Source organism: Diplotaxodon limnothrissa, linkage group LG2 (assembly GCF_057381915.1).
Source record: "Diplotaxodon limnothrissa isolate DT_005_m linkage group LG2, D_limnothrissa_male_GT1.1, whole genome shotgun sequence".
NCBI classification, from domain to species: Eukaryota; Metazoa; Chordata; class Actinopteri; order Cichliformes; family Cichlidae; genus Diplotaxodon; species Diplotaxodon limnothrissa.
Window position 1 is genome coordinate 7,739,851 of NC_140597.1, and position 72,089 is coordinate 7,811,939.

The window sequence follows — 72,089 nt, forward strand, 5'->3', positions numbered from 1 at the left end:
TTTAATTGGTCACATGACTGCATCATATGACTAACATGCATCATGGTTTTAGAAAGTCTGCATTTATGCTGTCCACACTGCGACGCGAAAGCACCGTTTTCAAATGTATGCATTTTCCAGAGCGCAAAAACGCAGTCTCAGTGTGGACGGGAGGCCAAAACGGAGAGAAAATGATGCGTTTTCAAATGAAAACGCATTAGTGTGGACGTAGCTTTGGTGCAGCCAGTTGAATTTTTGTTGATGTGATGTTAGCAGTTGCTTGACTCAGTGATTCCTGGATATCTAGAAAAGCGTTTGGAGTCAACTAAAATTAATTTTGTAGATTCAATTGTTTATTAGAATAAAAAACAATAACAAAATGATATATGAGTTTGATGAACATTTTTCTGCTCTGACCACCATGACAGTTAAGTGATATTATGAAGCCATGAGCTGAGTATTTTTGCCATCCTCATAGTTTGCAACCAGAGGTGATGAGCAAGGTAACAATGTGAATCAGAAACCAAGGGACTTTACATGCTCACTGCATATATACTTGTAAAGTATACAGTATAGAATACCCTGCTTTATCCTCCTTTTTGACTAATGGGGACCATAATTTACAAAATAAACCCCATGTTGCTCAAAGGAAAGGAAAAGGAGGGCCACTTTTTCCACAGACTTCCACGCAGCCTGATTTTTTTTTTAAACCACAGGAGTCTCTAACTGCTGGCTATTAGAAAGAATCAGTGCATTTCTGTACTTGTGCAATTTTTCAGACGCAGAAAGTCAATTTGTATCTCTAGTTCGTGTTACCAGCCTTTATTACTAAATTGTTTGACATTTTTTAAAGAGATGACCAGGCAATGCTCTCTTGAGTGGAACCTTTAGGCTCAAGTGTCTTCAGAAAAGTACTCTCGTTAGCGTGTGCAAAAGACACAACTCACTCATCACGCAGTGTAAAGAGACAAGAGAAGAGACAAAAGCTTCCTATTGGGTGTATGTGTGCATTACTGTGCTAGTCTGAGTCTGTTCTTAAAACATGACCATATTAAAGGTTGTCTCTTGCACTGATGTCTTTCTTGAGGAGCTATCATCTCATTGTATTGACATATGCACTTTATTTGCTCTTCCCCTTAATATGATGTATCCATTAACCTAAAATCCCACACTGTAAACAAAATATATTGGATTCTAATACAGAACAGTTCTGTTTTGGAGTATACTGAATGATGAATAACATTTGAGGTAACTGTTAACCTGTACTTAGTAATCATTATTACACCGTTGCAGGAGTACACAATACTTAAAACTCAAACTCTGTCTTTATGTTGATTTAAAATACACACTTGCAAAAATTAGTCACTGGTAGTTTTGTGGTGGGTCCTGCTTTGCTAGTTGTCTTCAAGATAATATTTCACAGACTGATAAGATGAAACAATATCAGCTTCATTATCACAACACAATGAGCAACAATGTAACAGCTGGATGTGATTTCCAGTGAACAATTGCCCAAATGTTGTACTTAGGATGAGCTAATCTCAAGTACGATGGATCTCTCAGGTAAGCTATTCTCCTTTAGCTTGACCTTGTCAAATCAACACTGTATGCCTTATGTATGCACCCATATTAGGACTGGACTCTTTCCTTCCTCAGGCACTCCATCACAAAAGAGAGGGAGTTGCTACCAGATGGTTAAACAAACACATCGCCCAACTGCCCATAACTCAAATCCACTTAGCACCCTCTTGTCAACATGTCTCTCACTCGTTCACCACCTCTCCCTTCGTCAGCATATACAGGAAGGATTGGAGGAATGGGGTAAAAAAAAAGAAAAAAGAAGAAGAAATAATGAGAATCAGCAAAAAAATTCCTAGGGGGTGTGTTTAATTTTAATCAACAAGACTATCCATCCTCAGTAGCTCTCATCTCTCCCCCACTGTCCTTCCCTCACTCCCTTAGGTGTATTGAAATGAAGGGTAACAGCTAGCACCTGGAGTGACAACACGTGTAAGGGTCACAGAGACAAAGTCCAAACGTAATGTTTGACTCAGGCTTTTTTTGAGCACTCACGGGGAGGAGTCCAGGACTCAGGCCAGGGGTTAAGAGTTTGTAGGTCATTGGGTCATGCAATTTTCCCTTTTCCCTTGGCCTCATCCATGCGCTTAAAACCTCAGCGGTGTACTTGAGAGGGTAATTTATTGTTCCGAGCGCTGTCGAGCTTGGAAGAGAAGTTGAACTTCCCGCTTCTGAGGACATGTTGACTTTTATCTCTTTTTTACCAGCCCAGAGTTTTTTAAACATACTGAGCATGAATTATAGTTAGGTGACTAAAGATTCATTCTGGCTGTCTCCATTTAATTTAACCTGATGCTGCCCTTTTAGGTTATCGCACAAGGATTTGTCTTTCCTTGATTATTTGTCTTGACGTAAGGAGACTTCACTACGTTTTAAATAAATCTTTTTGTTAAAGAGCCTTTCTGCCAAAATGCATTGTTGTTCTTTCATTCAACAGTGTCTCAAGATTTGTTGAACTTCAGTTTGCTTTTTTTTTCATTGTAACATGAGGAAGCACGGTTCTGTTTTTCTTAAAGTATTATCTCATAAATGCCATTCCAACAAGTGGTGTGACTAAGTGCAAGAATGAGGTATCCTGTGTGGTATCTTCACCATGTTTATAGTAAAGCCTTGCAGTGTCTTAGCACAGGTGAAAAGGTGAAACGATAAGCATTATCTTGGACATATAATTGTCATGGATAAGGCATGGATAATTGACATGCATGCCACAATGTCCAAATGTAGGCGTACTGATGACAGCCAAGCTGCATTTAGCCCCTGGAATGTGCGGAGGCCATTCTAAGACATTTGAACATCAAACGGTGCTCAGCTCTGTCAATCTAATAGCTCTGAATATGGGATTTATTGGCTCTCGCGGCCCAGCAGAGAGATGAGGGCTGAAAGCAAAACCAGATTTTCTCTCCTGTATCAGTTTCTCCTGTGTCAGTCATGCTCAGAGAGCTCAGGAAAAGAGGTGAGCTATATTATTGCGTCTGATTAACTACATTTTAATGAGTTCTTCTGCATGCTATTGTAGACTGCTAGCAAAATAAAGACATGTTAAATAATGTCCATAATGAGAGTTGGGTTGGCTGAAATGTCAAAGATTACTATAGGTTGCACTGTTAAAAATGTAATAGGTAATATAACTATAAAAATTACTTTAATAATTTAACACATTGCATTCTATTATTTCTCTAAAAACATCTTATACGTCTGGAATTCATTTTAATGTTGACAGAAGTGACAGTTAGTGCAGGTGCGCTTTCAGGGCGATGCATCACAGCTGGTGTGGTTTGTATGTACATGGCAAGATGATTTCCTATTTACCTAAACAGCTGAGAATATTTTGTTTGCTTTCATACGTACACTTGCTCTTTGATTAATAGTCGCTTCACCAGAAAATCACCAGAAATTAGTCACATTTGCATTAACTTCATAGAGACTCATGGCACAATCATAAGCTGTGGGACAAGTGAAATTTCAGATTTACCATTAATGATAGTAAATGATAGCACGCCAAATATGGGGAAGATAGGGCAACAACTAAGCCAGACGTTGAGGATCTGATTTGGGCTCCTCATCCTCAAACCCTGAAAAATATCATCTTCTTACAGGAAAGGATGGAACCAAAGGAGTTCTATTTATCTCTGTTAACTCTCCAAAAAACTCCCTGTCCCTGCTTAGATAGCCTTGCCAATTCACAATGATGTCATCCCCCTGGCGTGCGGTGATTGATGCATCCTGGCTGCCAGCTCCGTACTAGTTGGAGGCAGGGGAGCGGTGATAGGCGGCTGAGGTGGAAAAGGGGTGAATTTTCCAGAGATAGAGACATCCAAATGTGAACAAAGCACAGCATGGGGTCAGTTCAGAGATCGGGCCAAGATGTCGCATACCTACTGTATTGTGAATGTGCTGTTTTTAATGCTGCGGCTCTCTACAGTCAGTTTTGATGTTTCAAAAACGTTCACAAGCAGAGATCGGTGGTAACGGTCTTTCTCTCTAGTGTGATAGAGACGCCACGGGGGGAACGGTCCGGCTCTGATTAGGTACGAGTACTCCATCTTCCCTCTGAGTTCTGTTACATATCAAGGGAAAGGAAGGAAGGAGGGAGATGGAAGGGGTTACTGTGAGTCGAAGAGTAAGTGTTTCATAGATACTCACAGAGATGTGCTGAGATGAACACAACGGGGAGCCCCCGTCCTCCTGTCAGCATGCCAAGTTAGCTCTGGTGCTTTAATGGCTCTATCTGTGTGTGTGTGTGTGTGTGTGTGTGTGTGTGTGTGTGTGTGTGTGTGTGTGTGTGTGTGTGTGTGTGTGTGTGTGTGTGTACAGAAAAAGCAGCACAACTCCTCATCAATGTGACTTTTTAATGGCTTGTTTCCCAGAGGTGGACATTATTACCTCTGGATCAATATCATTTAAAAATAAACATCTATGTTGACACAAAGTCAATGTTCCTTCACTGAATCTGTAAATGAGTAAACACAACGTCGCACTTTTCAACTCAGTACTGACAGATTCACAATTAATTAGAGCGTGTTTTCTGTTTTCTCTACATTAAAGGAAAACAAAGAATTTAAAGTGGTGCATATTTAAAACTCAAAAGTGCTCCTGACGTTCTCTTAGCTGGTTATCATTTCTGTTAGTTTGCTGTAGTAACACGAGTTGTTGTGCCTTATGATAGAGAGCTCGTTCCAAACAGCTATTGCTAACATTGTCTCTGCATCGCATCTCTCACATACATAGCACATATGAGCTACAGTCACAGTGTTTTGTACTCTTATTTTGATGTATTTTGCAATAAATATTAATATTTTATTTGATAAGTTTACTATATCTTTATGCTTGTCAAACATATGTTATTTACCTTTAGCATTATCATTAGGTAATCATTTGCTTGCGGGGAAGTGTTATGTTAATTTGTCTGCTTTTCTTTTTTTGATTAAAAATAAGATTACATGTTTTCCTTCTAAGCCATTGCATTTTGTTGCTTATATACAGATGCAGAATGTGTGTTTCTCTGTGCCTCTGAAGGTATTTAATGCATTTTAAATGTCTGTTTTTGTGTGTGCGTGTCTTGATTTACTCACGGACATGTTTGTGTGCGTTCCTATTTGTTGGCATGCAGAGTGCCTCAAACGTGTCAGAGGAAAGGTGTCCGCTGCTACACAATCAGTATCGGCCCCTGCTCCTTTTCACTGTGGTCCGGCAAGTGAGACTGAACACGAGGCGCAGGGAATTGAGGTGCATTGATCTGTCCTCTGCAGCGTCTCCCTGGACTGGTGAAATCATTAACCTCTCTGGCACAGACACAGGAAGCAACAACAGAGTATCTTTGAGAGGTTAATTAAAAATAAAAGCACAAGGGGGAAGGGCAGAGGGTGTATTCACCAGGGGAAAGTAACTGACTTCCAAATAAGCTTACTCCAATATGGATGTCTGTGTTCAGCATGCAATAAACTATAAGGAGTAGCTACTTTTTCTTTTTTCTCTATCAAGCACACCAACCAGGTGAGCCCAGGTGGACAACATTAAACTTTTACCTTTTAGTCGTGAACAACAGATAAAGGTGATCTAGAGCAAATAAGCCTCATGGAAATATCATGGAATGAAATATTACAAGACATAGTACAAGGAAAGGTTCATTTCACTCATTTAGTGTGTTATCACAACAATTGTTTTTTTCCTTTACTCCTGGAATTTCCATACCCGAACCATGAAATACCTGGTTCACCATGTTTGATCACAAAACGATTGCGCAGGCCACCTGGTGTCTCCAAACACTGACCAACCTCAGCCATCCTGTGTGAAGTTGAACTTTTTTAAGCACATTGTTATGGTATAATGGACATATTGGAAGAAATACAGTATGGATATTACACATGTAGATCAACAATAACTGACAATAGGACATTTGATAATACACAGCCATAATTATTCAGGTTTTTTAGAAAAAACTTCTTTTTTTACAGCTTTTATAGTTTCAGCCAACATTTTAATCACCTATCAAAACTATTTCTTATCATGGTATTAAGATCTGTGAACATGAAGACTTACTGTTTGAGCAGTCAGGTCACGAGACAGATGGAAAGCAAGACAGGAGCTAAGCAAAATTAAATTATGCAAATCACTTAGTTTGGAGATAAAGCAGAAAGTGAGCATACTGAAAGTCAGTCTGAGGTCTGTGCAATATTAATAGATATCAGAAATTATTTTGTTCCCTTAGAAAAGGTTGTTAAAACATATACTGTATATAATTGATGCACATGGGGAGCATGAGGTGGGTATGAAAAGAAACACTCATAGTAAAAACTCATTTGATAGCTAATACATGAGGCCCTATGGAGTTGGTCATTTTCATATACCTTAATTTTATATAGTCAGACCCTAGTTACTGTAATAACGTTACATTTTTCAGTAACATAAGAAAATATTGTACTACATTCAGTATTTATGTTACAGTTACAATTGTGTTATTACCTGGTTTACAGTGGCACTTCAGCTATCTGCATGCCAGGTGAATAGAAAGAAAAAAATATGAAAAAAGATCCCTTTTTTTCCTGCACACTTGCGCTACAACCAGTAAATTTCAGTTCGTGTTCAGGAGGAGGCAAAGGGTGGATCGGTCTACAGCTTAGATATAGACATGACATTTATTTTTATTGCTCAAAAGGACAAGAACACAATGGCAAACTGCAAACTTCCCCAGGACAGAAACAACTGCTTCATACTGCTAACACAATTTCAGCTCTTTGCAGGCATCTAGACTGATAGCATGCTAACGTACAGCTAGCCAAGAGTCCAGAATGGCGTTAAAGTCAAGTGCATGCTGATTCCAACTAGGGCTGGGTATCATCACTGATTTCTAGAATCGATTCCGATTCACAAGGTCCCGAATCGATTCGATTTGAATCCGGTCAACCCAGCAGCCAGAGATCATTGTGGGAGTCACTTTGAAGTCACTTTGGGCTGGTTTTTATCTTGGCTTTGTGTTGTTGGCTTGCATGTTTGTCCTCATTAGGAAAGAGATTTCTGTTAATGTGTGTATATTGTCACCCGGTAATTATGACACATGCATTTCTGGCCTTTCTACTGAGTAACAAGAAAGTAATGTAATGATTAGCGTAACAAATTACTTTTCATACTTTTCATTAATAAAAGTAACAAATGATGTGCAATATATCACTACTCTGGTGATGAACGTGAAATCTTGTTGACTTTGAAGCGATTGTTTCAAACATCTCCAACCACTGTCAAGATATGGATAAAATAGTGATAAAAAAAAACAGTCAGCCTGCTATCATCCTGCTGCCAATTATAACTAGCAATTACTCACAAATTCATTAAAAAAAAATGTAAAACCAGAAATAATAAGCTTCTTGCTCATTTTCAACTTCCATATTCTTCCAATTTCCTAAAATATTTTCTAACTTATGGTTTTATTCACTTTCTTAATGAAATACTGGCTGTAAACCTTTGAAATTAATGATATTGTGGTTGAGCTCAGATGAGAATAAAACAGAGCAGTCCATACCTCTACTGTAGTATAGGTTGCACAAAAACTAATGCCATATTGTCTGTACTTTTATTTTACTCAAGAGTAAGTGTCCCCAGTATATGACCAAAATGTGATGAGCTTTTGTAAGCAGTTCAAAACCTAAACCATATAAGAAATAGATGAAAACAAGGTTATTTTGATATCTACACATACCAGAATATAAGCAATAACAATCTATGGTCAGACATTATCCCATGAAATGCCACTCAGCAAAGATGCCTTCAGTATCTGTCAGTTCCCAGTGGGTGTGACAGCTTCAAGACAAATAATGGCTGATGTTCAAATGTCAGTAAGATGTCAAATCAGTCGATCTGATGCGGTTTGGGAGTCACCATCGATAAGGCTGGTGTTAAGAAATTCTGGACAATTTCAGCTTCAGAGGACAGTGACACAAAGTGAACTGAACACTCTGGCAGGCCGTGTCGACTGCAATGGCCCAAGTTCTGCCTGAATTCATACATTCTTTATGAATTTGTTATTGAAAAGTCTCATTATGTTCATCACAGATATATTGGGACCAATGTTTCTTTACCCAATATTGCGTACAGTACAAGAGAGATTATTTAAGAAGGCGCTTCATTAGATTACATCCACACACAGCAATGAGTTGTTTTATTAGCTTTCTGCTGTTGTTTACAGCATAAATAGGTTAGGTGCGCAATTGTGTGAAAATGTGATGTGGATCATCTTGATAGGGCTGTTGAGTGGTGTTATTGCAGTCTGCAGTCTATGGGAACACTCGGGAAATGATGCTCCTTCTGTCAGGACAGCAAAACCCCTCTGCCTTTGGATCATGGGTAATTACGGAAACTCTGCTGACTCAGGAGACACACAAACCTATATGAGCCCTACACACGAGAAAACAGCTCGTGTATCGGTACAGGCACACAGACGAGCTCGTGTTAAATTTCAAAGACTTATTATAGATTGATTGCGTTGCTCCTGCACAGACTGGAGATGGGAGTTTCAGCTCAACCAAGATTTCTTAGAGCAGGGCAGAATTCATCTTGGTGGATAGAAAAAAACTTTGTGGATACTTGATCATAACCACACGGTGTCACATTTTACTAGAGCAGGTACCCCTTTAGTGTCACTTAATCATTATAGTCCTGCAAGTGAATCCTTTGCAGCAACTGAAATGTTTGTATCGTCTCTGGAAGAGGGGCTTCTAGATCTTCTTTAAAAAAGGAGCAAAAATAATAGTCTTTAAGTACCTGAACACATGTACTAGGGTGAAAGCACCGTAATTTATGCCACTGCCTCCCACTCTTCCATCCTAATGTATACTTTTGTGCACTTTTATATTCGTCCTCTGTTGCAAGTTTAGTATTCTGAAGCACTAACTTACACACTGAAACTTGAAATGTGATAAGAATAACCACTAGCCACATGTAGGTATGTGATTTGAGTGTTTGAATCTGTTGAAACGATCTTTAATTTCAGATGTATAACAGTTGAAAACACCTCACTCATAAGTTTTGTCTGGCTGCTTAAACAACAGCTTTGGATTTTATAGTTAATGCTGCTGAACTTTTATGTACGTGATACTTGCTCTTGGTTGGTAAAACTGTGCCAGTGATCATAAAAAAAAAATGCATTTGAGCTGAGGCTCATTTGTAGCTTGAGCAGCAGGAATTACTGTAAGACTTTTCAGTGTTACACACTGTATAAGAAAAAAGTCTCCTTTTGTTTCCCAGAGTGAGTTTGACTCGCTGAAGATATTCGTATTATATATAAAAAAGGGGGAAAGATAAATAGTGTCAACCTATTTTGTTATCCAGCCAGCCAGTGCTGCTTTTTTCCATTAAATGTATAATATATATATATTATTTACATGTGAAATCATCTTTGAGGAGCCAAAGTATCCTCATAAAAGTATAATTGTTCTTCAGTATTTCTTATTGCCTTTTGCTTTGGGTTCATGTGAGTAGTAACCCCTTTCTTTGAATCTGCCTATTAGCTTTTACAGTAACTCAGATAACATTTAGTTTAAGTCCTTGCCTGCTCAATATGCTAGAAATACTAACTATTGGGCAAATTTAAGATAACAGACTGTTCATCTTCGCTGACAGCCACCCATGGATCTCATAATGTTTCAGAGAGGAAAAAAGAAAAATGCTTTCTCTGAGATAAAATAATTCCCAGGTTTATTCTCTGGAAATTGGCTTCAGTGGGAGGTGGGAAAACAAATCATTTCAATATATACCCGGGTGTCCTAATGTTCATTTCAATGCTGTCACTTAGAAGGGAGGAGGGACAGATAGCAGGCATTGTGCTGCTGACAGGATTGGCTTTGTGTGTGATGAATGGGGCTGTCACAGACAGTGACAGGTTTGTGTTCAATACATGTGGATGTACAATACGCTCTGCATCCCATGACAAGCTGGGAGGCTTTTTGTCCCGATAATCTCCATATCGCTTCATTTCTGGCTGCTTATGGCGGATGTGGTCACTGAGGGGTGTGTCATGGCTGCTGCACACAGACTGTCGATTCTCTGGAAGCAAAAATGGGACACCAAGTTGACTGATGTGTTAAAGTGTTTTGGTGGGTTTTTTGTCGTTGTTCTTTCCTTTTATTTTTTTAAGGCAAAGAGATTATATGGAAAATGCAGATTAAAATTTGGGCGTCTACAAACCTTTCTAAGGTCCTATTCATGATTGACACTAACATTTTTAAGGCGAACTAATCATAAATGTGCAGCCTGTAAGTACAGGTCTAAATACACCCAAGGAAATTACAAGATAAGGCTTTTTTGGAGGTTGAAAATGAGCAATGAAATATCTCCCTTAAACACAGAGATCCAATCACATGTATTTAAAAGCATCATTTGCAAAACGAAATTTGAGGATACATATTTCCATCTCTTAAATATATTTGCCTTGACTCTATAACATGTAGAAAACTGATTTATGAATTTTATATAAGTAAATGTTTACAGGCAGTATTTTACATTTGCAAATTTGAACAGAAAAATACTGCCTAAACTACTGTTTAAAATTTAAAAAGTTTAAAACTGAAGTAAGGTTTGATGACTTCATCATGATTGCAATTTGTATTGTGATATAGCGCATTTAAGAGGCAAAAAGTTATCGGTAATACGCAGCCCACATGTGGCTTATAAACATCTCTTAGAGGTGAGACATTCTAAGGCAGAACACACCGGCCATAAATCACAGGTCAAACAAAAGTTTAGAAGCCAAATCCCATCACAGGTTTTCATTTGAGACACATGCATCTACATCTGGACACCTTTGTGTAAGCATAGTAATTACTGAGATTTCTTAGCACTTTACTCATTAACATATAAAAAGCAAAATACCAATAGAATAAACCTTTATTTTTAATTATCTACTCATTGTTTAAGGGCAGTGTCATTCCAAAGGCAGGTAGTGGCGGTCTGACCCCTTTTTAACAAGAGGATAAGGGCTGATAACAACTTCAGAGCTTACTCTTCTTTCCACCTGGCTTCTCTACTGGATTCAGATTCATAATAAAGTTGCGTTTCTTTTGCTGATCTTGGAGCTGCTCATCCTCCTCTTCCTCACAAGAAATATTTAATCTGTTGTACTAAAAATATTTGAAAAAAGGAAGAAATTGTATTTGGAAATGTTTACCATAGATATCAGGTGTATGTGAGAGATGTTTAATTAGTTTTTAGTTGGTTAACTGTACAGTAATTGGGAATTGCTAATCAGAAAAAAACGGCCCAAAACCAAATCATTTTATGTAGTGAGTCAAAAAGAGCCTGCAACAACCACAAAGCTAATGGAATCAGTTATCCTGTAGCCGGGCATAAGACTCAAGGTGACGACAGTGACAACATGGAAAATGTGGTAAGATTTTAATAACAGACATAAAATAAAGCAGAGAAATTTATTAAAATGGCTCTACTGCAGGAAATAAAATCATAGAGGAAATGAGTGGGTGTGAGTGGGAGGGTGAATGCATGCATTTCTGTCTACCTACAATTTGTATTCGTTCAGACAGACAGTGTTGGGGGAATGAGGAGGTGAGTGAACTTTTGGCTGAAGGTCATGCTGAAAACACTTAAGACTTCAAGCCTGAAACTCTATGTGAAAATGTATTGTTTTTTATTGTAAATTGTTATTTAAAAGTCAAACTAAACTTTCACTTCAGCTGTTCATGTTGGGCGTGAGATTGTGGTCCACACGCTCATTGCCTAAAATATACCAGACAATGGTTTAGCTTTTCAGAGTTAAACCCCTCTTGGTTGTGCTTTTGAAAAGAGAACTGGAGCACAGATGTGAGACAGTTCTTTTTCCTTTCCATGTATTAGTTTCTCATAGTTTGCAAGTGACTGTGAGCCCTTTTCTTAATATTTATGAACATCTCTGACAGAGTAAATTATGGGCACAGATTGGGCCAAGACCTCGCTTAGAGTTTTCACTCCCTTAATATTTATCCTTCCCAACATTTTTTTTCCTATTGCTATTTTTCCTGTTTTCCTGTCCATTACAATACCTCAGCTTCAGGAATAACGTAAGCCAAAGAGTTCTATGAAACAAAAATTATGGAAAAGCACTAAAGTGTTTAAAATCAGTGTTTTTAGACTTCAACAGCAATGGACAATTAATTTTCCCAAGTGGCCACATGAGAATCTGGGACCGTTGTGGAGAACCACACCAATAAGCTTATAAAGAGATAAACTCTGCTTATGTATGATTTGTTGTGAAGCTTATTTTTGTTTAATATTCATAAAAAGATCTAAAAGGGATCAACTTTTCTCTCAAATAATTATAATATCCAACAGTTTTTTTTTATTTGTTTTTTTTTACATATTTATTTACTTTTGTTACTGTGCTGCATTTTTCCATTAACCATAGTAATTAGTCATTATCAGTACAGGAGCTCCAGTGAGCTGTAGAGCTGAGGCTTTCCCCAGAGTGGCTGATGTCAGCATAGCTCTAACTAAAGACAGGTTTTATCACTTAGTCGTTGGGTTTGCTTTTCAACTTCTTATACATTATCATGATTTAAATATCTCGGGGAATAAAAGGAATGTCTTCCAAGAGAAGCAGCTTCAATTTAAATCTTCTATAAAAAATAGGAAGCAATAATAATGATTTAACAGCTGGCTGGAAACATCCAGGCATGTTCCAGTGGTGCTCCTCAGTGCATTTTAATAGCTTATAATTCACTTATCTGAACACATTCATGATTCTATGAAGCGCATCACAATTGAGCCAGACAACAATGTGCTTGCTAATAATTCTCAGAGTTTGTTTTATGTTGTGGTGTGAGAGGTAGTTTTTGCATCAAGACAATTCATATTTCACATTAGGTCTTAATCACAGGAACTGAGGCTATACATTCTTCTATTAAAGGACTAAAGTTTCTGGCAGTCAGATTACCCTTTGGCAGTATCTTAATCCTCGTGGTTCTCCAGGTAGGTAAAGCAAACATGAAATGTAAGAAAAAAGAACATCCTTTACACATGTTGCCTTCTCGTGTAAGTCTAATCTGAGATCAGAAAATGAATTACAACCTGGTTTTGTGTGCTTTTTAAATCACTGCAACTGCACTTCAAATGCATCATATTGTATAGGATATGATTTTACAAGTAGGGAAATGTATGATATAAGAAGTGAATCAGCAAACAAAGGTTGCACTGACTTTTTGTTCTACATTTATATATTTATATATTTTTCTCAGACCATCAATGACAACACAACATGCCAAAGCTTTATTTAAGTACATAGTACAACAAAGTGTGCAAAAGAAAACCAGTGAGGAAAAAGTACTGGACTTTGCCTTATTCATGCAATGAGGTAATGTTGAAAGGTAAAAGCATGCTGCTATTAACACAATTGGGTGTTTTTGATGTAGATACGAATATAATTTGATGTAGAGACGAATTTAATTTACTTCAAATACACTCCACCTGTATTTTATTTGAGAATGCCCACCAACACTATTTTAATACCAGAAATGTTTAATTTCTGAACACTTCCCATCATATCCCTGACATCTGAATATTGATACTGTATGTGTAAATAAGCTGTTTCACCTTTAACCTTAATTTTAAACATAGGATAACACAAACTCAGTCTAATGAGACGATTGATGATGTGGCTGGGACCGCATTCATACATACACTGGAAATGATCTCACATTCTGATTAGAAGCCAAATTAGATTATATAGATAGATAGATAGATAGATAGATATCCAAATAGCTGGACAATCAGGTACTCTGGAAGTTTGAAAGCCTTCATCTGTAAACTGATACAACAGTGACTTCAAGAATCACTGGTAAATCCCAGATACTGTGGTTTTGTAGGCCAATACTAATTGATGGTTTTGGATTATAGCTCCCTTTATCCAGTGTTTTTTGCCACCAGTATATTTACTATCTTTGGATCCATTTCACATTCAAAGTGTTTATTCTCATTAAAGTAGAAAATCAATGGAAGTAACAACTACTCACATGTACAGTATTTGACATGACACAGGAGGATCCAGAAAAACACGTTTTTGTTTTTGCAGGTATGTTCAAGAAAAGACCTTCAACATTGAAATATGTGAAAACAATTGTACAAATAATACTTATAGAATATCAGATCAGAGTTCTGACTGATAACTTTTTTTTCAGCAAGCATATTCAACTTTCTTCTAACCCCTGCATTTTTTTTAGGTTCAGATACAACAGTCTGGCGTCAGATTATTAATGTGGTTTTAAGTGAAAGCACTCACTGTGTTTTTCATGCAATCCAATTAAGTATCATAAGTCTTAAATGTGCACGTTGTACCCGATGTGCACATTTTTTACTTTACTTCCCAAAACCTAATGCACAGAAACTTGAGACACAGCGCATGTCTCTACAAAGTTTCCCTCTCAGCACTGGATATGTACTTATCCTAAATATTGTTTGACCTTCCCAGTGCCCAGCTATTACTCTCTTGTGAGTCCTCGTCACCCCTCCCAGCCCCTTCCATCCCCTCCTCTTTTTTCCACAGTTGGATTTTTTGTTGCATTAATCCCACAGATCAGGTGGGTTTTGTCAACGTGTTAAACTTTAATACTTTGGGTCATTTATCTTTACGGCCAAACTCGAGGTCTGTCAGCGACCAGACGAGCTATTTCCTCATTTGGTTTGGGAGCAAAGTGGCGCTGGAGAGAGCAAAGGAGGGGGAGAAGGGGTGGCAGTGGTGATGGAGTGAAGTGTATGGGGGGGGGTTGGTGTAGCTCACCACTTAATGAAATCCTCATGTGAGGAGGGAGAGGAAGACTTGTGGTGGGGTAAAGGGGTGATCTTGGAGGTCGAGGCGCCACGCCATCTTGAGAAAATGACGCCCCTCCAGAGAGGTGGCGTCACTTATTCATTTATTTTTTTCTTGTTTTGAGGAGCAACTCTGGCTTGTAAAGAGCACTGGACGATGTGCCCCTCATTACAGACTGGGCGCTGCATCAGGGACCCGCCAGGCGCCCAAGTGGACATGGATAGAATTGCAAGTGATTAATTTGCCGAAGGTTCCCCTGGAACTTGGTGTACTCACACAAGTATTTGTCTTCATTTGCCAAGATATGTACAGTGACATGAGAAGATAGGCCTTCAGAGTCCTGGATGCCATGTTTTGTTTTGGGGTTTTTTTCTTTCATAATGGAATACAAAAGTTCAAGGCCAAAAAAAAAAAAGGAAAAAGGAAAGGAAAAAAAACACAGGCACACACTGTATGATCATTTGTTGCTTGTTCATTGCTTAACTGTCAGTCGTGTTCATGAGCTACAGAAAAACAAACCATTTTCTTGGTCCATTTAACAGCTAAAACGATGGAACTAATGGACTAATAATGAGTGTCATTATGCTAAAACACACATTTTGTTTTGTGGCCTGTGCAGATGCAAATGAAATGTCAGTGCCATATTTCACTTCTGTAATTGAACAGGTAATTACAAAACCTACAGATACAAAATACTGAGAAAAACATGAACATGTATGCATGTCTGTTATTCTTGTTGCTACTGAATGTCAGTTACAGGAAGAGGCTTAGGACAATACTTGGATTTCTGCTTTGATTACCTTGGAAATGTGGTCTGACCTTCATCTGAGTGACAATTATAGACAACGACATTCTGAATTAATTAACAGCATACATACAGTTTTATTCTAAAAAAAAACAAACCCCTCTTCTGAAACTATGTCCAATTAAGAAGATGAGATTAGAAGTGTGGATTGTATACTGCCCATCCATACAAAGACATAAAAAGTCTGCTCTTCTGAAGACAGCATGGATAATGTGACCCATGCCATGTCCTGACCTCCAACCAATTGCGGCACATTTCTGCTTCTCCCTCAGCCTCGTTCTGCTGGAGGTTTTTTCCTGCTAAAGTGGAGTTGTTCCTTGCACTGTCACCAAGTGCTTGCTCAAAGGGTCTCTTTGATAGTTGGGTTTTCACTGTATTGTTTTAGGGAAATTACCTTACAGTGTAAAGTGCCTTGAGGTGACTGTTGTTGTGATTTGGCATTACATAAATAAAATTCAGAATGCTTTGATCAAAACAACATTCACACAACCTTTATAGAGGCATTGTAGACATGCAGAAATCTGGAAAAGACTACAGATGCACTTCTGAAGATCTCGATGTGCTAACCACAAAAGGACACATTGTCTAGAAATTTACGAAAATTCGAGATTGCTACTCTCCCTAAGAGAGGCCAATCTTCAAAGAATATACCAAACACAATTCTAAATAGGGTTTAAAAAAACCCCAAAGTGTAACAAGAAGACATCTACAGATAGCTCTGCAATTTATTAAACTATCCATATTGTATGTCCACTAAGGAAAACCCTGAATAAAAATGGTGGTATTGGAAAGAAACCTGTTCAAACACACAAACACAGACAGCGAGAGAGAAAGTATGTAAAAATACATGACATTATGTTTGCAGGAAAATAAAAATAAATACATAAATAAACACTGCACACCTATCCCAAAGTCACATTTCAGCTGTGAAGTATAATAAATGTGAGCACTTGCTCTGATACATTGAGGTCTTGACACTTTGCGGCAGTGAACGATGAATTAAAAACATCATGGCAGCCCTGGCTGGCTGATGCATCATGAGAATAACCAAGTAAATCAAGAACAGAGTTGCTGAAAACACACACACAAAAACGTGCTTTAGATATGTCCCAGTCAGTCCTGACCTTAGCCCGATGCTGCGGGATGACCTCAAGAGGGCTGTTTAATCAAGACATCCCACAAATATTGATAATACTGAAAAATGTCTGCTGAACAAATGATCCTGCAACGTTCCCTCGGTGTTAGGAAAGTATTTTGAACAGCTAAAGGAAATGCCTTATGTAGGTTGTTACTGCTAAAGTTACAGCATTTAAGAGTTCACTTATTTTTTTGTAGCCTGCACTGTGAATGGTTACTCTGTGTATTCTGCAATGGCATGGAAAGTACAAGAGTTTATGTGTTATTGGTTTTAAATCAGGGTCCGATAGCACTTTGTCAGTAATCAATACTGGAATTCTGGCAGTTCTGGATTCACAGTTCTTTTCTGTTTGTGTGTGTTTTAATCTTGTTTTAATGAGCTACTCTTAATTTTGAAAACAAATTAAAAAAAATTTAAAAAAAATTATTTTAAATTCTCACATTAACTGAAAGATGCTGTTAGTCTTACTTTTGCAAAATGTATGCATAATTTAAAATAAACAAAGAATATTACACTGTTACTCTCAAATAAAATGTTGTAGGTTGCAATGAAGCAATTGTCAAATTAGAGTCATCTTACCCAGCTTCCCAGGAGAGAGCTACCTTACTTTTCAGGAGGTCATAAATCATCATGAGGAAAATTTATAGCAAACATGAAGAGGTTTTAATGACAGCAAGTTCAATGACTGATGCAATTCTGAGCTGATTTTGTTAAGAACGTATGTGATTTTCCCTTTTTTTGCATGGTGCCAAGCTGCAGTTTAAACTGTCCTGTATACCAAAGGTTATGAAGGTCTTAACTCTGCTATCCTCTTGGCTTGTTTAGCGTTCATGCTGTGGTCGCTCCTGATCACAGAGCAACTGAGTGGCAGAATCCCATCACCGTCTATAAATAGATCTGGCCACGTGAACTATGTGAGTGTCTGTATGTGTGTTGACAAAATACTGAATTACTCTACAACATATCCAGTAACTTTTATCTGATAATTTCCTGGAAAACATTTTCAGATTACATTAAAAATAGATTGCTGGTTATAATATGCTTAAATGCAAGATTTCCTGAACAAAACTGTAAAAGTAATATTTGTATATTTGTATAAGTGTGATTTAAAAATTCTGCAATAAACATGAACAATTAATGAGAATAAGCAGCTTTCATATATAAATGTAAACCCACATTTGACACTATTAAAACTGCAATAATCATAATTATAATAATAATAGTAATATAGTTTGTATCACTGGCAGTTCTAAGTGCTCATCCGTGGGCGACATATCAAAACATCAACAATGTAAATCTCATGTTTCATATCAGATTGCATGCTCTGTACTTCCAGTCAGCAGGCTAATTACACAGTAATGAAGCTAGTCAAACAGGACAAACATTCACCCGTAATGCTGTAATCCTGCCTGAACCTTCTTGTCATCCTTCTTTATGATCTTAAATGGGCCCCAGTGGGCCATTAGAGGGCAACTAGGACGACCACAGTCAACTCCCATGAGAGAGTTGGGGGTGGAGAGGGGGGCGGCGGGCTCAGGCAATGAAGTAGCTTTGTGTTTAAATGTGTTGGAGAGCTTGGAAATGCTTATGTTTATTTGAAAATCTCAGCAGCCTTGCAGGGAATGTCAGTGATGCTACCATATAATGCATAACAGTCACAGGAGGTGACTTGTTGATGGTAGATCAACACAACATGCTCACTTCAATCACTCAATCCATCTATGATGGAAGCAGGTATTTTATGTTCATGATGTGAGGACTGTGATCTCTTCATCAATCATTGCAATAACAGCAGTATCTTGTTCATGCTGTCTGTGACTCAGTTATTACCCATTAATGTTACCAGTTAGAGATTACTGGAATGTATTATGTTTAATTTAAAAGGATGTTCTAATTTTATTCTACCTGAGCTTGATGTCTGGGCCACCTGACAATTCAGAAGTTGTTCCCACTATAATTAATCGCATTTATTGCATACTTCAACTACTTTTGAAGAAAAAGGGGCAAACATTTTCTACTTGGATAGGTATGTTCTGGTCAAAATAAGAATTATAATAACATTATAGTTATTAAAGCAGCTGTGGCTACAATGTAGCTTGCCATCACCAGTGTGTGAATGTGTGTGTGAATGGGTGAATGACTGAATGTAGTGTAAAGCGCTTTGGGGTCCTTAAGGACTAGAAAAGCGCTATACAAATGCAGGCCATTTACCATTTACCATTAAATATTAATATTAAATTATGTTTGTGACATTTCAAAAGCAAATCATGAAAAAAAGAAAATTGAATAAATGATGATGAAAACAGTAATTATTTTCATCATCTTTGCCAGGTGGCATAAGTAGGAGAAGTTTAAGGCAATAATATCAAAAGTTTGAAGCAAAATTACTGTTGAAAATGTTTAAAGCTAGCAAAGAAGTCATGAAACCAATACAATGATCTAAAATCTACCAGCAGTAGGTGCTTCATTGTGTACAAACTGTTACCTGCAGACTGATTCTAATCATAAGAGTCAAAACTGCTCTGTCACCAGTTATTGTTCCAGTGTCTCTCTTCAGAAATACAACCAACAGCTTTCAAAATAATATATTAAGACACAACCCTTAGGATAAAAGCTTTAATGTATGGTGTTGGATTGAGACTGCTGACCAATGAGAACTGACAACGTCACAGCGGAAAAGGACGCGTCACTTCCAAACAGAGTGAAGCTGCTGTGAAGGTGAACACCTGTGCGTCTCCGCTGCCGATTGAGTTGTCAGACCGTAACGGTGCGTTCAAGGACAGCTTAGAAAGAAGACACTCCTGCACTGACACCATAACAACACCGTCACCCACGAGTTGGCCTGATACTTGATGTTTTGGGCGAGAGCGAGGCAGGTGCACGACACCATCGCCACTACGCAAATAAAAATAAGTAAAAACTAATAATTAAAAAAACAAAAAATAAATTCTAACCCTTTATGGTCAAATTTATGGTCCCCAAATAATAATTCATTATTATCCATCTGCATTCGTGTTTTTATTATTTTGCATTCTGCCCACGCATCGTTTAAAACAGCCAACGAAGATATTTTCCTTTCTGACCAGAAGCTATTAGTATGGCTGTGGGTGGCAGAAAACTGAATCTATAAAAGGTGCCACACATGATCCACTTAATTTGGTATCACACCGACGTAACGTGGAGCCTCATCAACACGCGCCTTCATCAGGCTTTTCAGTCAGCCGCACAGTGTGTTTTACAGTGGAAACAGTCCAGTTAAGAATGGAAACAAACACACCCACAGCGCCCCGAGCAGCCTTCTCCTGTATCATGTTATACTGAGAGGCGTTTACAGCTGTTTTGTACAGGACGACATGCTGCGCTGTAAGAGCTGCCTCTTTACGACAACATTAAAGCCTCCACGGCCTTTGCAAATAGAAATTATTAGTATTTTAATTTCTTCAAGGGACAGATTTACCTCAGTTATCGACAGTGACCTTGAAAACATCAGAATGGGTTTAAAGTGCCTGTTTGGTTCTGTGTTTATAGTGTTTATAGTGACATTAAACTAAGTTGTTATTTTTATCAACAATAAAAATATATTTTATAAACATTTCTGTGGATTAGTGGGGTGGGCATAAATCGTTTTAAAATTATTAGTTTGATAGTTAACAAAATTAACTTAACGATAATAATTTTTTATTTTTAAAATATTTTAATTAGAATGCAATAAAGAAACAAACGTGTCTATGGAACCTGTGCATGTTAAACGTGAATATCTACTTCAAAATTAGTTTTTCCTGTAAATGTTTATTATTTAATTCTAGAATGAGCAAAATGTGCTTTACTCCATAATTAACAGCGTTGTCGAAATCGAAAGAAGTGCATTCATATTTATCCTTTGCTTCGAGACTTTTTTTTTTATTCCTTTTGTGAAACACCTGAGTTGCAGCGGTGAAGATGCACGGCCTCTTGCAAGGGGAGAAAAGACTGTCGGTAACGCGTTACAGCACTGTAACAAATTACATTGTCGCTATTATTTTTTGCAGTTGTTGCATTTGTCATCGCCTTCTTTGAGTCTCCAGTGGAGCCTGAATTGCATCCCCTGATATTCGCCCTGGACCGCAGTGAATTAATTTGGTGATTAATGACAGAAAGGTTGGCCTTTATCGGGAGGGAGTTCTCACACTGCTTTGAATTTATCGAGTTAATGGGTGACACAAACACGCTTGGCCCTTCTGATAGTAGATCTGTGATTCCTAAAGATAAGAAGAAAAAACGAAATGTGACGCAGTACTACCATTCAATACACAGCTCCTCACAAAAAGAAGCTTCTTAAATGATTTTTTAAAGCATTTAACGCGCAATATTTTGGAGAGCGATAACCTAGGAGGCAAAAATCGAAGCGAATCATCCAATTAAATCCCTCAAGAGCTGATGATTGATGGTGTCAGCTGTTCTGCTTCTAATTAACGTTTAAATTAAGCCAGAGGAGGGGAATATGTTTCGGACCAACTTCACTTGAGAACTGAAAGCCAACTGAACCAATAGTAGAAAGGTCTCAGGGTTATTTAGGCTTAAACCCAATTTAAGGTTAATCATGTACAGAAGTCCGGATCTGAGCGGAGCTCAGAGGAGGTCCATCTTTGTGAAGAGCATATAACTACACCTCAAGTAGAGGATTTTTTGCCCCTTTTATAACTATGTTTGATAGATGATATGACTAATAAATATGATACAATGCCCAGATGTTTTTAAATGATTTTGAATATTAAAAATGTAAAGAGAGTTTTGCTAAGACAAAATATATATTTAAAAGTACTCGCCCATGTCTATAAAATCAAACCTTTTTTCTTTTTCTTTTTTGCACAGCAAAATAAAACAAGATTAGCTTCTAACTTCCTTAAATTTCAACCTAATTTTGAATTCAAGTCTGAAGTGTCAGGTTAAATCGCCTTCTTTGTGATATTAATATATTTTCAGGTACCAGCACTTTCTCCAAAACCGTGCACATTTCTGTCCAAATTCCCTAACTGAATTTATCCCCACCAACTCCTGCTCGTTATGGAGAAATATGTATTCAAAGCAGTCACAAAGGGTGGACCTCCAAGGCAGATAATAGAATTTCCTGCTGTTTTATAGCTCTGTCCCTAAACCAATGTCACCATATGCTCCTGTTGGCACAAGATTCTCCGCAGTGGCTTCCTGGGCGGCAGGCTTTACCCAGTGGGGTCACAAAAAATATGACTGTATTGTAAAAATGTTTCTCCAGCGTTTGTAATATTCAGCCCCCGGCCGCTTTCAGCAGGTGGTACTCGAATTCTAATACAACTGCTAAAATATGGTCTGCATTGTTTATTTATCATGAGAAGCTTTTGTTGCGTTTTGCATAAAGAAATGCCCATTAAAGTTGCGCTTGATTCAAGGTGGCGTATGTAAGATACATAATTCTGTATCTTAATATCTGAAAAATGCTAATTTAATTCAGCCGACAAGTCTCATGTAATTCATCTAAACGAATATATCATCCAAATCGTGACAAAGACCACCGAACCTTAAATAAAACAAGGTGTGTCCCTCTGATCAGACGTACCTGCTGCTCTCCCATGCGTCCCACGCGTCCCACGCGTCCTCCTTTCTCTCTCTTTTCTCTCTTTACATCCTAAGCCTCCTTCAGTGAAATTCACATTCTCCGTCCTCAGACTCTGAGCCACAGCACGGCGTCACCTTTATTATTCGCTTGTTTCACGGTACAGCATTAAATTACACTGGAACTCGGGGTTTTACCTGCAGGGAAATACCGGAGCACGTGTGGCATTACCAAAGAGAAACAAAAGAACTTAATCGACAAAACCGAATAAACAACTGAGTCCAGAGATGAAGCTGACTTTCTCTGTTCTTTCATCCTCGAATCTGTCCACAAAATGAAAAGATTTTGTAGCAGACGTGTTTTCCCCAGAGACTTCAGCACATTACTATTTTTAAATTTATTTTTAAAATATAATGACAATATTTACTCTCAGATTCCTTATTTCCTGTCGTTAAAAATAATGAATAAAATAAAAATCCAAAAAATATTCTATCGTGGTTCTGTTGCATTTTAATATATCCCATAACCGAGTCCCTCAATGTGCTCATTGTGTCTATTTTTAACTCAAATTTCAGTCCAACAAGGCGTCTGTATAACACATTACGCAAAACGTTATATGCGTAATTACGTACAAAAGTGACAGAACGACTAAATTCACATGACGGCAAGAGATTGTTGCTGGTTCTTTCTTCCTCCAGACTTTTCAATAATGCAGAAATGTTGGTGGCTCTATTCTAATGGCTATTAACTCTCCCTTTTTTAGGAGAATACTCCAGCAGAGGGAAACAGATGCATAAACATTTCAGGGCATCTTTCTCCTCGGCAGCAACAGACTCCTCCTATTCCCCACGTCCAATTAGTTATTATGGTCCGGCCCTTTAAGACGCAGCAGCGGGTCAGCAAGTAGTGTAGTGTTTCTCTAATTGAACTTCGCCCAATCAACAATAACTCGTTAGCAGTCGCTTTCTTTTTCTCTCTGCCTGTGAAAGCTTTCTTGCCTTGCAGGGTTTCACCCCCTCCAGCCGGTTACTTCCAAAAGATCTACATGGAACTTGGCAGAGGAACTGGGACTCTGAAGGGAATATAGTCCGGCTGCCTTTACAACTACGCCCGAAGCATGGTTATTTTGGAGGAAGGCTCTTACACGAGCTAAGTTGCAGCATTCGTTTCAAAATATTGTGGAGGTCTACGAGAGCACCAGAGTTAAACTTGTGGACGCTTAAATCTGCCATTTGAATGAAATAATCAACTTTCCTGAAAGCAGCACTTCTTCGGGACTGCGATGACCTCCAGTAAAGACATGAAAGCAGGTTCTGTGTTGCAGTCCGGCGGCGAGGAGAGGAGGCGGGCTCCCTTGGACCAGCTGCCGCCGCCGGCCAACTCCAACAAACCGTTAACGCCTTTCAGTATTGAGGATATCCTTAACAAACCCTCCGTGAAGAAGTCGGTCGCAAGTATCTGTCCGCCCAGAGTGCTTGAGAAAGTGACGGGCTCCAACTCAGCGAGGAACGGGATCACCACTCCGTCCTCGCCGCTGTGCGCGCTGGAGGAGCTGGCCAGCAAAACGTTTAAGGGTCTGGAAGTCAGCGTTATCCAGGCAGCGGAAGGTAAAAACTTTCTTGACCCAATTTTGAATTTTCGGGAAGGCAGGATAAGCATTCAAACTAGTTTTTAAGGGGAACAAGTACAGTAAATGCGGGATTCAGAACTAAGGTCACTGCTAGCTGGGTTTGTTTTGACTTTTTAATACAGACATGCTAGGACAGCTGCATGGGAATGCGTGTAGAATTCAAGATAAGGAAAAGGACACGGAACATTTACGCATGCAAATATGCGTGCATATCATACATAAACTGATGTAAGTGGGTAATCTTTTGAATATGCTCGTGTCTGTTGTCAAAACATCAAATAGCCACTATGGCCTGCTGCATGCAGCGCTGCGTTGGATTAAATAAACAGATTTTTTTTTCTTTTTACAACTGACGCTATTTTACATCCTGATTCCTGATGTAGGCCTGCAGCAGAAATATGTAAGCATAGCTATTCTTAGTCAACTCCCTTATTTTTTGCTTGGCTAATGATATGGTGGGAATTGAAAGGTTAATTTCCAGTGCAAATTTACTTCTTTCTTTTTTTTTTTACACAGTATTTAAACCACTCCAAAATGATCGCAGCAGTGGTTACCTTGACTCTGCAGGGTAAAATTTAAATGTCGTCATTAGAAATTAAGTGTGATAAATAGTTTGCTACAAGGAAAATGTCAAAAGCAAGCCCGCAGAGCGTGGTCAGGCCTGTTCTGCACTGCCCTCTGTTGCTGTTGGAGTTTGAGGGTAAGTGACTCTTGCGGCTATTTCATCCCTCTTGTTTTTCTTCTCCCACTCATCCAAGGTCGTGAGCATGTAAATGCTTTTGGACAGAGGCAGACGTCTAAGAAGAGGAGAAAGTCGCGGACAGCCTTCACGAACCACCAGATTTATGAATTGGAGAAGAGGTTTTTGTACCAGAAGTACCTTTCTCCGGCCGACCGTGACCAAATCGCGCAGCAGTTGGGACTCTCCAACGCGCAGGTCATCACCTGGTTTCAGAATCGCAGAGCTAAACTCAAGAGGGATCTGGAGGAGATGAAAGCAGATGTCGAGTCGCTCAAGAAAATCACCCCACAGACCCTGCAGAAGCTTGTCACCATGGACAACATTGAGGACCCCCAGAGTGGGGGCCCCGGGGCCAGATCGCCCAGTTGCTCCCCGACTTCTCAAGGACAACGGGCCTTCCCACAGTCCCCCTCCTCGTCAAGAGACCAAACCACGGATGAATTCTCGGAGGATGACGAGGAAATCGAGGTGGACGATTGACAGTCAGGGGGGTCTGTGATTCATAAGCAGCAACAACAACAAAATATCAAAAGGGGACATTTTTCTTGCCAAACTTTTGCACGGATGATAGACAAGAGGAGAATACACACATATATAAACATTTCGGGAAAGTTTTTCCTCCCCCATTTTTCTTTTCGTCTTCATGTTAATTTATTATTGGAACTTGTAAAGCCTTCCGGGTCTGTCATTTAAGTTTCACCACAAAAAAATCTGAGGAATCCCTGCTATTCTTTCAGACAGACCAAATTGTTATGGTACAGGAAGACTGATAATTGTATAGACTAAACATTTAAGTATACATTTTATTATTTCGTGATTCAAGGGGGTGGAAAAGTTGTGCAATTATTTTTGCCATTTATTCGCCTTTTTTAATAAAATTAATCGGACGTGACAAATATTTAAATCACACCCCCTATGATTTTTTAAGCAAATAAACCCCAACTTGTAGGTTCATCCTACCTTAAGAGTAGACTTATTTTTTTGTCCTGAGAGAAAGATGTGTCTGCAAGCTTGGAGGCCTATTCGCAGCGCAAAGAAGGCGTCCATCGCTATCGACTGCAAACTTTTACACGCTCTGAATTCTGTATATAGATCAAACATCCTATGCGATAATTTTATTGTAACATTCTATTTAATCAGCATCTATGTAAATAAAGGTTATATGGTATTTCAAGAAGCTTTCGGCGCTGTTGGATGTGTGATTGTGCACATGAGCCCAAATTTAAAAAATAAACCAGAGAGTTAACTGAAATAAACGGGGTTTGATTTTACATTTTAGAGGGAGGAAAATGGGCCATAATCCCTGTTTTCTATAAAAAAAACTTCTATCATAAAGACGCACTAAATAGAATTCAAACGACCTCTGGATTTGCTTTGAGAGTTTAAGAAGACACATAAAACATTCACCCTAAAATTTGCTTCGCTTGGTAAAAACGGGACTTTCTGAATAATTGACCTCTGCTTTCAAGCCTGAAGTGCCATGACTTCAATTAGCAGCCGTCCACCGCCTTTATTCCCATTCTCTCCACCGGCTTTGAATACATCTTGTCGCAAGAAGGTCCCGGTCTGGCTGCGGTGTTAAGAAAAGCTTGCCTCCACCCCTGCGCCATATGTTTTCTTCCTCCTTCTATGAATCGTCTTTAACACAACTAGTGGACATGATTGATTAGGTTAACCCGCCTTTGCCTTGCATAAAACAGCTTCCACCGAGCCGTGGGCAATAATGGCACGCATCTGCCACTCTTGACTCGGGTTTGTTTGGAAAAAAGGAGAAGAAGGCACCAATGAATGGCAAATGGGTTAGTGTGAGGATCCTAATGAATAAACCTCAATGGGAGGCAGTGGAAATGCGACGTGCTGCTGCTGCTGCCAGCCGACCATTTGCAACAGTTTTGTAGCCACACCAAAAGTTTGGTGAATGTGCGTTAGTGAGGGAGGGGAGGTGGCTGCTGTTGTAGTTTATATAATGACAGAACGTAATTTATCTTAAACTGAGTTTCCCTTAAGCTTATGTTCAACATAAAAACCGTCCTGCAGGATTTTTAAAATTGCTTTTCCGCGCTTCCCTTTAAAATATTTTCGAGTTATTTTTTTTTTCAATTTAGAAACCTAATCAGATAAGCGTATTCAAATGTATGATTTTTAACCGAAATTAATTTAAAATGCTCTTAATATTTCAGAAGAAAAATCGGATAATTCGCATTCAGTTTGTCGACCATGAAATAAGGAAAATAAAAATGAATTTAACAACATTTCAAATTAAATTAGAAAGAATAAAACATTTTACAAAATAAACGCAAAAGGTATCACATCGTTTATTTATTTATTTTATTGCTAAGAAGAACAGACTGAAAAATGTTTTCTTATTTGAGACAATTGTCTTTTATTTTTAATTGTCCGTTATTAGAAAAACTCACTTCAATCAAAAAAAAAAGAAGGTGAAACTGAGGGAAAACTAAAGGGCTTGTTAGGACCGAGTTTTTTCTTCTCTTCTTTTGGGCGGGCAGATAAACACAGCAGACTGGCAAACACAATAGAAGTAATCGGCTGGAATCGTGGAGGTTGAAAAGTCAAGTAGGCCTTTTATTATAAAGACACTCTGGCAGCAGGAACAACGCAGGGGATGGAGCCTTAAATAAAAGTCAGTGTAAAATGGATAAAGCTCCCAATAGGATTAACCTCCTGATAAAGCTACAACATTCTCTTTATAAATAACACTTCAATTCATTGTGATTTTTACTGAGCTTATAACAACCGCTTTAATTATTAATCAGATAAATCTCTACAATCCTTTATTTTTTTTGTTACAAAGTATCAATTTCATTAATTAAAACTTGGTTTAGAAATAATAATTAACATGTTTAATTGAATTGCTGTATGAATAGCTGTTTTTCTTTGTATGGTAACGTGTACCATCTATTTGACTCTTTTCTTCAAATTGACTTTAAAACACAGATGGTCCTGTGCATCAAGAGACAGCAGGCACTTGGCTTTCAAAGTCACTGGGTCACGTTTAGATGCACATTTATAATTTAGTATAAAGAGGACCAAAAAACCCAGAGACAACCTGTAATGTGGTTAAAAGCTCCAACAGAGAACTGGAAACATATATTTTGGCGTGAAGGTCACAGCTTTAGAAGATTATCGTTTTGTTTGCAACATAAGAGTACCCTGAAGAGACATCCTCAAGGGTGGAAAATCACGTGTGTGTTTGTTGGGGAGGGGGGGATTTTTTTTTTTTTTTATAGTAACGTTTAGATGTTATCAAGCTTAATGTAAAAAACATGGTAAATACTTTTTTCCCTCAAGCTCCACCATGAGAAATTCCAGTGATTCTTTACTCAACAGCTGCCTTACTACAGCTTACTGACCTCCACACTTGGAAAATTGTTTTCCCCTTGATGAAGACGAGGATTTCTTCAATATGAACTCTAAAGTTATTTCTAACCTTTGCCCTTTAAGACACATGAACACTGATGTCTGTCCACATCTAGCACAGAACAAAAATATCCTAGATGTTATCTATGCAATATTACACAACTGTTAAACATTTACTGTTATTTTTTTTCTTAATATAAATGTCCAAAAAAGATCTTTAAGAAACCCATCGAGCAGCCCAGCAAACTGTTGCTTAAATGGTTTGGCAGCAACACCACAGCGTACTTAGAAAGAGTAGAGACAGAAGGCTTGTATGTATTATCAGATCATGTCAGGTTATCAGAGACTTTGCTTTCACTCAGGACAAGATCGCACACATCAAAGCTAGTCCGATAACTGAAAAGCACCAAGTGTGCCATCTAGTGCCCATCTGGGAGGATTCGCTTTGCAAGAAGGGCAAAACAGCCACAGAATGTGACAGAGATAAAACTCAGTGCAAAGATAAAACTCCCTCAGTTTTCCCCAAAAGCCATGTGGAAAAATATCCATGTGTTATAGAAAGAAGGGGGGGGGAGGAAAGGAGGTGGTTTTACATTCTGTTATTCCAAAGAGAAAATTCACTGGACTCACTGAACAATATGAAGGTCACCATAAGAAGCGCTGCAGTGACTCTGAAAACAGCAGTTCGGTTGAAACGGGGGAGCTTTCTAAAGCACTTATCTCCAGTTTGGGATGTGAACCACAGATTTGTAACAGAGTGTGGGAGCATGGTGCTTCATAGATAGGGGCATTTATCAGGTATGCAGGACCTAATGAAAACTTTTGCTGGTTTCAGGGATTGTTTGAGACCATATAATCTCAGGATGCGTCGCCACAAATTTCGTGATTTTTAAAAATCTGTATATTGCAGGAATCCTAACTTATGAGTTGAAATGTTTAACTGCTAAGAAAAAACAACAACAACAACAAAAAGTTGTAACTAAGTGACTTTGAGGACAAACACTTTAAGGTTCAGACTTTTTATATTACTGAATTACTTCGCAATTTTCCTGACCTGCTTTGTAAATAAAAGCAAACAATTCATGTGGATGACTGGAAAACACACACACACACACACACACACACACACACACACACACACACACACACACACACACAGTTGCATAAGCAGTGAGCTTAAATGTGCATGTAGGGATAATGCTGAGTAATCTACACACTGACATGTTTACAGAGAACTACCATGCAGGGGAGGGATAGTAGTTGTTTCCAAGGCGCTGAATATCGCTCAGATTACAGTAAGGTCAATTATAAAAATGGAAAAGACATGGCATGGCTGTAAATCTAGCCTGAGCAGGCCTGTGAGAGAGGAAACCAAGTGGTCTGTGTCAACACAGAAGCAGCTACATGGCTGAGATAGGAGACGCATATTCACACTTCCTAATATTAGGAGTCACAGGTTTCTGACTGGACAAAAAAACTACTGCTGTGGGGCGTGGGCGACTATTAAAACCACGATCTTTGAAACAATCATACACCCAACTTTTCTGTGAGAGGCCCCAGAAAAACTGAAAATGCAAAAACCAGTGTGAAATGTGCTGCGCTCTGCAAACAAACTTAGAAGATGTTTTATTTCAGAGATAAACTACCTGCAGAAGCATGAACAGTTTTCTCATGGAAGATGGGGAAATAGTCCAGATGTGTAAAGCATGGCAGACGTATTCGGGGCTGTATCTGCAGCCAAAACAGATTTTACTTTAATCATGAAAGTGGGGAAAAAAGCTAAGGAATCTGATTTTGTTTTTCACATTTGATCTTTATATCTTCTGCACATCATTTATTTTGCTAGTAGTCATTTAAAGTTTAAAACTTAAACTAAAAAAAAAAAGAAATCATGAAAAACATCCAATAACTTCATGGCAAAACAAGTAATGATTATATATTTTTAATGTAAACATAGGAAAATAATTTGTGTTCAATTTTGAAATTAAACGAAACACTGCACTCACAGTGCCAACACATGGCTGCAGTTAAGCTATTTGTTGACAAGTTTTAATAATAAGGCACACAACCCCCCCTCCAAAAAAACCCAACCCCCCCATAAATAATATGGTTTCACAACTGCAGCCGTAACCTCACTAATGATTATGGATTTGTACGCAGGGAAAAGAAAATCCACTGCTGAGTGGATTTTCTTCATTGCCAACTGGATCATAACTCACACGTACTGAATAACTTATTGCAGCTTTTATCAAGATATTAAATCAAACTGCAATGAGCACCAATCTCTTTGTATTCTGTCCACAACCCTCCATTCAGCCTGTCAGGTGATGTGTACAATAAATAATGAATTAGACACCGAGAACCTTTTGCGTATGCAGGCCTTATGCTGATGGAAACATCTACCCAGTCATTAACACAAGCTCATTTTTTCCATTTAAAATTTTATTTTCAAAAATACAAAACAAGGAAAATAAGTATATGTACACAAACACTATTAAAATAGAATATGTATTGTACAAAATATGTACAGCTTTTGTCCAACTGAAAAACAAGTCCTATCTGTTCCTTTTGTCCTTGATGGTGTAGTGAAGAACTAATGGCTGGGCCTAAAGGGAAAAGATATTGCAGTATTTAAAGTGAGATATACATAACCATACACATCTTGCACAGATAACGCAAAACCTATCCCACTACTTCCAGACTGTGTTTTATTCAATTGAAACAGATTGTTTTAACAGTTATTTTTCAAGCTATGACTGGAATTTTTTATTATACATCTTAAAACTTTCTCCTTATTTACCAACTGAATTCTAGTACAAAGGAATTGTTCAGGTGTAAAGAAATGTGTGGCATTTATCTGTGCTAGCTGACAGTGGGTGCACTGTACCTTGCCAAACCAGTGTGAGAGCCATAACCGCTTCATGGTCATGTGATCTGGCAGAAACTCGTTATTGAACAGCATCTGGACCTGTAGGGAGGCCATACAAACAGATGTGAAGAAAAACTTGATATAGACTTCTATTACTTCTTTCTTCACTGAAAACATGACTGGGCAGCTTGCGTTAATGACACTGCTACTGTCATGGACTAAACTACTTTATTCTGAATTTTTTAAATGGAATTTGTCCCTGAGAGACCTTAATGAAAACAAAAACAACCCAAAAACATAATAGCACATTTGTTTGACCAGTGTGTCCAGGCTTTATTAAGTCTATATGTGATGGAAAGAATACAAATCTATTTTGATCCTTTTGTAGCACACATGAGGAAAATACAGCCTGAGAGCTGGAACTGACAGAGCAAGTCAGCTAAGGTCCTAACAGTAAAACACTATACTAATGTTATTATTACTGCATATAATACAGCCCTCTTTGGAAGATTAACCAACATTTTAATTAGCTTTTTTTTTTCTGTCTGAGAATCTAAAACCTATCTCAGTGAAACACAAGAAAACAAAATGGGCAAGAAAGAACAGACAAAGATAAACACAGAAATGGCTTATGTTATGAATGCGCCACAATGACACCCGCAAACAAAACATTCAAGTAAGGACGAGCAGAAACATTAATAGGTAGAGTTGTGATTTATAATGTAAAGATAAAATGATCTTAATGGAAATTAAATTAAGTCCGACTTAACCATTTTGACACAAATAAAGGTAAACAGTAAGTTCTTTACTTCTTAAACAAGGATGCAGCTTTATTGTGTCTGTTGGGTTTACCAAGATGTGACACAGTTTAACACATTTAAACTGAAACATGTGGTATGTCGTTAATTATTAGTAGCGCAAATGCAAACAGGAAAAAAGCCCTTTAAGGTATGTAGTCCTGGGGTGAAATTCTAGCTATTATTAGAGAAATTCACTGGATTTTTTGGTCTGAAATCGACAAACATGTCTAATAAAGATTAAAAATTAATTGTAATTAAGGGCCAGGATAAGTTGAACCTGTAAAAAATAAGCATGAGGGATCAAGAGTGGGGTTGGTTAGACAGATCAATTATTTTACACAGTAATTAAAACAAATAACTTTTTATATCAGGGAAGAACAAAAATGCTGGGAAATAATATTGTAATGTTACAGTTTGATGAGATAAAAGAGTATGGCTGACTTACCTGGTGTTTTTCTACGTTTAATCGATGACAAAGCACTTTCCGTAGGTGCCTCACTTCTGCTCGAACAGAACAGCGAACAAACTTCTGCTGCAGAGATAAAGTCAAACAGTGCACTGTAAAACTTCAGACAAGCAATATAATGAGTCATTAACATGTTCAAACTGAAAATAATTCAAATAAATTATGGCCAGCTGCACATTTATTTTACTGCATAGCCTCCTATAACCCCAGGGGAGATGTTCAGGGACTGTTCTTGTTTATTCTGAAGGTAAATATGTCAAATTTATACCTTTTTCTTAAAAAAAAACAACTGTAAAACTGATAAACTGGGCTCAGTTAAACTTCTGGACTTTAACACTCACACTTTGTATTGATGGAGGAACTGTTGCAGGGTTGAGTCAAAGTTTTATACCAATAGTTATAAAAAGTATTTATAGATTTGTCTGTAAAGCTAGAAAAGCACGCCTCTGTCTTAACAGTGGTCTTAAATTTTGTCCTTAAAATAATAAAATGTTTATAATATCAACATTTGTACAGTCTCACCCACTCTAACCGTGTTTTGTTACAAAAGCACATTTCAAGTATTAAGGAAATATAAACTAAGATAAATTAGATGGGAGTGAAACACCAGGGTGTGGCTTATTCGTGTTACAATTAGATTTACAGTGAAGAAAAATTCTGCTTCCTGCTCGACATTTTCCAGTCCCGACTGACTTATTCGACACTCTTAAGCCACGGTGCTAAACTTACTTATCCCCACGAAAGCAGGGTGAGTTTTACTGTTCTTTTTGTAGAACTCAGAAATTTGCTTTAATTATTTCACGTCTCAGTAAAAAAAAACAAAAACAACGCAGACTACGACTGCAAATGCAGAGTAGTGAGAAAGTGGTCAGGGTGAAGTACAACTCTCAAAGCCCAAATCTGCCTTATTATGAAATTGAACCCATGCAAAATCAAAATTAACTCTCCCAATCAAACTCCTCTTAAGTGGAAGAGTTTAGGAAATGGGCATGGCTTTGGAATCACATGAACGTCTGTGAAACAATGGTGCCCTCTGCTGGAGAAACAAGTCATTGCACTTTTGATGATTTACAGCAGCGGTCCCCAACCCCGGGGCCACGAGAGTTGAGGCTTGGCTGTGAAATTTATGGGTTTTGTCATCATTTTTTATCGTTAACTCGGTTTACCCGGGTCTTTTCCTGTGTGTTATGAATAAATCTTTTTTTTTTGTACCAGTACTGGTTTTATTTTGTTATATTTATCTGCGACACCTGAAAGGCCGGCCCGTCACATAAACCGATCCGTGGCACAAAAAAGGTTGGGGACCGATGATGTACAGCATGTTTGGATTAAATGGATCCCCTAATAATCCTTATACCCAACCTGAACTGGACAATAAGTTCCATTTTACTTTGTACTTATCTGTCCTTCAATAAATTTGTCAATCAAAATTAACCCATTAAACCAAAATATGGAAATGTTTAGTAGGCAACATTTCCACCAATATATTTTTCTTTTTTCCATGTTTCATATTGTCAAAATACTGTGCAATAGACATTTGGCTGCTACATTTCGTTAATGAGTATATTTCATTGCTTACTTATATATTCTGTATTTATATATGTATAATAATAATAATACATTTTATTTAAGAAAGTGCCTTTCAAAACACTCAAGGACATTGTACACAACCAAAAACAACAACAAACATAACAATTATGTATGTATAAATTTAAATATATATGTATATATTTAAAATTTGTTGTTGTAATGTACAGAAGCAAAAGTAGAAAAAAAAACTGTCTGTCCAAATATATATGGACCTGTCTATATACAGTACGCTGAGTACAAGTTTTGGCTTTCCAGCAAAAGGAAATCCCCTGAAACGAAATAAGAACATTTCACCATTTCTGTAAGTGTGGGTTTCAATTTACTGCATAAAATAATAGTTTTTTGCTTGTAAAGTTGAGCATTCCAGGTTTGAGAAACACTGTCCGAAATATATATAGAGCAAAGATCCATTGAAGCCATTCTAGTAGCAGCCTTCATTTTCCATGAATCCAAACGGTTTGGCCCAAAGAATAGATGACATAACAACGAGTAAGCGGTTGTGCACTTAGAGAGCAAAAACTTGACAAGTATACATTAATAGATCTGGTCCCCAAAGCAATTTAAAACAATGTATTAGTTCCAACTATTTAATGATACACTTCTTTGTGATGTTTGATCTAACACAGCTTGTTTGACATAAGGACCTCAACACTAACCACTGCTAACATTACCCAACAGCTTAAGCCTCCGCTTTCAATACGTGGGCCAAAGATACTACGAAAATCCAGTTATTGAGAAAGAAGCAGTTTGGTTGGGAAATAAAGAATGATTATATGCCTCACTGGTGTATTTCTCCCACTTATCCCTGTCTCTCTGTGAGTGTGATGTTTCATCAACAGCCAGACAAACCAGACCTTCTATGTCCGCACTTGTCACTGTGCCATGTATTTGCTGTACAGTTAAGTGTGGAAATAACTTGTAAAAGCTTCAAAAAAATGTGCCCCGGAGACATGTTTGAAAGAGGCCACTTTAAAAGCAATAATAAACACTTAACAATCTCACAAAGTAAAAAGACTTGCTGATGTACGTTTATGGTACTCTATCAGGGCTTATTAGTGACTTACCTGAAGAGTAAGCTTTGTTTTATCTTTTTTTTCAGCTAGTGATGAACTGAAACACAAGAAATAAAGAGCTTTGAAACATGCATGCTTTGTTAAAACAGGTTTATCTTGAACCTCATAGCTTACAACATGCAGACTAATATAATCACCTTCATATTTACATTCTATCAGCCTTATCTCAAATAAATATTTTATTAAAGTACACACAGATCACTTTAAGATAATCCATTACAGGCAAAAGTACAGCCTACCTTAACCTTTCTAAACACAGTGAAACCTGCTCGTCGTATCTGTAGAAGTGAGCTTTTGAGTGGTCAAAGCTTGTGTAAGGTACTGTAGCATCTGGTACACCATCTAGACATAAAAAAGACAATCACAGCAAAAATTGGAGTGTTGAAATGTGCTGCAGTAAATGTCTCAGAGTTGATTTTAAGCCTCAAAGTGTGATTTAAACACTTTCTGACTTAAATTGTACTCAATGTTGGAGTTATTTGACAAAATGTATCCCATCATTGTTGATTTAACTCTTAAAAGAGAAAATTCCAAATTCTGAAACTCTGCACAGAGGTTGGTTAAAAATGTTAACTCTGTCATCAGTTAACTTAATAGCTTTAACTCTGTATAGAGTTCATTTTGAACTCAAGTTAAGCCCAGCCCTCCCAGACACCCCCAGTGCGGACATTTTTCTTCATCAGTTGGAGCCTCATGGAAGAACAGTACTGATTTTGCACCTGCATGCAGTTCTACAGGGTAAGTAGAACTTACAAAGATAGTTAGAAACTGGTGCTATAAAATGTATTTTGTGCATTTAAAAGATTTAAACAAAGAAAATATGCTAGCTATTGGCGCTGGCAATAAAGAGTTAACGCAAACTGTTAACAGCCTCTAACTATCTATCTATGTTACAGATCACATTCAAGCTGTTAGTGATGAAAAAAACCAAAGTAAACTGTTCAGGCTGGCATTAATGCCCCTCTATTGTTCGATGTTTTGTGGAATTTGACATGCAGTTTGACATCAAAAGAACTGCAAAAAAAATAAAGGCAACGTGCTGTTAACAGTATTCACCGATCATGGTGAGATACACTAAAAAGTATAATCAAGCACTTTATATTCAATTGAACAAATTATTTGACATTTTCCTTTTCTTTAGTGTTTCCTGACCTGTCTTCTGCTTCTGAGTTGCCTGACTCCAACTCAAGCTTCAGCTCACGTGCCTCAACTATAATCGTAGATGAGGTCCCATGCAAGAGATGCAGAGTTAACAATACTGCTGCAGTATTTGCTAAACAGGTTGCTACAAAGCTTGACACTTGTGCTTTGTTTTTTCCTCTCAAGTTCCTAGAAAGATTCCTTATTGCCAGGTTTTTCCTCAATGTTCATTTTTCTCTTTTTGTTTGTTTTTTCATTTTTAATAGTTAATTGAAACTGTCTTAGGAAGTAAGTTTGGTGGTGACCAAGTAAATACAGGAATACCAAGCAACAAACACCACGAAGGATGCCACAAGATGACAAATGGTTAACATACTTGTGGCTCACATGACTGATAGTCATGGGTATGTATTCAGTGTATGTTGTGTTCTTTATAGTTGTGCCAAATAAATGCATACTAACTGACTAAATTTAAAAAACTTTAAAATTTCTTGTGTATCTCTAAAAATTGATCTACTTTTTACAACTTTCAACTTTAACTTTCCCTGTTTTCATTGTAAAACAGATCAGTACATTTGATGAAATTGTATTAATTTTGTGTCTTTTCATCTTCAGCCTTTAAACAAGAAATGTCATCGCTGTTGTTGTTGTTACATCTCCTTCCACCACCACCAGGAGGACAAAGGTCCAAAAATCAGCACAAGTGATGCAAGTCAGAGACTTGTAGTCTTTCATAAGGTAATTATATCATGAAATTTCAATAATATGTCTTTGAGCAATCTCTTCTATATTTATTTATTTATTTCTGTATTTGGACATCATTTCTGTGAATAATTTTCAGTTTCCTTATGTCAACCCCAGTCATGCTGCAGTCTGGAAGAGCATCTCTGCAATTGATGCTCTTCCAGAGGAGGTATGGTTGGCAACCATACCTCCTCGCTGTCAGGCATCAGAAGAGCAAGACTGACACCTTCTACATCACAATGGATAAGCATCTCACATTCCATGCCAGGCAGCCACTCACTTGGAGCATTTGATGAACTTTTCAAAGCACACTTTGTGTTTAATTTGTCCCAAGAAAATATAAAGCTGGACTTGTTATTTCCAGTGCAGTTGAAGAAGACCTGCCTGTCTTTTGCCAAACAAGTGATTTACTTTTGGTTGAGATGTCATCTTTTTATGGGAAACATGTTGTTTACAGAGTGTTTTGATAACCATCTATATGCATTCAGAGTTGTACATACTGAGGAGAGATGCATAGTGAAAATGTCAAAAATAAAGTTTTATAAACCTTTCGATATGCAAAGGTCATACAATGTTTCAGATTAGACAGTCTACATTGTACCCTCTTAACAATTTTTAGATGACAAAATAAATGTCCTTTTTGGGAAAATTTATTGTGTGCAATATAATTCTTTCTCAGAATTTAATTTTAACACTTTCCAGTGTAGAAAGCCTGATACTATAGGGAGTGAAGCCAACACTAACCAGAAGGTTAAAAACTATCTCAGCAGAGTCACTTATTCAGTCTCTAAAGTGTTACTTTAACTCTGTTTTGAGAGTTAAAACATGAACTCTGGCACAGTGTTAAATATTTTAACTATTTCAAAAATGTTGATTTAACTCTAAAGAGTGTGGAGCTATATAAACCCTGAAAAAGTGTTGAAAATGACTCTGTGGGAGTTCATTTAACACTGGTCTTTTTGCTGTGTGCAGTTTGACTCAGGGCAGACAATCACCACCTCTGTCACTAACTGACTATGGTGCTCAGGACTTGCAAAAAAGCATAAATGCTTGAAATTTGATGATAACCTTGAAAAAGAATTTGCAGCTGTGGCCAGTGTGGCATAATTCTGTCCAGTATATCAGCCAAAAGGTAAGATTTGTGTTATTAAGATAAACATCAGTCTCATAGTCACTCATTAACTAATTCAAAACCACTGCATTATTTGATAACAGCTTGGTCAATATGGCATGATTTGCATTCAACCAATTAATGCACTGGATTCCAGATAGTGTCTTTTTGTATAATGCTGACAGATGCAAGAATAAAATGAAGACTTACCATCTCCAGCAGGTTGAATGACTCTCTCTAATCCACGTGACTGATAAAATTCCTTTATTCTTTTGTCTTCACCTAAGCAAACACAACAAAGGATTTTACTAAGAAAATCATTCAAATGTGAAAGGCAGCAACTCATAAGAACAGCCTACATCACTTAAAAACTTCATTCTGTTAAAGGATGCTTTCATTTGGTTATTACTCCAGCATTCACTTGCTTGGCAGGTGCAAAACAAGCACACGTGCCTTGAAAAACTAACCGACTCCAACTATAACTAGCAAATAGTAGAGAGCAGTTTTGTTTACATACTTTCTTGTAATCCAGGCACCAGTTTGTAGACAATGTCTTGCATCACTCGATCCAATTTGAGGTTGAGTAACGGCTGCGTTTCATGAATTTTGATGTTGCACATTGGACAATATTTGCTTGTTTGCAAATACTTTACGATACAACTTTTACAGACTGTAGAGGAAAAAAAGAAACAGAGATATTTTCTTCACATTATGCTGATAACAGACAGTTTAATAGTGCCTGTGAAATGGCATTAAGGCTGTTGGCAGCAAATGATATTAGAATAAATGATCATTTGGCTCTGTTAACACTCACAGGTGTGTAAACACTCTGTTATTGTTGTGGCATCTATGAAGTAGCCTGCACAAAGGTAGCAGACAATGTGTTCGTTCAGGTCCTTGATCTTCAACTTCACTTCCTCCTGTGGAGACAAAAACAAAGTGTTTTGACAAGCTGGCTACTTTGTTAGGTGGAACTGCTTGTTTACACAAATATCTAGCAGGTCATATGGCAGCAACACGAAATTTAGGCATGCAGACATGGTCAACAGAGCCTGCTAAATTTAAACCCCAGTATCAGAATGGAGGGGAAAAATGACTTGAAGTGATTTTCAATATGGCATGGTTCTTGTTGCCAAAAGGACTGGACTGAGTATTTTGCTACTCTATTGGGATTTTCACACACAAACATCTCTAGGGTTTATAGACAATGTTCCCAAAAAGAGAAAATGCCTCAGACTGCTTTGACAACGAATCACTCATGAAACCAAGGTATGCAGAAGAGCATCTCTGAACATGTCAAACCTTGAAGCAGATGGGCTACACCAACAGATGGCCACACTGGTGCCACTATTTTCAGCTAAGAGCAGGATATAAAACTGGACATTGTGTAACTAACACAAAAGCATGGATCCATCCTGCCTTGTATCAATGGTTTAGGCTGGATGTGGTCCAGTAGGAAAAGGCCCTATGTCACAAAGTACAAATCTTTGCTTATTATGTATTAGAGCTGGGCGATATGAGATTTTTTCATATCACGATATGTTTTTTTCATTTCAGGCGATAACGATATCTATCACGATATAAGCCAAATAACTATATTTGTAAGATTTAAATGTGCCGTTGCTCACAAGTAAAATGTGAAATAATCAGCAGCTTGTTTTGATTTAAATATTTATTTCTCATAATAAGTTCAACAGGGTAGATGTACTTAAGGAACATGAGACTTTTTCAGATAAATAAAGGCAAATATTGCAAACTACACAAAAGGCAGCCGCTAAAGCGTTTAAGTTTCAAAATAGAACAAACGAAACAGACTACTAAATTGTCAATTCCACTTAGAAACAAAATATTAATTCTAAAAATAAATCTTAGTTTGTTTTACAGAAGAACAGACAAAACTGACTAACTTTTGTCAATATCAAATAAACTGAGAACTAAAAGGAAATTCTCAATCTCTCCTTGTTGTATAGCTTATCTTTTCAAACAGTTTTAACAGTTACTTTAGTCTGACAAAAGCCGAATGACGAATTAGCGCTTCCATTCAGAGACTGAGGCCATGTCCACACGTACACGGGTATTTTTGAAAACTGAGATTTTCCGTTTTCGTTTTAAAAAATAATCCCGTCCACACATAAAGGGAGAAATGAAGGAAAACGCTGCTATGAACATGCCAAAGCAGCAGGTGGCGCTAGATTCCTAACCGTGCCGATATGCTGGCCAATCAGAAGTCTAGAAGCCTCGGTGGGAAAAAGTAAACAAAGCTGGGGCATAGAAGCAGAACCGAGTCGTATGTGCGGAGGGACAGTAACTGTGTGTATATGTAAGCATTTAAACACTGCAGAGAGTAGAATTAACAGTAACAGTATTGTAGAAATTCATTTCACCGAAACAATAACGTGGCGCACAGTGTGACGCATGCACCAGTTTATTGTATTTCCAGACTTGTTTTCGGCACAATTTACAGTGCACGCTACTCTGTTTTTGTCAGACTTGAAATAGCCGAAATACCTTCCCACTACGGAACTTCTATGGCTCTTCCGTTCGACAATCTCTCCGGCATTGGAACCATCATCTGTTTTCTCTTCGGTCACGCTCGGTTGATTTTTCTAGTCGGCACACTCATTTCCTCCATTACGCGCTGGCTCCATTACCCGCTGGCTGCTTCCCAAACAAACACACGTGCGGCTTGGCACTTGTGCTGTACGTAACAAGTCAAGCGACGTGACGCTGCGGCTGTGATTGGTTCGGCTCTGCGCTACTTAATTTGGATTGGCTGACCTTTTTTTTTAAGAGTACAAGAGCGGCGAGGTCTATCGCGATAGCTTAATTTCTCTATCGAGTAAAAGTTATATCGCGATACATATCGTTATCGTTCTATCGCCCAGCTCTATTATGTATGTATGAATTGTGTCATTTATGGGAAATATTTAAAGTCAAAATAAAAGTACATAAAACTGTAAAGATTCTTACAAAAACACTGCTTTTATGCATTTATGTCACAACATTGATGTCTAATTTCTTTGAATGTAATGGTTATTGTGATACCCGTAGTAGAATTATACTTACAAAACAGTAAGGGTATAATTCCAGTGAAAACACTGCTGTGAAATATAGCCAAAGTCAAAGGGCACATGGCCAGTGTTTAACAAAACAAATAAACCACTGATTCATTTGAGTTGTTGGTCTGATGAAGGCTGTTCCATAGTTTAGGCACTACATGTACAAAAATCAAAATTATGATTGCCTCTGGATTTAAACTAAGAACATGGAAAAATAGGGAACAGCTTATAAGCCTTGATGAGATGAGAGAAGGACTGCTGGCAAAAGCAAGCAAAAGGCCATAAAAAGAAACTCTGCATTTAAATAACAAGAGCTATGGATGAAGGCACTATCAAACTAGAAAGCTTACTTAAAAATCTGAATGAGCTGGGATTTTCACAAGATAAAGGTAACAGACTATTAAGGACAACTTTGTAGTGCAGTGTATTCCCCTCTTTCTAAAGGAACAACAGAGACCAAATTAAAATGTCCCCTACAGCACAATTCCTGTGGAGTCATAGTATGCGGTCACTGCAAAGGTCGAGCATTCTGACTTGTACTGTTTTTATATCCATGCGCACAATGGGCCTTTGAATGGTGATTCTGCACTTAAGCCCAGTTGATCTACATACAGTTTTTGTGGGTTTTGCTATATTTTTAGCAGACATTTTTTTTAAAGTTTCAGAAAATTTAATATTTAAAAAACTTAGAAAGGTGCAGTACTGAAGATTTTCTTTGGAATGGAAAAGGCTCTTTAGTGGGTGCCATTTTTTTTAAATGTATGAAAACTCGGAGTTTAAAGCTGAATTTAACAAGAACTTTTTTATAACTCATCCCTGTAGACAAGTGTCTGTGTTTTGCTCAAGTAGTCAAACATGAAAACGGGTTTGTCCAGCTCAGAGAGGTGCTGCGCTAAGCTGACCCTGACCTTTGACCTCTGTGGGAAAGACCCACGAACCGAACAAAAACAAAAGAAAGTTTTCCTACTAGTGGCGCCGGTGAATATTGATACAAAACATGGGTTAAACTGAAACAAAGGGGGACATTTTAATAGAAAAGTGGAATGATGTTTGTCACGTTTTTGCACAGATTTGGTGGAAACTACGGGCAGCATCGCGATGAAACATTGAAAATCGAGTAAAAGCAACGAAGCGTTCTCTTACTAACAACTGCGTACGATCAAATCAACCACAAACCAACAGCAGTTCGAAACGAGAGCCGTTACTTCATTACACAACGAGAAAGAACCCACGGAGTGCAACGATCGTTACCGCCCCACTTCACTCACACAAGGCTTGAATTAAATGTAAATAAACAAAAAAACCAAACTTGAACTGAGAATAAGTGCTAAATGTGTGCTCTGGAAAAAGCAAAATAACAGTTAGTTGAAAAGGTTTCAGCACGCTGCTCTACAAAACAACACGATCGCACTCATGCCCTCTACGCATGCTCAAGCACGTCTCTCCTCGCAGCGCTTCAGCAGCATCGCTCTCCTCTCTCTCCATCAGCGCCGCGGAGGCGACAACGATCTGCCGCTAATACGTGGGATTAAGTCCCCCTTGCTACACTTCGACGCTCGGTACCTTCCCCCCTCTGTGAGGACGAGCTCAAGTAACACCAATACTCACCTCGTTTCGCAGTGGGTCCAGTTTGTAAACGGACTGTAGCTGATTTCGTAGCCGCATCGCTATGGCCATCGGACCTTGCTCCGCCATCTTTGGGACTTATGCTAAGTTCCGGGTAAACCGGAAGTGGCTGTGGTGGTGTTAAGTTGAGGCGGGGAGCTGCGAAATGAAATAGGAGAAAAACGAATTTTAAATAAGGACAATAAAAGAATAATGACTTAAAGAACGAGTGGGAGCAAACGCCGATTTTTTCCCCAATGGAAACATAAAAAAACCCACAATTGTTATGAAAAAAATATTATTTAAATAAGGGCGTGAGAGTGTGGGAAAAGGCTTAAAAACTAAAGATAATACTAAATAGATAATAAAATGGTGAAATACGTGGCTGAAACTAAATTAGTCATCTGTTAGCTAAACTGTCAGAAAGACGTGTACGCTCACTGGCAACTTTATTAAGTACACTTTTTAGTACCAAATTGGACTCCCTTTAACCTTCGGAACGGCCTTAACTCTTTTTGTCTGAGTCAATATGATACTGGAAACATTAGAAATTAGAGATCTTAGAGACTGTTGTACATACTGACATAATAACATCTGAGAGTTGCCGCAGATTTGTGAGCTGCACATTCTTAGTGTTACTCTCCCATTCCACCTAATTTTATTAGTGCTTTTGGATTAAGATTTAGTAATAGTGGAGTCCATATGGGTACAGTTACATCAACAGTATTCAGGAAGGCTGGGACATTTATATTGTGTTTAATTGGTATTAAGGAGGTTAAGGTTTGCCTAGAAAATATCCCTCACAGCATTACACCACTACTACCAGCCTGAACCATTGATACAATGGCAGATCAATGCTTTCATGTTGTTTATGCCAAATTCTGACTCTACCATCTCAATTGAGACTTAATTTCTCAGTTGAGTTCAATTCACCTCATCAGGCCAGGCAACATTATTCCATTCCATTATTCTGTTGTCCAGTTTTGGTGAGTCCATGCATATCGTAGCCTCAGTTTCCTGTTCTTAGCTAACAGGGGTGACACCTGGTGTGGTGTTCTGCTGCTGTAGCCTAACTGCTTTAAGTTTTGATGTGCTGTGCATTCAGAGATACATACCTTTGTTGTAGCAAATGGTTATTTGAGTCACTGTTTCCTTCCCATCAACTCAGCATTCTCCTTTGGCCTCTGACATTTTCACCCAGAGAATTCCCACTCACTGGATATTTTCTCTTTTTTAGACCATCCATCCATTCGCTTCCACTTATCCTTTTCAGGGTTGCGGGGGGCGCTGGAGCCTATCCCAGCTGTCATAGGGCGAGAGGCGGGGTACACCCTGGACAGGTCGCCAGTCTGTCGCAGGGCTACAGACTTTTTTTCTTTTTCTTTTTTTGGCCATTCTCTATAAACCCTAGAGATGGTTGTGTAAGAAAATCTCAGTTGACTGGCAGCTTCTGAAATACTCACATTAGACTGTCAAATTTAAATAATCTTTCTTCCCCTTTCTTACGTTCTGTTTGAACTAATGTAGGTGAGCTTGACCATCTCTACATCTCTAAATGCATTGAAATTCATTGACATTCAAATATCTAACCAGTTGGCTGATTAGATTTGTGTACCTAATGAAGTGACCAGTGAGTATTTGTGTTATTATGAAGTTAAAGGTTACAGAAAATGGTTGTAATTATGATTAATTAAAATGAGTTGAAATAGTCAAGCAATGGACACATGGTAATGGAAAAAGAGGCTAGTAACATTTTTAGCTAAACATAAGCGATACATGTCTAGAACATCCAGGATCTGTCTCCAAATGGTAGTAGGAGTGTAATGTTTAGTAAACTTTGTCACTGAGATAACAGAAATGGACGTTCATGTTAAAATCCTCACAGATCATTTTAAGTCCAACCCACCTGTAGCGAGGATCTTTTTCCACTAACTGTAGAGGTGCTTGAAGGCTCTTGCTTCCCAGACAGAGTGGCTCAAAACTCGGCAGACCTCCCTTAATTGAGGGAAACTGCCATAAGCAAGCATTAAATAAAGCATATAAAGAGTAGTTAAAGTAAAACTCTCCTGTATGTATTGTGTTTGACTTAATGGTCAAACACAGTACACCAAAAACCGTCTTTAAAATGCCACTAATCTCTCTGGTGATTTAAAATGTGTGTATGGCTAAGTCAGATTTTTACTTAAAGATTCTGATCAGTTGTCACTAGAATCCTAAATTCTTTAACATTAAAAGTGTATTAACAGCTTAAAAATTTCCACCAACTAAGATCTGTTACAAAGGGAGCTGCTGTTAACCAAAGCGGTTCTAGATATTCTTGGGTTTGGCCAGTAAGGATACTTATAGAAAGATAGAAATGGAAGAGTAATTACCCTCAACTCAGCTTATTTTGCACTGTTGCCTCACAGCAAAAAGATTCTCTGGGTTTGGATCCACCAATTAGCTGAAGCCTTTCTGTGTGGAGTTTGCATGTACTCTCCTGTATGTCTGTATGGGTTGTCTCAGGGTACTCAGGCTTCTTCCCACAGTCCAAAGACATGTGGGGATTAGGTTAACGGATGATTCTAAATTGTCAATAAGTGTGAATGACAGTGTGAATGTTTGTCTGTCTTTCTGTGTTAGCCCTGTGACAGACTGTCCAGGGATAGTCTTCGAGCTCAGTCTAGGAAGCATTCATTCATAAGTTAGTCTCCACTTTTGGCAATAGAGGGTGCTGCAGTCACACAATTGATTTAGTTGTCTGCAGGCTTTCAGGTCTTCTGATTTGCTGCTGATTAAATAGATCTCTGTCTATTTAACATCACATATGTAAATGTCATTTATACATTCAGAGTTATTGAAGCTTCTGAAAAGATGTCTTTGTATCTGGCAAATTGACTTAGGGGGTCCTGACTCTTGAGTTGGTCTATATAAAGTATTGACACAAACAGCCTTGGTAATTTAGTCAAGTTAGTACATTAAATTACTGAGTTTTCTGAGTTAGTGTTTTATTGATTGGACACGGGAATGTACTTGATAACAGACTCATGAAGACTGCAGTTTTTTATGCAGCCATGTATCGTATGTAGTTAGTAGTTGGGACATTTCAAGCCTGCCTTTGGATTGACATGGGGGAAAGTTTGGTATGGTGGTACAATACCTTAAGGCGTCCCTGGAGAAAAGTTGAAGTGTGGGGAAAACACCACAGTCTCATGTGTTAAACCACAATCAACAGCTACATGCAGAACACGGTAGGTCTTGTAACCTGAATCCTCTGACTGCAGTACTCAGGCATCGTGGAGGGTGGGCTGATACCACCACTGCAGACAAAAATTTGTACTTAATGCTCACTGAGGAAATTAGTTTGGAAACCTTTATGCCATGAACTTACACAACAGCTAAAGTGAGTGTAATTGGCTTTACTTGTCTGATATTTCTAGTGGTAACCCTTTTATTTGGGAGAGCTTGTGAGTGAAGTGCTTGAACTCCTAGACAGTTAGAGGGCTGAATGGGTATTTCTCTTCCCTTGCTGAACAACATCCATCAAGGGTCTCTTGAGAAAAGAAGTGAACCATCAGCTCAGTGCCCCAGCAGCAGAGAACTGTGGTTGCCCTGGGCAGCTCCCAGACCTAAATGTGTGTGAATATGAAGCATAGTGTTGAAATGAATGAGTATAGGCTCAGCAAACATTTTCAAAGATTATCGTGTGGCTTATGTATTTGTTATTTAAATCAATAGATTATATTGTGTTATGGTGTATTTTTGGTATTTCTCTTGGGTTTCACAGTGGAGAGACATTGCATGCTTTTATATATGTAATGAAGCTGAGGTTTTGTTAGTCAGACATTGGCTAAAACCAGATTATTTTTCCAAAAATCACTTACAATTATTTTCTTATGGTTAAAAGCAAAGTAATAGCTTTGTGGAAAAAATAATTTTCAAACAAAAATGAACTCTGGGCTGTGGCAAAGATGCCTTTAAATTAGTGTGTACCCTTTAAAAATAACAGTCGTCTTCTTGGCATTATACGTGGAGGTCTGCCTGATCCCTCCCAGAGGGCTTCCAACCTGTGGACCACCCAAAGCTGCGGTCCTAGACAAAGACCTGCCCCTCATTCATCCTTTTGTAATTTCTCAGTGCAATGGAATGAGTGGCAAGTTTGTGTTATTCCTTACAAACTCAGTGACTCCATGGCAGTTGAAATGGCTATGTGCAAGTCATTTATTGTGACTATCGGGACTGTGTTTTTTGTAGCTGTTTAAAAATACTCGGATTTGATGTAACCCATTTTAAATTTTGGTATTTTAAAAGATGGTACAAAAATTTAATGGCTAATGATCACAATCCCATAATATTGGCCTTTAATATAAAATTCTACAAGGCTGTTTCCTTTTCCAGTCATTGTTTTCTTAGTCAAACTTGTAATACCTTGCAGGGATTTTATTCAACAGATAATAAGACAAGCACTTGTCAGCAAGGTCCAAATCAGATCAGTCACTATAAATTGGAAATTACAAAAGGCACAAGTAATATATTTTCATTCTTGTACAGAACAGCTGTGATCAGTGTCGCTTCACTGAGCATTCATAGTCGAGCCTTGTGTCCCATGCTGGCTGCCATTTCCTCTTGCCATGTAACGTCTTATCTGCTAGGTCTGCAAGGTCACTGCTTATCTGATTGACAAAGCTCTGACTCCACACAATATCCAAATAACCTGAGGGCCTGGAGGCACAGTAAGATCACAGCATGGCCAAATCTACTAGTCGGAAGAGTGAAAGCAAGTCAGAGAAGAGGCAAAAAAGCCAACAAGGAGGAAGAGGATCAAGATGTCAGAATCATGGAAAATGAATCCCCCTTTTTCACGGTGTGTCCATAATCTGACAGTTATTTCAATAGTCCTTCACTTGTGTTGGAAATGATTAGTTTATCTGAGGGATCAAACACCTGCCAAGAATACAAAGGCGCTGCTATTATGAAGAATTTGAGGATTATTTGCAATTAAATAAATCAGACAGATAACAGGAAACCTCTTTGTCTGTCCTTGAGTCTGATGTTAACTGTCACTCCTCCTAATTCAATCATCCTTGAGGATACTCCTTTAAACCACAGAGCTCTAAATCAAATGAAAACCCACAGAGAAGCTTGAGATTCTGTTTACCTCTGTTCAGGACACCCTGTGCTAAAACTACTCTGCAGTAGGAATCTGTGTTCTACCAGGCCAAAAAGGAGGCCCCCATCTTTCCTCTACCCCTCGTTTTCTCTGTCTCCCCCCCTCTCTCTCCCTCAGAGCAATCAGAGCATGCAGGGGTGGACTTCAGCTTTTGTCTCCTTTGCTCTAGCAATTGGCCACCAAGTGGCAAGCTAATGATGAGAGCCCTTTTGGAATTACTCCAGAGAATACTGCTTGTGCTGCTTGATGGGCGAGGGCATAATGAATGATGTAGGGCAAGCCCTTAGGCCTCCCCCTGGCACAAAACCTACAATATCACAATTTTAATCATTTTAAACACTGAAAAAAAAGAAAAAAGAAATACATGCACAGGAATGTGGCTCAGTGTGAAAAAATGTTATGATGTCACAGAAATGTGCAGCAGGCACTGTGGCCTAAAGTATGTTTGTGCATTTGATTGTAAAATTATTTGATTTCATCTAAGTTGTGGATACTTTTCATAAATTGTATTTATAGTTGTCTCCCTCTACAGTCAGTTTATCTAACTCTAAGATCTGTCTAAGATAAAAACCGAAACAGGCCTTAACCAAGCATGTAAAACAGCATAAAAGGGAATTAGATAGAAAAAAATGAAGGTAAAAGATATAATAAACATGCAATTCATAAAGCAAGGAAAATGATCTTTAGATTATATCTATCTATCTATCTATCTATCTATCTATCTATCTATATATATATATATATATATATATATATATATATATATATATATATATATATATATATATATATATATATATATTAGGGGTGCAACAATACTCGTGTCGATATTGAACCGTTCGATACAGTGCTTTCGGTTCGGTACGCATATGTATCGAACAATACAAAATTTTAATTTATTTGATCAACTTTCCTTCTGTCGATGCTGTCTGTGTTGAGCGCTCAGTGGATCTGCGCTCGACAGTGCAGCCTAGGCGGAGTAGTCGAACGCAGATTCACTGAGCGCAGGGCAAGCTAGCGACACAGAAGTTAAACTCTCCTTGCAACATGGCAAATTGAACCTCCCCCACCCTCATTCAGATCTGGCGTTTGGAACTATTTTGGTTTTCATGTGAAGTATGACCCTGAAGGTAACAAAAGTAAAACAGCATGTCGGATGTGCCACGCAATGCTCAATTACATTGGTGGGAACTAGTGCGTTAGCGCAGTTAGCTCGTTAATGTGTTGGCCGTCCAGCCCCACGCACGGGGCGATCCGCGGTAGCTCGTTAACGGAGATTTGCCGTGTTGTGGCATTAACGTCATTTCAACGAGATTAACGCTGACAGCACTAGTGGGAACACAACGAATATGACTGCACATTTACACCGACATCATCGTAGTGCAAAGACAAGTGGAAGCAGACAAAAACAACAAGCACGCATGCTACAAACTTTACCCGAGTCATTTAGACAGCCGTTAGCACATGATTCTCCTTATGGGGACCTGATATGTTTAATATGCTGCTGAGAATATAGCCCAGAAGAAGCGTATAGTATAGCTTTTATTTTGGAAAGAGCCATTTCTCTGTAATAAACTCTCTTTTCCAAAGATGAGTGATTTCTCGATCAGATAAATTTATTTTTTATTACTTTGTTGTTTCAGCAACATTAAATTTAAAAACTGTACTTTTGAGTTAAAATATATATTTATAATTTTAATAAATGACAAATTAAAAAGGCATGAACATTTTTTTGTATCGAAAAAATATCGAACCGTGACACCAAAGTATCGAACCGAAGCGAACCGTGAATTTTGTGTATCGTTGCACCCCTAATATATATATATATATATACACAGTGGTGTACTCTCAGTGGCAAGGGAACAATAATAAGAGAACAGCACCACCAAGGCTGGAGACGGAGCAATACTGGAAGAGCATATGGGAGAAGGACGCAACCCATAATGGCAATGCTCAGTGGCTAGTGGATCTGAGGGCAGACCACAGCGACCTCCCTGAACAGGGTCCAGTAACCATCACAGTGGCAGATATCCAAGAAAGGGTCTCCAGTATGAAGAGTTGGACAGCACCAGGGCCCGACATGGTTCACGCCTACTGGCTAAAGAAGCTGACTGCACTCCACGAGCGTCTGGCAGCACAAATGAACCAGCTGCTAGTTAACGAGAGACACCCGGAATGGCTAACCGAAGGTCGGACGGTCCTGATCCCCAAGGACCCCAAGAAGGGACCGGTCCCCTCCAACTACCGACCAATAACCTGCCTCAGTACTACATGGAAGCTCCTGTCAGGCATCATATCGGCTAAGATGAACAGGCACATGGGTCAATACATGAGTGGGACACAGAAAGGAATTGGCAAGAATACCAGAGGTGCAAAACACCAGCTACTGGTAGACAGAACAGTCAGCCGAGACTGCAAGACCAGACTGACCAACCTGTGCACTGCCTGGATTGATTACAAGAAGGCCTATGACTCAATGCCCCACAGCTGGATACTGGAATGCCTAGAATTGTACAAGATCAATGGGACCCTAAGAGCCTTCATCAGGAACTCAATGGGGATGTGGCGTACAACACTAGAGGCCAACTCCAAGCCCATAACACAAGTCACCATCAAGTGCGGGATCTACCAAGGAGATGCTCTGTCCCCACTGCTGTTCTGCATAGGCCTGAACCCCCTCAGTGAGATCATTAACAAGACTGGCTACGGATACCGACTACGGAACGGAGCAGTTGTCAGCCACCTCCTGTACATGGATGACATCAAGCTGTATGCCAAGAGTGAACGAGACATCGATTCACTGATCCACACTACCAGGCTATACAGCAATGACATTGGAATGTCGTTCGGACTGGAGAAGTGTAGTCGGATGGTAACAAAGAGAGGGAAGGTAGTCAGAACTGAGGGGATTGAACTACCAGAAGGCAACATTGCAGACATAGAGGACAGTTACAAGTACCTGGGGATCCCGCAGGCAAATGGGAACCATGAAGAGGCCGCTAGAAAGGCTGCAACCACCAAGTACCTGCAGAGGGTCAGGCAAGTCCTGAGGAGTCAGCTGAATGGTAAGAACAAGATCCGGGCCATCAACACGTACGCCCTGCCCGTGATCAGGTACCCTGCTGGGGTAATAGGCTGGCCAAAGGAGGAGATAGAAGCCACTGACATAAAGACAAGAAAGCTCCTTACCATGCATGGAGGGTTTCACCCCAAGTCCAGCACCCTGAGGCTGTACGCTAAGCAGAAGGAAGGGGGCCGGGGACTGGTGAGTGTCAGCACCACAGTCCAGGATGAGACAACGAACATCCAAGAATACATTGGGAAGATGGCCCCAACTGACCGAGTGCTCAGTGAATACCTCAGGCAGCAGAAACCCAAGAAAGAGGAGGAAGACGAGGAACCATCATGGAAGGACTGGCCCCTGCACGGTATGTACCACCGGCAGATAGAGGAGGTGGCTGATATCCAGAAATCCTACCAGTGGCTGGACAAAGCTGGACTGAAAGACAGCACAGAGGCACTAATCATGGCAGCACAAGAACAAGCTCTGAGTACAAGATCCATAGAGGCTATCACACCAGGCAAGACCCCAGGTGCAGGCTGTGTAAAGATGCCCCAGAGACAATCCAGCACATAACAGCAGGGTGCAAGATGCTAGCAGGCAAGGCATACATGGAACGCCATAACCAAGTGGCCGGCATAGTGTACAGGAACATCTGTGCCGAGTATAACCTGGAAGTCCCGAGGTCAAAGTGGGAGATGCCCCCAAGGGTGGTGGAGAATGACCGAGCTAAGATCCTGTGGGACTTCCAGATACAGACGGACAAAATGGTGGTGGCTAACCAACCGGACATAGTGGTGGTAGACAAACAGAAGAAGACGGCCGTAGTGATCGATGTAGCGGTTCCGAATGACAGCAATATCAGGAAGAAGGAACACGAGAAGCTGGAGAAATACCAAGGGCTCAGAGAAGAGCTCGAGAGGATGTGGAGGGTGAAGGTAATGGTGGTCCCCGTGGTAATCGGAGCACTAGGTGCGGTGACTCCCAAGCTAGGCGAGTGGCTCCAGCAGATCCCGGGAATAACATCGGAGATCTCTGTCCAGAAGAGCGCAGTCCTGGGAACAGCTAAGATACTGCGCAGGACCCTCAAGCTCCCAGGCCTCTGGTAGAGGACCCGAGCTTGAAGGATAAACCGCCCGCAGGGGCGTGCTGGGTGTTTTTTATATATATATGGAAGGACAGGCCCCTGCACGGCATGTACCACCGGCAGATAGAGGTGGTGGCTGATATCCGGAAATCCTACCAGTGGCTGGACAAAGCTGGACTGAAAGACAGCACGGAAGCACTAATCATGGCAGCACAGGAACAAGCACAAGATCCATAGAGGCTGGGGTCTATCACACCAGGCAAGACCCCAGGTGCAGGCTGTGTAAAGATGCTCCAGAGACAATCCAGCACATAACAGCAGGGTGCAAGATGCTAGCAGGCAAGGCATACATGGAACGCCATAACCAAGTGGCTGGCATAGTGTACAGGAACATCTGTGCCGAATATGGCCTGGAAGTTCCTAGGTCAAAATGGGAGACGCCCCCAAGGGTGGTGGAGAATGACTGAGCTAAGATCCTGTGGGACTTCCAGATACAGACGGACAAAATGGTGGTGGCTAACCAACCGGACATAGTGGTGGTAGACAAACAGAAGAAGACGGCCGTAGTGATCGATGTAGCGGTTCCGAATGACAGCAACATCAGGAAGAAGGAACACAAGAAGCTTGAGAAATACCAAGGGCTCAGAGAAGAGCTCGAGAGGATGTGGAGGGTGAAGGTGACGGTGGTCCCCGTGGTAATCGGAGCACTAGGTGCGGTGACTCCCAAGCTAGGCGAGTGGCTCCAGCAGATCCCGGGAACAACAGCGGAGATCTCTGTCCAGAAGAGCGCAGTCCTGGGAACAGCTAAGATACTGCGCAGGAACCTCAAGCTCCCAGGCCTCTGGTAGAGGACCTGAGCTTGAAGGATTAACCGCCCGCAGGGGCGAGTGGGGAATCTTTTTTTTTTTTATATATTGTGTATGTGTTACAGAAGATATAAGAACAATAATTTGACAAAAGCAGTCTGGAATGATCCAAAGTAAACAAGAAGCACTTAACTGACATGTAAAGAAACAAATGTAGAGAGAGTAAAGGCAGTAAAAACAAAACAAAACTCAGAATGTAAGCAGAGAGGACGACATACCAAAAAAATACACTGAGTTAAGAGGTGCTGACAAGCTAAGTTTCGAGAATACACCACATCTTCACGGTGTGTGACAAAGCAGTGCAAAACATGTTCACATCCCATATTGTTTTAAATGTCCTGCAGATTTTACCCGAGCCAAGTGAAGTTACTCTATCTCTGTATGGTTATCTATCAGAAGCTGGTGGATGCATGTGTTATATCTAACTGTCATGCCGGTAATTGCGGAATTATTGCAAACTTTCAAGATACATTCTTTGACATCAGCTGTTGTTGATGATGTCTGTAACAGCCCATGCACACAAACGCTTTTATCATTCCTCTTTTTGTGCTGTTGTAGTTACTTTGCTGTGATAAGATAGAAGAGAAAAAAATAGAGCTTCTACATTTTACCAAGTGTGTAATGGTGCTTTGAAAACTGTAGTCCACAGTATAAATAAGCTAGAGGCAAACTAATGAATGACATTATTGGAAGATACTGAGATAAGATTAGTTTGCCAATAAGAACAAGTTATCCTGCCAGTGTCGGAAGAAAAGAAAGCCCCGTATTAAATCTTATTAATGTGGCACAATAGAGCTCTGTCTGTCATCTATCGAATTTTCATTACTCGTGTGTGTGTGTGTTTGTGTGTGCAGCTTTTCAAATTATGCGTGTGTGCTTTAGCCTGTGCTCATCAAGAGCACACAAAAACTCACGCAGCCATGGTTACACGGCTTTCACTTATCTTAGTTATTTTAGGATTATATAATGAGTCTGACTTTTCTCCACATGTACTTGTAAAATCTTACAAATATATTGTAAAATTCACTGAAAACATAAATAGATAAGGTTTTCTGTGTCACTGGAATTTAATTGAATACTATGAAACCCTAAGGACTCACACTGTCAAGCATAGAAATCCGCAGTTAGGGTCAGGGTTAGAAGGCAGTTTGTGGAGTGAAAAGAAAGTGTTAAGATAACGTGAAAATACGTGATGTGTTATTTAAATGCTATTACATGATACCAGTCTGGTCCAAATTCTAAGATTGGGTAATTCTTTCCACCTCCTTAAAAGTAAAAAGGATAAAATACTGTTCTGTCTTTATCTCTCACTCTCTGATACACACACACACACACACACACACACACACACACACACACACACACACACACACACACACACACACACTCATGTTAAGATAAGGTGATTTGTTACTTGTGTTCATAATCCACACACTCATAACAAGGAGCAAATCTTGTTATTTATGGATATGGGTATGTTGCATAACACCAAATTTCAGATGCTTTTGTGAAAATATAAATTCCAATCAACCATCTACTTCTCAACATTGTTATATCTCACGTGATGTTACGGAAATGTTTGACGGCATGCTGAGTCATTCGTGTACGATTGCCAGCTTCCTCTGCCCACTCTGTTCTCCTTTTGAAATTTAAGCCCCACAAATGGCTAAGGCACACTTCCTCCTGTTGTTTTCTACTGTATCTCCTCTGTCCAGGTACATGCTTACTTATCATAGGCATCTTATCTTCACGGACATTTAAGAGAATAAGGGTAAAGGAATAACATGCGCTGCAGAAAGGAAGCGTCATCTAAATCCCAATGAAGGATGCAGGCTAGCCAAGTGCCACCCTTAGAGTCAGTCTACAGCAGACTAGAGCGATATCTTAGGTGTTACTGTTTTGTTAAGTTTTAGATGTTTGCCAGTCATATAGTATTTTGCTTGTATCATTTGCGCTTCTTGAATAAGTATGCACATGTAATTACACAAGCACAGACGTTCATCCATCCATTAAAAAAAATAAATAAAGAATGGCTTATTTGACACAGGGTTGATGGGGTGACACAGGGTGAGAGGGGGGCACACCCTGCAGCCTGAACAGTTTGTTGCAGGGCTACACAAAGAGACAGACAACCATTCACACTCACATTCACACATATGGGCAATTTATAATCACCAGCTAACATGACATGCGTGCATTTGGACAATGCAAACCACTACACTACTGTGCTCAGCACCGAGGTCATAAAACAAAATCCTGCAAAAGGTTATACTGACTACAAAAGGCCACAAAAAATACTAAAGGCTGATATGAAAAAAGTGTGCTAAATAAAAAAAAGATGACCCAGACAAGCAATGGTAATTGGAAGCAAGGACAAAAGCTGGTCAAGTTCTTTAAATGCTGAGAAAAGCTGCTTCAATACTTCCTGTCTTTCTTCCTTTATCATATGATCTTCTGGGCCTATGACAATATAAAAGGAAACAATCCCATAATTCTTTGTGGCAGAAGCAGACCTTTACAAATTGTGTTTATCTTGCACAAATGTACAGTTATTTTCATACAACAATATCACTTGTGATTATTGTCAATAAATATGACTTGAGAGGAGGGTGAGTAGAGCACTTTCAAAGTGACAGTCTTTTGTTTGACATTGTTGACTGATAGCCTATATTCCCTTTTTAATATTTCGACTCCAAATTTGGTAATTAAGTGATCCAGATCACCAAATTGTGCATGGAATACCAGTTTTGGTCAACACAAAGCAAAGTTTGAGAAACTGAAAAATTGATAGCTAGCTCCTTTGAGTGTCTTTCACTTTGAACAAGATGAAACAGCATCTTCCACTCATTCAAAGGGGCCATGACCTTTATCATGCACAACTTTAAGCTGTCATACAACTTAAATCAGCGATTCCCTTTTTTTTTTACCTTTTTTGTGCCACGGACCGGTTTATGTCCGACAATATTTTCACGGACAGGCATTTAAGGTGTCGCGAATAAATACAACAAAACAAAACCAGTACCGGTACCAAGAAAAGAAGATTTATTCATAACACACGGGAAAAGACCCAGGGAAACCGAGTTAACGATAAAAACGATAAAAAATAACGTTAAAAAATGATAAAAACCCTGAGAACCATCAATTTCACACCTGAGCCTCAACTCTTGTGGCCCGGTACCAAACGACTCACGGTCCGTGGCCTGGGGGTTGGGGACTGCTGACTTAAATAGATGAATTTAAACAGTTGTCATCAGAGAATAAATTAGCTATCTAGCCCAAAATCATTGTAACAGCATTTATATTTATGCTGAAATGTCGGACATTTTACCATGGGAGCGTATGGACATTGACTCACTACTGTGTTGGTTTCACTTTTCAGACCCACAACCTTAGCAGTGCTAATACAATGATGAAACAATGCAAAGGCAATACAAAAAAAGTTCTTGGTTTCACGACCAAGAATAACAGCCTTTGAAATCTGTAAGTCTTACCTTTACCTTATGCCATCTATGCAAATTTTCAGCAAGCATCATTTTCAACCAACTGTAGTTCAATTTCCTAAATTTCCTAAACCACGGTGGTCTTCTAACACCAGCTTGTAACATTCAGATAGATGAACATCAAAGCATTACTCTGCTCCAAGATGCCTTTGAGAATATTTGTGTGTGCGTGCATGTGAATTTGTGTGAGATAATGGCAATCCTTTGATCCCCAAGAGTGATTTGGTTGAAGCTTTCTGGTGCATTATTTCCCTTTTGGCCTCCTGTAAAGAACTTTGATGAGGACCCAGAAGAGAAGACCCTTATTGCCTGCACTTACTGTGTCAATAATGGAACTGTTTTGGAGACTTTACCCTCGTCTAATCTTCTTCTCTTCCAGTCATACATGCAGGCAGTCTTTCATCTATCTTTACCATCTCCTTCCGTAGCATGCAACTTCTGAGATCGTCAACCCGCTCCACCACCACTTCTCGCTGCAGGAGGAAGCACTCTATCTACAAGGGCCGTCTTAATGACGCTCACTGCTCACTCTCACTAACACATACAGGATGAGATTATGAGTGTTGTGTTTACAAAACACATTACATGTATATGATATCATTCAAAGGTACTCATAAGTGAAAAGAGAGCAGCCACTACATACTTAGATGGGATTTTTTTGGACATACAACAGATTTTAAAACAAAAAGTACTGGACATTTCCAATATAAAGCCATAATATTTTGACGTGTTTATAGAAATCTTAGTCACAGTTGGTCCGTAGCATTTAATTACTGTATATATGACTTTGAGATATATTTTATTGCATTTTTCCAGAAGTTTTAAGCCTACGCTGTATTTAATACACATGAAAGAAAATCAGCATTTTCTGGTTTATGTTCTGTCTTAATTTCTGGTTTAGTTCAGTCATTTTATATATTTGTAGTGTTGATCTTTTTTACACTTAACAATCAGATGAATAAATGTATCAAAAGATTTCCCTAAGGATCATATAAAAGGTGCTTTAGCCATTTTTAAATTTTAATCTCCAGAGAGCAATGAATGTCTGTACAAAATCTGGTGTTAATCCATCTGATAGATATTGAGGGACTAGTTGCAATAGAGAAAAAGTCACATTTCACCATTAGAATCTATCCTTTGGGAATCCATAGCAATCCCTCAAACAATGGACACGTTTCAGTCTCTCTATAAAGAAACTTAAAATCAAGGAAAATAAAATGTTTTGGTTAAATGTCTCCCTAGTTACTGGTTACCAATCTGTATAACCCCCCCACCTCAGAGAGCCCAGACCTCATAAAATTAAGAAATTGTTAAAGGCCATGCATCATTTTTTAGGTCATGTCAAAGACAGCGGCTGCTTGGAGTAATTACAGGGAATCAAAGAGTAAGTGGTGCAAGATCAAAGGAAGGCATTCTTCTGTAATCCTGGGGTGTTGCAAATCTTTTGTAATCTGGTTGCTGTGTTCCACCACTGTTTGACATCTATTTACTGTATTAAAAGGAACGGTGTCATCAATTATGGGCCTGCTAGTGCTGTTGTTTACTTTTGCCAAGCCCTGAGTGCCGGGGCCACTTTGTGAAATATAGATTTCCCCTCTCCCCTGTTTACTCTCTGCAGTCAAAGGTGTGCTGTCTCGCTTGTCCTCGGCTTTGGGTTGGGGGTTGTCTGTTGTTTCATGGTCTGTGATGTAGGGTCAGAGATTACTGGGGATAAAGTTTTGGCGGCTTGCAGGTTTTGCATGTTTGCTTAGCATTGACATGTGGAAACTTACATGTCCTTAGCAATGAATTGGCTGCAGTCATTTCATGTTTGTCTATGTGGCTGCATGAATATTCAGATTAAGTCTTCTTAAGATGTCTTCTTTCTAATTTTAAGCTTTATCGGTTGATTTTCACTGAGGATTAAAGGCCTTTAAACATCTCTTTAAATCTGTGCTATGTTCCCATGAAAAACTGGCAAAACATAAAAATTAACCTGCTGAAAAGGACTTTTATATTTTCTGTGGTTCACTATGAAACTAATTCAAAATCTCAGTGTCTGAATTAAAGTTAATCTGTGCATAGGCCTAAGGGCAATCTGGGAAAGCAACACCTATCGTCTGATGACTTAGCCTCTGGGAATGTCATCCAATGTTTTAAAGCGGATATATGGGCCAAGAGTTCCTGTTTTCCATGTGTGGGGGTCATTCCTTGCCTACAGATTTTTATTTTTTTATATAGATCTTTCTACAGAAATTAGTTTGCACTAGCAAAATCAAGCAGCTATGTGGAAAATTAAATTTTCCATCAAACAAATAAGTCATAATAAGTAATAATTAGTAATAATAGCACACTCCAGATGAGTGGTCCCCAGCCATTGCTTCATCTCTGGTTTTATATCTTTGGCAACTGAAACTGCTTAACCAAAATTATAGATTGTCTTGAAAAACATGCATGAATGTATGTATGTATGTATGTATGTATGTATGTATGTATGTATGTATGTATGTATGTATGTATGTATGTATTTTTTTCTTCTCCATTCATTATCTTACAATGGCTCTGAGGATTTTTCTTACATTTCATTCCTATCTCAGAAATATAACAACGATCTTAACTTGAATGCGATTGGCTCTGTTGACAGAAATGTAATCATATAATCACAACATGCTTGATTTAGCCCTTGTCTCTGTAATCTGTCTCTTTAAATGCCCCTTCAAACCATTTCTTCCTGCCACAAACACAGTTTTGTGTTTGTGGCAGGAAGACACAAAGATCAGGGATATCTGATTTTTAACTCAGCCTCTTCCCTGCACTCAGACCGGATACACCTATTGTCTGATCTGATCATATCCCTCTCCTGTGAGGCTTCATCACAGTTACTCAATGTGAAGGATATGGAGGTCTGAAAAGGACAACCAGTCTAGTGCACACATTTCCCAACTAATGGAGATTGTGAGTAAGAGGCTTTAAGGTGGGTGGATCAAAGATATGATATGATTAAAGGAGAACTAAAACATGTGGTTCCCTGAGAAATAAATGAACAATGGACTTTTTCAGAAGCTTCTGTTACTATTTTTTTCTTTGTAACATATAAAATAAAACAAGGAGGTGAGCATAATTTGTGCTTACTTTAATTAATACATTATTCATTTACATCTCCTCAGCCTTCTGCTTAATGTTTATAGCTTTAAACATATTACTAGACATCCAGTTCAGAATTCTCAGACTGAAAAGAAAAATCTAATTTAGATTTTGTGCCTCTTCCTTACACTTTAAATCATAGGTGTCAAACTCTGGCCCGCGGGCCAAATTTGGCCCGCAGCCTAATTACATTTGGCCCGCGAAGCCATAACAAATTACTATTAGAGCTGGCCTACTGGTATTATACAGCTAATATATATATTGTTTAGTATTAAGCTTTGCTAGTTCCATATTCAGTTTTCCAGCAAAACTTATTTGAGTCCATAAGAAAATATTCATTCTTATATCTGGAGGAAGATTTTTTTTTCAATAAATATTAATGTTAGCCCGCGACTTTGTTCCAGTTTTGAATTTTGGCCCACTGTGTATTTGAGTTTGACACCCCTGCTTTAAATCATCTTGGCAAGCTCAAGCACATTCAGATTTTATGATATCATGGGTGTAAGTCAGTTACACAGTTCCCTTGTATCATGCTTTGATGAAGAGTCGCTCTGGTCTGATTAAAAGCTCGGTATAGCCATCTATCATATTCCAAATACCTGGAGTTGTATTCACAAAATAACCTAAGGCTAAAAGTAGCTCATAACTTGCTTAGGTAGAAGAAAATATAATGGGTGTGTAACTCTGAGTGTTACTACTAAGTGATTCATAAAGCATTAAATAGCTCATTAGTCTGACTGAGGTTAGCAGTAGTCCAGAGGACTCAGGTGTCACTAAGATCTGCTCACAATCAGATGTAGCTGCTGCTGATCATCTGCACCCCTGCACACATATTGTTTGGTTGGTAAAATGATGATGAAAAGTTGCACCTTTGCAGTAAGAATATAGTGACAGATCATGACAAATTAAAACACTGTTCTCACACAGGGGATGGTGGTTTTCTCAACCCTCTTTGACTTTACCTTGATGCAGTTACAGAAATTTCTCGACAGTAACAGTATTGTTTAGATTTATAAACCTCCATAATAGCAACTGATATGCGATCAAAACACATGCTTTACTTTTTTTAAAAAGGTTAACCAATATTGATTGATTAACTAATTACAGGAATCTGTATACACAATATTTCAGCTTTCAGGGGCTCAAATATCGGCAGTTACCACTCAAAGCTGGTAACAGGTCTGCTGATTCCATACATCCTGCATCAAGTTTGCGAAAAGGTTTTAAAAAGAAAACTGCCATACAGAGAGACTACCAGTGGTAAGATAAGACCCTTTGTGGATATGACCCGTGGTCTTTACAGACAGTAAGAATGATGTCTACATTAGCTCATCCTTAATCAACTAAACTAAAAATTGAGCTACATTCTCGTTTAATCAAAGATTTCTAATCAGTGCTTCTCCACTTTGATAAGACAGAGAAGCGAGACTGTTGAAAATCAACTCTCTTAAACTTGGTGCTGAATTACGTGTAGGTGGTCTAATCATCTAAGCTCCCCATCAGGACTCATCCTCACTAACTTTTTCCCCCTTGTGACTTCACTTGACTCAGTGACACACACACACACACACACACACACACACACACACACACACACACACACACACACACCTAGGTATACACAGCCCACATTTGTATTGCTGCTGACCAAAGAAGACAAATCAGAAAAGCCTCAGGGCTCGGCCTATGCGACCAAAGAGATGAGGTCATCCGACAGAACCTCATTTTCCCTCAAATTGCACCTCTGATCAGTGCGGTGTTTCCTGCAACAATTACACTCACCCTCATTAGCAAATAGTGTGGAGAAGAAAAAAAGGACCACTTGGTTTATGAAGAGCAGGATGTTTAGTCCAGAGAGGATTGCTGTGTTTTTCTACCCCCCCCCTTCATCTACCATCATGTCTTGAGGCTTCTTCTCAACATCACCTTTTGATTAGTGAATTCTGGTTTCTAAATCTTGCGCTTGAAGTCTGAACACGAGAGCGCTTACTTAATGTGAAGTCCATGATTTGACATTTCTTACAAGAAGTCAGTCTGAGTAAATGACAAATGCACAGACTTATTTCAAAAAGAATTTAAAAGAACAGTCCCTTTAGGAATGTATTTTTAGACATGAAAGCAAAACTTTTTAAAGTACCGTATTTAAGTTATTAGCTATTTTCAGTCTCACAAAGGCTGAATCACCTTTCCTTTTAGTTGTTTTCCTTCGATATGGGGCACTTGAGGAAAACATGCTGCAGACATTTTACATCCAATTAGGAGAGTCACATTTCTCTTTAATAGAGAAACACAGATACACACATAAACACACACAGACAGTCTCTTTTAAAAGACAGCATACACCTGGCATCTTGAAGGTCAGATACAGGACAACTGTAGTACCAAGTGTTTATTAGAAGTGGTTCTAGAAATGGCAAAGTTGGTCTATCTGGTTAGTTTAAACCATATTAAGTATAGATATTTGCAGTCCCCATTGGATGACTACTGATGGCTTTGGGGTCCCTTTCTCTATCAGTAGTCACAGTTTGTCCCCATTGAGCATTTATTTTAATTTATTGGTTGGAAACAGCATACAGTTTACAACATGTTTGTTGTAAACAAACTACAACAAACACAATGACATGACTTTTCATCAAGCTCCTTGATCAGACTGTTTGTTACATTTTTCCAATCTTTGCTTTATGAGCACCGACACGCAAAGTATCAAAGGTATCATCCCACTCATTTCTTGGGTATCTTGAATCTTGCTCACTCCTTGTTTGCAGAAATATATTGGATCTGGGCTGAGTGCAAGGTGATTTCTTAAGATGGACACTTTGGCAGTGTAGGACCTTGATTCATCCCCAGAACACGGGGGCCCTCCAAAAGCTGGAAACTGTTATAATTCATTCATGCTGCTCTAGGCCAAACGGCTCCCACTTGAGTCAGTATGATCTACGAGTGACCATGAGCCCCAGACACATGTAAATGCACACCACTAATTGGTCCAGCAACAGACAAGGCTTTTAAATCAGCAGTTATAGCACCTGTTAGTTCAAACAAGATGGGATAGAGATTGTTATATGATTTGTTTCAATATTTCTTGATTTCAGATATGTTATATGGTTTTATTCGCTTGGCTTGTAACTTTGTTTTGTTTTGTTTTTCCTCTCAGTTTGCTCTTTTTGGTGATGTTAGTACATTATTTTTCAAATAATGATAATGGTTACCAGGTTAATGTACTTTTTAAATCCAGTGTAAGCAAACATTTATGACTATTTAAAAGGAGAACGTGCAATAAAATAATGACTATGAAAGGATAAGTAGTTGTGCCTATTTTACTCCAGAGACATCTAGTGATGTTTGCATGCTAACTAGCTAGCACCAGCCCCTATACCCTCACAAGATACAATGTTGTACGTCAAGATGAGATAGTGAGTCACTGTAGTGTACAATCTACCCTAACTCCAATATGGGAGGAAGTAGAAATAGGGCCCAGAGGTTGCATTTTTCTCAATGCTGATGAAGGACAGGCAGTTAACTAAAAACAAAACAAACAAACAAAAAAAAAACCCCAGTTATGGCTGAAGCTGTTTGAAAGCAGTCATTGAACGGCAGAATTAAGGGTAGAGTCAACTGGCTAGAGTTTCTTTTTGGCCTAGCAACCATTATTCTTCCTCTCATACTGCTTATGTCCCGTCCCCAAGGCCTCAAACTATGCCGAGGACTGAGGGCCTGGTACCCTCAGCAAGCCAGGATTTTCTAGCATATCTGGGAAAATGACTGGATTCCATATGTTACTGCCAAACAACAACTGACCCTCCTAGATTAAAAATTCTATGTCTTTATATAATAGTAGTTACAATAATTGCATAGGAGATCAAAACAGTTCTCAGATCAGCACCACTTGTTAGGTTTCATTTTGAAACATCCAGATGAAATGGGTAAAGAACTTATAATATAAAATAATGAAAAAAAAAAAGTTGCACATGCAATGCCAAATATATGCTCATCAGTTTAACTGGCAATTTTATATTGGTTGTAGTTAGAATAAATGGTTGTCTGTCTCAGTTATCCCTGTAATAGACTGGTGAGCTGTCTAGGGTATGCCCCACCTCTCGCCTATGTCGTCAACACAGTGAGAGTTTATCAACTGTCAGCCATTGATGAAGGTAGTGGATAGACTACTCACCTAAGACCACGAGTTAAACACACCCTTGACCCTCTGCAGTTTCCATACAGACCAAGTGGGAGTGGATGATGAAATCATCTACATGCTGCAGAGAGCTTACTCCCATCTAGATAGTAATGGCTGCATGGTGAGGATCACCTTCTTCCCTTCTTTGATTTCTCAAGTCCAACACGATTCAGCTGCTGCTACTGAGAGAGAAGCTAAAGGAAATGCTACTAAACACATCCATTGGATCACCAATATGATGTTGTAGTTCAGTACAGGAGTTCCACAGGGGACTACATTGTCTCAATTACTGTTCACTTTGTACACTGCAGAGTTTTAATTCAACTCCCGGTCATGCCACATCCAGAAATACTCTGACGTGGCATGCAGTGGTTGGATATATTAGTGATGGGCAGGAGGAGTACAGAGTACTAGTGGATGATTTTCTGAAGTGGTCAGAGCAGAAAAATCTACTTCTGAATGTAAATAAGACCAGAGAAATGGTGATCAACCCCAGAAGCAAGAGGAAAGCTCTTTGTCCTGTCTCTGCATTGATGCGGTGGAGGAACACAAGTACCCGGGCGTCCACACATCGACAACAGGCTGAATTGGAAGACAGAGGAAAAAAGGGGATGAGCAACATTTATTTTCTGACAGAAGGAAAGAAGCTGACATCATTCAGTGTGTGGCAGCAAAATGGAGAGATTTTCTATCACTCATTTGTGGTGAGCGCAGATTTTGACACTTTTGAAGCTGTGGTGGAGAGGAGACGCGCAACAAACTGTTATCCATCATGGATAATCCTATCTACTTTCTACACCATATTGCACCATACTGACTATTGAAGCTCTCTATCAGTAAAAGATTTGCATTAGATTCTTGCCAGCAAAGACTTTATGTAGGGATTTAGACCTTGCATTAAAGCACGAGGCTGTACTCTACAGGAGGCTGTACAGAAACATGTTGACAATAAATTGCGAGCAAGGAAGTCCAGCTGATGCAACAGATTTTACATTTAACGGCTTATCAGATTCAGAAATGCCATACAGTCATCTTTCTTCTTCATCTTCTTTAGCTGATACCTTTGGGGTTTGCCACAGTGGATCAACTTGGTGGACAACTTTTTTGTCTTCTTTCAGTTCTATCTTTACCATTGTCTGTCCAATATATTTAATATCCCTTCTCTCCACATTTCTCAGCCTTATCTCAAAACTGTTCAACCTGAGCTGTCCCTCTGATGTATTCATTTCTAATCTTGTCCATTCTGGTTCTCCCAATGGAAACCTTAGCATCTTCAACTCTGCCACCTCCAGCTTGGCCTCCTGTCTCATTGTCAATGCCACTGTTTCCAAATCATACATCATAGCAAAACTCACTACCATCTTGTAAACTTCCCCCTTTACTCTTCCTTTTATCCCTCTGTCATAAATCACCCCTGGTACTTGTGTCCATCCATTTCATCCTGCCTGAACATTCTTTACCTGCACTGTGCACCTTCCATTGCTTTGAATGACTGACCCCGCGTACTTAAACTTAACTACCTTCACTATGACTGCTCCTTGCATGTTCAGTGTTACCCTTGTCTCCCTCTCATTTATATAGCCATTGTAAAAATAAATGTAGGCATTGTCAGGTTTTATTTATCAGGATATAGTAAAGAAAAATCTATTGGTGCTTATTAAATTCTAAAAGTCTGTAAAGCAGTTCAAATGATGCACAATAGACCAGTTAATTTCATTATTTAGAAGAAGAAGTTTGTGAAAAGAAATTCAAATAAAAGTACACCTTATAATTCAGTACCTTGTAAAATCAAATTTAGCATCATTAACTTGAGGTTATCGCTTTCTGTATGACTTTGCCAATCTCTCATATTGTTGTGGTGAAGTTTTAGCCCATTAGTCTCTACAGTGATCTGTTATTTCATTAAGTTTTATTGATGCATAGCTCTGTTAAGGTCCTACCTCAGCATTTCAATCTGGTTGAGGTCTGGCCTTTGACTGCCATGCCTTGATTTCTTTTTTCACCCATTCTGTTGTAGATTTACTGGTGTGCTTGGGATCATTGCCCTGTAGCATGACACACTTGGGCCAAGCTTTAGTTGTTGGACTAACTACGTCAAGTTGGATCCAACTCAACTCGTTGGCTCTAAGATACCCAGATCCCATGGCTGAAAAACCAGTCCAAATCCCCACCTTTCCACCTTTCTGACATTTGACATGAGATTTTTGTGGTGATATGCTGTGTTTGTTTTTTTGTTTTTATTTCTTGCCAAATGTGGTGCTGTGCATTATGGCCAAATACCGCCCCTTTTGCTAGTCTTGTGGTTTCTTCAGATGAATGACCTGAAATGCATCCAAACTTTCAAAACCTCTGCTTTTATATACATGCACACACTTTCTCATAATCAGGCAATCAAGTGTATTTGATTAGCAGGACCTGGCTCCTTCTCACTTCCTGATTCCTGTGGAAGCAATAAGGGTGTACTTAGTTTTTCACAGAACTGCATTAGTACTAGTGTTTCGTCCTGGCAGCTGTCCACCTCTTCAGATCATTGTCTTTTTCCTAACTTCATCTGGTTCCTTTTGTTCTTCAGCACAATGTATTTTGTGAACTCTATATCCTCAGCTCAGAATCGTTCATTCAATTTTGCAAGGCAGCATCTAGAGCTGATAAAACAGCTTTGACATTCAAAATATTTTTGCTTTCCTCATTGCTGCTCTATTGTTCATATCTTACAGCATCGCAGCATCGCAGTGTCAAGAATGTTCTCTTGACATAATTTGACCCACAATGTACAAGCCTGTCAAACATAATATGCTTTCAGTTATCTTCAGTGTCAAAACTGAAAATGTTAATTGTCACATCAAAATTGGGTGGGAATAGATCAAATACTGGACCTCCGCTAAGGAAAATATTAACATATTTTTGTAGTGATCTTGTGCAGGCTTCCACGCTCATCAATGAAAAAATAGAAACTCTCATCATTTGTTTAGATGACGTTGTCCTAGCAATGCTCTTTGATGTCCAAAGTTTGTATTCACTTGCAGAAACGGCTAATGTAACCCATACTGTACCTGCAGACAAACAGGGTTAAATGCTCCAGACTGAAGTGATCTGAAAGAACAAGACAGAAGATGTGGTTTTCATTGGTTTTGGAGCTGTTATAATAAGTTTAAATCTAGTGAATGTGTTTGAATAAGTAATAAAAAGAGACAAATGAAGTCACTTATTTTGTAGACCTTTTTAATGCCCATAGTATTTTAAGTAATTAGACAGACTGTAAGCACTGTTGCCTCACAGCAAAAAGGTCCTGGATTCAATTCCACTTCCCGAGTCTGGCCTTTCTGTGCGGTTTGCATGTTCTCTCCATGCTTGAAAGGGGAAAATGGCTTCCTCTGACAGTCCAAAGTCATGCATGGTGTTGGGTTATATGGTAATCCTAATTGGTGATATTGATCATAGATGTCATAGGCAGATAGTCAGTCCAAGTGATTTGGCAACATAGCATAGCAATTCTTGGTGTTTCAAGTTCACATATTCTGTTTTCTAAGTTATACAACTAAGAATACAAAGGATAATTACAATAGGCATTATCCATTCAAGAATACATTTACATTACTGTATTTAAAGACACATAAATTATTCAGTGATAATGAGCACAGAGGGTTTTTTTTTTTTAACTAGAATTAGTTTGAAGATGCACATTAAATTAATTTTGGTATAATTCTGAAAATAAACACCAATAAACCATGCAGCCATGCAATAAACACTTTGTAAAGTAACTTCTAGAGCAATGAGCATGGGTCTAGTGTGGGTATTTGAGAATATCATTGTCTTTTTTCCTCATCTTCAAAGAACCAGTATTATTCAGTATCAGTTAATGCTGCTAAAAATACAACCAAAGTCACCAGTGCCACATGGTAAGTGCTTTATTGTTGAAGTAGTGTTAGTGTTCAAGTAGTTGAGGTGAAGACTAGTATAAAGTTTGAGACACTTGTGTAAACATTCACATGTCGTTCAAAGCAGCCAAAACTGAAAATGCATAACCTTAAGAAAATTACCCATAGAGAGCAAAACAGGTTTTTGGCTTTACCAGCCTGGCTACTTATGGAAAGGAACTTTATGGCATCTCAACACTGACTTCATTTTTCAGAAAACATTGCACCTTGTTAGAGCAAAGGAGAAGGCGAGGAGGAGGAGAAGTCTTCTGTTACTCACTTTGTTTTTACAAGCACCTTTGCTTGGTGAAACAAACCTGGCTTAAAACATAAGCTGGCAAAGGCTTGACAACTCTGAATAAGTTTCCTGTTGGTGCGTTGTCAGAACAAACGGTTTCTGCCTCAAACAATTCAAATGTCCAAATGGCTTGTCATAGTCAAATGGATATGCCATGTTTCAGTCAGTCATGTGGTCCCAACAGGTAAACTTAGTCCTACTTTGCAAGCTGACACCACTTTTGTGTTCATTCAAATTGTTTTTATCCTTTTCTATGCAAATGACACATCGGTTGACTGGTACGCTGATCAGGTGCCTCCCACATGCTTGTGCTTGCTCCCTGACACATGTTGAAGCCTTGTTGTTTGCCAGTGGTGCTGTCAGGGGGGTGGGGGGGGATGTGATACACAAATACAAGAAGAAAAATGCAAATGCAATTGCAAATGCAGTTGTCTTTGCATATTTATGTTCAGATGCAAATTACAATTACAACCTCTGATGTGTCTTAGATGCATTTGCATTTAAGACACACCAGACAATTATTAAACAAAGTTTAATAATTTTGTTTATGTAGATGCTCATTTTGATAAACAAACATTGTTTTTGGCATTTCATGGATGTAATTTAGGCTCATTTGCATGTCCCATAAAGGTACAGGTGAAATGAGGGAAAAAAAATCTATGTGCATTACTTATCAACCACTTTTATCATCCCAGTCTTTCAGTGCATATGATCAGAAATGTAAGTGCATGTAAGATGGGCAAAAATATTTGGTTCTGTCTCTCAGAATTCCTTTAATTGGAGTTACGCAAACTATTAATCTGTATAGTTACTGTTTGGGCTGGCTGCGCAAGTTAATTACTCAAGCTCTGTCTTTAGTGCCATGTCAGCATTCTGTTTGATCACTTTACTGATTAATTACAGCACTGGCTGCCAGTGCACAAGAGACAATGTTTTCTCTGTCACGACTATGCTGTTTTAATTATTAAAAGAGCTCTGTAACAGGTGTCCCTACTTTCCAAAAATGTTTAGAATCTAGCTTGATGCCAATTATAGGCGCAATGGTGCCCAAATCAGGGTTGGATATGCCCTTGGGTTTGAAGTCATTACCAGGGATTGAAGCCAGGAGAGACAAAAAAAAAAGATTATGTTAAAAAGGTTCTAATTTATTCAAATAGGGTGCCACAAACCATAATTCTTCTTGTAATAAGGAAACATTTGACCTGCGTTAAGTATTTTTTGCTGAGATCTGTCTCTTTGTGAGACAGGCAGTTGATTTGTCTTACAAAGAGCTATACATGTTTTTTCTAATACTTAATTCCCATGCTTATTCTCAGTGCTTAACATTTTTGGAAAGCAAAGCCACTTTTGGTTGCTCCCTTGGAGTTTCCACCAGGTAGCTCCATGTGACTGCTTTCGCAGCTTTTTTTATGCTGGATGCCCTTCCTGATACAACCCTCAAGAATTCATGTCTATTCCTTGAACTGAACTAGAGCTCTTTCACTTGTTAGGCAAATACGTAAACCGCTACACTATGGAGTCAGATTTTTTTAAAGCTTAGGACTAGCATATTTAATTACTTATACTGTTTACATGAAATGGCCTAAGATCCTTTTTAGAATAATTTCTAGGAAGTTGTATATCACTTAATGAGTCTGAGATCTCGGATATGAAGTCTCTTGTGTGGTAGGTTAATGCCTCACTGGATTTACTCAGGATTTTTAATTAAGCTTTCTACTTTCTGTTGAATGTTTTAGGTGTATAGATAAAGAAAATCCTTTCAATGCCACTGTTGTTTGAAATAACAGACACTGAACAATTGTTTCCCAGCTCTGTTGTGACTACGGCTATCCTGTTGCTCTTCACTCATATGGGAAAAAATCAGTTGTCTGTTTTGGGGAGGATCAGACTCCTGCAACCTAGCAGAGAATAATGAAGGGTAATGGTCAGATATTTATTGCTGTTCCAGAGAACAAGCACTCGCAGGACACTGAGGAAGATGATATCCAATGCCATCCAAAGACCGTAACAAATGACTCAGTATTTCTGAGCATCAAAGAAGCTGAGTGCAATGTGGCGGCTGACCTGCGAGGTCGCTGGACTCCATGACATCAGACACAGCATTATGTCATGGTCAACCTCAGCCCCGGAGTGCTAATTAACACCAGACAGAGGAATTATGGACAAAGCTCAGGGCATTACCATTCATCACTGAGCAGCTTAGTTTGTTTATTTGCAGATGTAGACGAGAGAATAATAACAGATTGTGTAGATTAGAGGAAAGAAAACCCAAGGGATATATAAATTAACAAATATAATGGTAGGCAAACTTTGTCGTCTGCTACACCGCTGCTGATTAGACTGCAGCGCTACAATGTTTCCCATGTGACTTAGCACTCCTTAAAGTGGACCTATTATGCTTATCTATATTTTGTTTTTAATACTTATAAAGTATTGTGCAAAAATCTTGAGCTTCCACTCATTTCTTCATATTTTACCAGGAAAGTATAATATATAATAGAAATATAGTATATAAGGCAAAAACAGAGTTTTTATAACTCTGACAAGCTTGAAAATCAATATTTAGCATGGTCACCCCATTCTTCAACAAAGCCCGAACTCTCTTAGGCATCTTGTTGTAAAATCTTTAAGTATTTGTCAGGTATAGTTTTCCTGGTATTTCAAGGACATCCAAAGATGTATCTTTGGGTACTTGCTGCCTTTTGTTTTGCTCTCTATAAAGATGATTCCACACCGCTTCAAAATGTTGAGACTCTGGTGAGGCCAGAGTCTGAACGGTTCCACTTCCATTTTTCTATTCAGATAAGCTTTTATTGCAATGGCAGGATTTTGGGGACCAGTTAAGCCATTTCCAGTAATGCTTTTCTGATGGTATTGTATAGCAGATCAAAATATAACAATACCTTTTTGCATTATAATGTTATTAATTTTGACAGGATCCCTAATGGCCCTGGCTGAAATGCTGCCCCAAGCAATGACAGAGCCTCCACCATGTTTTACTGATTGTAACTGACACTCGCATTTCTCTTAACCTTTGCTGCACATATGGCTATTTAAATTAAAATAAAATAATCAACATTCTTCACTCTATGGCCTATTCTCTGTCCAGTTCTTGTGTAATTTGGCACACCTCAGCCTTTTGTCCGTGTTTCTCTTCCTTAGAAATGGCTTCTCGACAGTCCCCCATCCACTAAGGTCATTTCTGATGAGGCTTTGGCAAACAGTAGATGGATCAACTGCAGGGCCAGATGCATCTCTTAGGTCCTGAGTCAGGTCTTTGGTGGATTTTTCCTATTTCTTAATGTCTTGACTTTCAGATACTGTTCGTGTGCTGTAGATAGTTTTTTTAGGCCTGCCACTGCTTCTTTTGTCCTCCACTTTTTCAGTTTCTTCAATTTTTCAGAGCACAGCACACACCAATCTAAAATAGACCCAATTTTCAGTGAATAGCTCTTTTGAAAGCATTTTGTTTGTGCAAAATCGACCGCTTTATACCTATCAAACAATATTATCTTTGTAATCTTTGAAGAAATTTCAACAATTTAAATGCTTTTGTGACAGACAAGTAACAAAGTCCTAAGGATACAATTTAAAATGCATTCTTTAGGTTGCTGGTTCTTTGTCTGTTTTGTCTTTTGTCTTTGAGTTAGGTGCCTTCTTTATGCTTGATATAGTCAGCTGCAAAAAAAAAACAATACTATATCAATACTATCACAGTGGTGTACGCTCATGTTAAAAATGGTGAATATTTTGAAATAATAAACAGTATGTGCATGTAATACTTGTGAGTATTACTTGCACCAAAAGCTTAGGCTGCAGACTACTCAGACAGTTCTTCCTGCTTTATATGATTGCTCTGTATGAGGCCAAAGAGAGGGGATATCTTTAATATGATCCTCTCAGGCACAAATAAAACCTTTTGTTTACAAAAGACAACGAATCACAGCAAAATTTGTTTAAAGGCAGGATGGCCTTAAAGGGGGAGTAGCAAAAATAACTTGTTTCACAAAGTAAAATAGCCAAACTAGGTTCTGCACTAAAGGTCCAATATAAGATAAAAATTAATTATTTTAAATTGCAAATCAAGCAAGGCACTCAAGTGAAGCCCAAAGAAAAAAAAATAAAGTTGGAAATTAGCATAATAGGTCCACTTTAATGTGTCATCAAAGTTTATGAGATTGAGAGGCCCAGGGCAGCGGCTTAAAAGCTTGTACATAAAAGAGACAATGTTTGCTTTGCTGCCTTTAAATTGCTCACCAAAGAGAATTGGAGAGCTGAAGAAAGAAGGAGAAAGAAATGGGGAAAAACAGATGTAACTGATTCGTGGAAGAGCTTTCTCTAAACAGTGAACAA

General features: G+C 38.7%; 2 protein-coding genes across 2 annotated transcripts; one reads left to right on the plus strand and one right to left on the minus strand.

Moving 5' to 3' along the window:
• Positions 1 to 23,334: 23,334 nt before the first annotated feature.
• Positions 23,335 to 25,905, plus strand: lbx2 (ladybird homeobox 2). The gene is made up of 2 exons (XM_085366516.1): positions 23,335 to 23,958; positions 24,740 to 25,905. The coding sequence occupies exons 1-2, from the start codon at positions 23,634 to 23,636 to the stop codon at positions 25,201 to 25,203; spliced, it is 789 nt and encodes a 262-aa protein (XP_085222642.1). The 5' UTR covers positions 23,335 to 23,633; the 3' UTR covers positions 25,204 to 25,905.
• A 4,737-nt stretch (positions 25,906 to 30,642) lies between these two features.
• Positions 30,643 to 42,648, minus strand: pcgf1 (polycomb group ring finger 1). The gene is made up of 9 exons (XM_085366529.1): positions 42,562 to 42,648; positions 38,709 to 38,814; positions 38,412 to 38,564; positions 38,105 to 38,176; positions 35,139 to 35,241; positions 34,891 to 34,936; positions 32,216 to 32,302; positions 30,989 to 31,069; positions 30,643 to 30,707 (listed from the first exon to the last, which is right to left on the minus strand). Exons 1-9 carry the CDS (start codon positions 42,646 to 42,648, stop codon positions 30,657 to 30,659), a joined length of 786 nt encoding a protein of 261 aa, XP_085222655.1. The 3' UTR covers positions 30,643 to 30,656.
• Between the last annotated feature and the right edge of the window lie 29,441 nt (positions 42,649 to 72,089).

What these genes read in the sequence shown, in the direction of transcription:
- lbx2 (XM_085366516.1), top strand. Translation starts at nt 23,634, where the DNA reads ATGACCTCCAGTAAAGACATGAAAGCAGGTTCTGTGTTGCAGTCCGGC. An exon ending in CGTTATCCAGGCAGCGGAAG is followed by an intron (nt 23,959 to 24,739) that starts GTAAAAACTTTC and finishes CACTCATCCAAG; the next exon opens with GTCGTGAGCATGTAAATGCT.
- pcgf1 (XM_085366529.1), bottom strand. Translation starts at nt 42,648, where the DNA reads ATGGCGGAGCAAGGTCCGATGGCCATAGCGATGCGGCTACGAAATCAG. An exon ending in GGTGCCTGGATTACAAGAAA is followed by an intron (nt 38,177 to 38,411) that starts GTATGTAAACAA and finishes GTGTTTGCTTAG; the next exon opens with GTGAAGACAAAAGAATAAAG. An exon ending in CTGTGTTTAGAAAGGTTAAG is followed by an intron (nt 34,937 to 35,138) that starts GTAGGCTGTACT and finishes CTTGTGTTTCAG; the next exon opens with TTCATCACTAGCTGAAAAAA.